The following is a 72,089-nucleotide window of genomic DNA, read 5'->3' on the forward strand; positions in this document are numbered from 1 at the left end:
CAAAGAACAACAGACACCACCGCCGCAAAAAAACACAGAACAACAGACACCACCGACTGGTACACACACAGAACAACAGACACCACCGCCGGGAACACAAACAGAACAACAGACACCACCGCCGAGAACACACACAGAACAACAGACACCACCGCCTAGCACACATACAGAACAACAGACACCACCGCCGAATACACACACACAACAGACACCACTGCCGGGTACACACACAGAACAAAAGACACCACCGCCTGACACACACACACAACAACAGACACCACCGAGAACACACACAGAACAACAGACACCACCGCCGAGCACACACACAACAACAGACACCACCGCTGGGCACACACACAACAACAAACACCTCCGCCGGGCACACACACAACAACAAACACCACCGCTAAGCACACACACAACAACAAACACCACCGCCGGGCACACACACACAACAACAGACACCACCGCCGGGCACACACACACAACAACAAACACCACCGCCGGGCACACACACACAACAACAGACACCAACGCTTGGCACACACACAACAACAAACACCACCGCCGGGCACACACACACAACAACAAACACCACCGCCGGGCACACGCACACAACAACAGACACCACCGCTGGGCACACACACACAACAACAGACACCACCGCCGGGCACACACACACAACAACAAACACCACCGCCGGGCACACACACACAACAACAGACACCACCGCCGGCACACACAAACAACAGACACAACCACCGGGCAAAAACAAACAACAACAGACACCACCGCCGGGCACACACACAACAACAGACACCACCGCCGGGCACACACACACAACAACAGACACCACCGCCGGGCACACACACACAACAACAGACACCACCGCCGAGCACACACACAACAACAGACACCACCGCCGGGCACACACACACAACAACAGACACCACAGCTGGGCACACACACAACCACAGCCCCCACCGCCACACACACACTACAACACACACCACCGCCGGGAACACACACACAACAGACAACACCGCCGGGCACACACACACACAACAACAGACACCACCGCCGGCACACACACAACAACAAATATAACCGCCGGGCACACACACACAACACAGACACCACCGCCGGGCACACACACACAACAACAGACACCACTGCCGGCACACACACACAACAACAGACACCACCAGGCACACACACACACAACAACAGACTCCACCGCCGGGCACATACACACATCAACAGACACCACCGCAAAGCACACACACAACAACAGACACCACCGCCGGGCACACACACACAACAACAGACACCACTGCTGGGCACACACACACAACAACAGAAAACACCGCCGGGCACACACACAACAACAAACACCACCGGGCACACACACACAACAACAGACACCACCGCCGGGCACACACACACAACAACAGACACCACCGCCGGGCACACACACACAACAACAGACACCACTGCCGGGCACACACACACAACAACAAACACCACCGCCGGGCACACACACACAACAACAGACACCACCGCCGGGCACACACACAACAACAGACACCACCGCCGGGCACACACACACAACAACAGACACCACCGCTGGGCAAACACACACAACAACAGACACCACCGCCGGGCACACCCACACAACAACAGACACCACCGCCGGGCACACACACAACAACAGACACCACCGCCAAGCACACACACACAACAACAGACACCACCGCGGAGCACACACAACAACAGACACCACCGCTGGGCACACACAAACAACAGAGACACCACCACTGAACACACACACACGACAACAGACACCACCCACCACTGGTAAACACACAGAACAACAGACACCACCGCCGGCCACACACACAGAACAACAGACACCACCGCCGGGCACACGCACACAACAGACACCACCGCCGGGTACACACACAGAACAACAGACACCACCGCCAAGCACACACACACAACAACAGACACCACCGCCGGGCACACACACAGAACAACAGACACCACCGCCGGGCACACACACACAACAACAGACACCAACGCCGGGCACACACAACAACAGACACCACCGCCGGGCACACACACAACAACAGACACCACCGCCGGGCACACACACAACAACAGACACCTCCGGCGGGTACACACACACAACAGACACCACTGCCGGGTACACACACACAGAACAACAGACACCACCGCCGAACACACACACAGAACAACAAACACCACCGCCGAGGACACACACAGAACAACAGACACCACCGCCGGGCACACACACACAACAACAGACACCACCGCCGGGCACACACACACAGAACAACAGACACCACCGCCTGGCACACACACACAACAACAGACACCACCGCCGGGCACACACACAGAACAACATACACCACCGCAGGGAACACACACAGAACAACAGACACCACCGCCGGGAACACACACAGAACAACAGACACCACCGCCGAATACACACACACAACAGACACCACCGCCGGGTACACACACACAACAACAGACACCACCGCCGGGCACACACACACAACAACAAACACCACCGCCGGGCACACACACAACAACAGACACCACCGCCGGGCACACACACAACAACAGACACCACCGCCGAGCACACACACACATGAGACACCACCGCCGGGAACACACACAACAACAAACACCACCGCCGGGCACACACACACAACAACAAACACCACCGCCGGGCACACGCACACAACAACAGACACCACCGCCGGGCACACACACACAACAACAGACACCACCGCTGGGCACACACACACAACAACAAACACCACCGCCAAGCACACACACACAACAACAAACACCACCGCCGGGCACACACACACAACAACAGACACCACCGCCGGGCACACACACACAACAACAGACACCACCGCCGGGCACACACACAAAATAACAAACACCACCGCCGCGCACACACTACACACACAACGGCACACACACAACAACAGACACCACCACCGGGCACACACACAACAAAAGAGACCCCCGCAGGCCACACTCACACAACAACAGACACCACCGCCGGGCACACACACACAACAACAGACACCACCACCGGCCCAACACTCACAACAACAGACACCACCGCCGGGCACACACACACAACAACAGACACCACTGCCGGGCACACACACACAACAGACACCACCTGCCGGGAACACACAGAACAACAGACACCTTCGCCGAACACACACACAACACAACAGACACCACCGCTGGGCACACACACACAGAACAACAGACACCACCGCCGGGCACACACACAAACAACAGACACCACCGCCGGGCAAACACACACAACAACAGACACCACACGCCGGGCAAACACGCAACAGAACAGACACCACCGCCGGGCACACACACACAACAACAGACACCACCGCCGGGCACACACACACAACAACAGACACCACTGCCGGGCACACACACACAACAACAGACCCCACCGCCGCGCACCCCCCCACAACAACACCCACCACCCCCGCCACACACACACAACAACAGACACCACTGCCGGGCACACACACACAACAACAGACACCACCGCCGGGCACACACACACAACAACAGACACCACCGCCCGGCACACACTCACAACAACAGACACCACCGCCGGGCACACACAACAACAGACACCACCGCCGCGCACACACTAAAACACACACCAACGCCGGGCACACACACAACAACAGACACCACCGCCGGGCACACACACACAACAACAGACACCACCGCCGGGCCCACACACAACAACAGAGACACCACCGCTGGCACACACACACAACAACAAACACCACCGCCGGGCACACACACACAACAACAGACACCACCGCTGGGCACACACACACAACAACAGACACCACCGCTGGGCACACACACACAACAACAAACACCACTGCCGGAATACACACACAACAACATACACCACTGCCGGGCACACACACACAACAACAGACACCACCGCAGGGCACACACACACAACAACAGACACCACCGGGATGCACACACACACAACAACAGACACCACCGCCGGGAACACACACAGAACAACAGACACCACCGCCGGGAACACACACACAACAACAGACACCACCGCCGGGCACACACACACAACAACAGACACCACCGCCGGGCACACACACACAACAACAGACACCACCGCCGGCCACACACAACAACAGACACCACCGCCGGGCACACAAACACAACAACAGACACCACCGCCGGGCACACACACACAACAACAGACACCACCGCCGGGCACACACAACAAAAGACACCACCGCCGAGCACACGCACACAACAACAGACACCACCGCCGGGCACACACAAACAACAACAGACACCACCGCCTTGAACACACACATACCAACAGACACCACCGGCTGGCACACACACACAACAACAGACACCACCGCCGGGCACACACACACAACAACAGACACCACCGCCGGGCACACACACACAACAACAGACACCACCGCCGGGCCCACACACACACAACAACACACGACCGCCGGGTACACACACACAACAACAGACACCACCGCCGGCACACACACACAACAGACACCACCACTGGGCACAGACACACAACAACAGACACCACCGCCGGGCACACACACTACAACACACACCACCGCCGGGCACACACACCAACAGACACCACCGACGGGCTCACAAACAACAACAGACACCACCGCCGGGCACACACACACAACAACAGAGACCACCGCCGGGCACACACACACAACAACAGACACCACCGCTGGGCACACACACACAACAACAGACACCACAAACTGGCACACACACACAACAACAGACACCACCGCCGGGCACACACACACAACAACAGACACCACCGCCGGGCACACACACACAACAACAGACACCACCGCCGGGCACACACACACAACAACAGACACCACCGCCGGGCACACACACACAACAACAGACACCACCGCCGGCACACACACACAAAAGACACCACCGCCGGGCACACACACACAACAACACACACCAGCGGGGGTCACACACACACAACAACAGACACCACCGCCGGGCACACACACACAACAACAGACACCACCGCCGGGCACACACACACAACAACAGACACCACCGCCGGGCACACACACACAACAACAGACACCACCGCCGGGCTCACACACAAAAACAGACACCACCGCCGGGCACACACAACAACAGACACCACCGCCGGGACACACACACAACAACAGACACCACCGCCGGGCACACACACAACAACAGACACCACCGCCTGGCACACACACACAACAACAGACACCACCGCCGGGCACACACACACAACAACAGACACCACCGCCGGGCACACACACAACAACAGACACCACCGCCGGCCACACACTACAACAGACACCACCGCTGGGCACACACAACAACAGACACCACCGCCGGGGACACACACACAAAAACAGACACCACCACCGTGGACACACACACAACAACAGACACCACCGCCGGGCACTCACACACAACAACAGACACCACTGCCGGAGACACACACACAACAACAGACACCACCGCCGGGCTCACACACAACAACAGACATCACCGCCGGGCACACACACAACAACAGACACCACCGCGGGCACACACACACAACAACAGACACCACCGCCGGGCACACACATACAACAACAGACACCACCGCCGGGCACACACACACAACAACAGACACCACCGCCGGGCACTCACACAACAACAGACACCACCGCCGGGCACACACACACAACAACAGACACCACCGCCGGGCACACACACAGAACAACAGACACCACCGCCGGGCACACACACACAACAACAGACACCACCGCCGGGCACACACACACAACAACAGACACCACCGCCGGGACACACACACAACAAAAGACACCAACGCCGGGCACACACACAACAACAGACACCACCGCCGGGCACACACACACAACAACAGACACCACCGCCGGGCACACACACAGAACAACAGACACCACCGCCGGGCACACACACAACAACAGACACCACCGCCGGGCACACACACACAACAACAGACACCACCGCCGGGCACACACACACAACAACAGACACCACCGCCGGGCACACACACACAACAACAGACACCACCGCCGGGCACACACACACAACAACAGACACCACCGCCGGGCACACACACACAACAACAGACACCACCGCCGCTCACACACACACAACAGACACCACCGACGGGCACACACACAACAACAGACACCACCGCCGGGCACACACACACACAACAGACACCACCGCCGGCACACACACCAACAGACTCCTGCGCCTGGGACACACACACAACAACAGACACCACCGCCGGGCACACACACACAACAACCGACACCACCGCCGGGAACACACACACAACAACAGACACATCTGCCGGGCACACACACACATAACAACAGACACCACCGCCGGGCACACACACACAACAACAGACACCACCGCCGGGGACACACACACCACAACACACAACACCCCCCCCGCCACACACACAACAACAGACACCACCGCGGGGCACACACACACAACAACAGACACCACCGCCAGGCACACACACACAACAACAGACACCACCACCGGGCACACACACACAACAACAGACACCACCGCCGGGCACACACACACAACAACAGACACCACCGCCGGGCACACACACAACAACAGACACCACCACCGGGCCCACACACACAACACCAGACCCCACCGCTGGCACACACACAACAACAGACACCACCTCCGGCCACTCGCACACAACAACAGACACCACCGCCGGGCACACACACACAACAAAAAACACCACCGCCGGGCCCACACCCAGAACAACAGACACCACCGCGGGGTACACCCCCACAACACCAGACACCCCCGCCGGGCACACACACACAACAACAGACACCACCGCCGAGGCCACACACAGAACAACAGACACCACCGCGGGTAACACACAGAACAACGGACACCACCGCCGAGCACACATACAGAACAACAGACACCACCGCCGGGTACACACACACAACAGACACCACCGCCGGGCACACACACAGAACAACATACACCACCGCCGGGACCACCCACACAACACCAGACACGACCGCCTAGCACACAAAAACAACAAAAGACACCACCGCCGGGCACTCTCAAACAACAACCTACACCACCGCCGTGAACACACACACAACAGACACCACCGCCGGGCACACACACACAACAACAGACACCACAGCCGGGCACACACACAACAACAGACACCACCGCCGGGCACACACACAACAACAGACACCACCGCCGGCACACACACACAACAACAGACACCACCGCCGGCACACACACACAACAACAGACACCACCGCCACACACACACACACAAAAACACACCACCGCGCGGCACACACACAACAACAGACACCACCGCCGGGCACACACAAACAACAACAGACACCACCCCCGGGCACACATAGAACAATAGACACCACCGCCGGGCACACACACCCAACAAACACCACCGACGGGCACACCGCCGGGCACACACACAACAACAGACACCACCGCCGGGCACACACACAACAACAGACACCACCGCCGGGCACACACACACAACAACAGACACCACCGCCGGGCACACACACACAACAACAGACACCACAGCCTGGCACACACACACAACAACAGACACCACCGCCGGGCACACACACACAACAACAGACACCACCGGGGCACACACACAACAACAGACACCACCGCCAACACACACAACAGCAGACACCACCGCCGGGCACACACACACAACAACAGACACCACAGCCGGGCACACACACAACAACAGACACCACCGCCGGGCACCCACACACAACAACAGACACCACCGCCGGGCACTCACACACAACAACAGACACCACCGCCGGGCACACACACACAACAACAGACACCACCGCCGGGCACACTCACACACAACAACAGACACCACCGCCGGGCTCACACACACAACAACAGACACCACCGCCGGGCACACACACACAACAACAGACACCACCGCCGGTCACTCACACAACAACAGACACCACCACCGGGCACACACACACACATTCAACAGACACCACCACCGGGCACACACACACACACACAACAACCGACACCACCGCCGGGCACACACACACAACAACAGACACCACCGCCGGGCACACACACACAACAACAGACACCAGCGCCGGGCACACACACAACAACAGACACCACCGCCGGGCACACACTCACAACTACAGACACCACCGGCATGCACACACACACAACAACAGACACCGCCGCCGGGCACACACACAACAGCAGACACCACTGCCGGGGACACACAGAGAACAACAGACACCACCGCCGGGCACACACACAACAACAGACACCACAGACGGTCACAGACACACACAAACAGAACCCACCGCCGGTCACACACCCACACAACAACAGACACCACCGCCGGGCACACACACACAACAACAGACACCACCGCCGGGCACACACACACAACAACAGACACCACCGCCGGGCACACACACACAACAACAGACACCACCGCCGGGCACACACACAACAACAGACACCACCGCCGGGCACACACACACAACAACAGACACCACCGCCGGGCACACACACACAACAACAGACACCACCGCCGGGCACACACACACAACAGACACCACTGCCGGGCACACGCACACAACAACAGACACCACCGCCGGGCACACACACACAACAACAGACACCACCGCTGGGCACACACACAAAAAAACAGACACCACCGCCGGGCACAGACACACAATAACAGACACCACCGCCGGGCACACACACACAAAAACACACACCACCGCCGGGCACACACACAAATAGACACACACCACAACCGGGCACACACACACAAACACACACCACCGGGCACACACACACAACAGACACCACCGCCGGGCACACACACAACAACAGACACCACCGCCGCACACACACACAACAGACACCACCGCCGGGCACACACACAACAACAGACACCACCGCCGGGCACACACACAACAACAGACACCACCGCCGGGCACACACACACAACAACAGACACCACCGCTGGGCACACACACAACAACAGACACCACCGCCGGGCACACACACAACAACAGACACCACCGCCGGGCACACACACAACAACAGACACCACCGCCGGGCACACACACAACAACAGACACCACCGCCGGGCACACACACAACAACAGACACCACCGCCGGGCACACACACAACAACAGACACCACCGCCGGGCACACACACAACAACAGACACCACCGCCGGCACACACACACAAAAGACACCACCGCCGGGACCACCTACACAAAAACAGACACCACCGCCGGGCACACACACACAACAACAGACACCACCGCCGGGCACACACACAACAACAGACACCACCGCCGGGCACACACACACAACAACAGACACCACCGCCGGGCACAAACACACAACAACAGACACCAACGCCGAGCACAAACACACAACGACAGACACAACCACCGGGCACACACACACAACAACAGACACCACCGCCGGGCACACACACAACAACAGACACCACCGCCGGGCACACACACACAACAACAGACACCACCGCAGGGCACACCCACACAATAACATACACCACCGCCGGGCACACACACAACAACAGACACCACGCCGGTCACACACACACAACAACAGACACCACCGCTGGGCACACACACACAACAACAGACACCACCGCCGGGCACACACACACAACAACAGACACCACCGCCGGGCACACACACAAAAACACACACCACCTCCGGAGACACACACAAACCAACATCCACCACCCCCGCACACTCACACTCAATAACAGACACCACCGCCGCGAACACACACACTATAACAGACACCACCGCCGGGAACACACACACAACAACAGACAGCATCACCGGCACACACACACAACAACAGACACCACCGCCGGGCACACACACACAACAACAGACACCACCGCCGGGCACACACACACAACAACAGACACCACCGCCGGGCCAACACACACAAAAACAGACACCACCGCCGGGCACACCCACAACACAACAGACGCCACCGCCGGGCACACACACAACAACAGACAGCACCGCAGTGCATACACACACAGCAACAGACACCACCGCCGGGCACACACACCCAACAACAGACACCACCGCCTGGCACACTCACCCAACAAAAGACACCTCCGCTGGCACACACACACAAGTGACACCACTGCCGGGCACACACACAACAACAGACACCACCACCGGGCACACACACACAACAACAGACACCACCGCCGGGCACACACACAACAACAGACACCACCGCCGGGCACACACACAACAACAGACACCACCGCCGGGCACACACACAACAACAGACACCACCGGGCACACACACACAACAACAGACACCACCGCCGGGCACACACACAACAACAGACATCACCACCGGGCACACACACACAACAACAGACACCACCGCCGGGCACACACACACAACAGACACCACCGCCGGCCACACACACCAAACAACAGACACCACCGCCGTGCACACACACACAACAACAGACACCACCGCCGGGCACACACACACACAAAAACACACCTCCGCCGGCACACACACACAACAACAGACACCACCGCCGGGCACACACACACAACAACAGACACCACCGCCGGGCACACACACAACAACAGACACCACCGCCGGGCACACACACACAACACCAGACACCACCGCCGGCACACACACACAACAACAGACACCACCGCTGGGCACACACACAACAACAGACACCACCGCCGCACACACACACAACAACAGACAACACCGCCGGCACAAACACACAACAACAGACACCACCGCCTGGCACACACACACAACAACAGACACCACCGCCGGGCACACACACACAAAAACAGACACCACCGCCGGGCACACACACAACAACAGACACCACAGCCGGGCACACACACACAACAACAGACACCCCCGCCGGGCACACACACAACAACAACAGACACCACCGCCGGGCACACACACACAACAACAGACACCACCGCCGGGCACACACACACCCAACAACAGACACCACCGCCGGGAACACACACAACAACAGACACCACCGCTGGCACACACACACAACAACAGACACCACCGCCGGGCACACACACACAACAACAGACACCACCGCCGGGCACACACACAACAACAGACACCACCGCTGGGCACACACACAACAACAGACACCACCGCCGGGCACACACACAACAACAGACACCACCGCCGGGCACACACACAACAACAGACACCACCGCCGGGCACACACACAACAACAGACACCACTGCCGGGCACACACAACAACAGACACCACCGCACACACACACACACACACACAACAACAGACACCACCGCCGGGCACACACACAACAACAGACACCACCGCCGGGCACACACACAACAACAGACACCACCGCCGGGCACACACACACAACAACAGACACCACCGCGGGCACACACACACAACAACAGACACCACCGCACACACACACAACAACAGACACCACCGCCGGGCACACACACAACAACAGACACCACCGCCGGGCACACACACACAACAACAGACACCACCGCTGCACACACAGAACAACAGACACCACCGCCGGGAACACATAAAACAACAGACACCACCCCCGGGCACACACACACACAACAACAGACACCACCGGCTGGCACACACACACAACAACAGACACCACCTCCGGGGACACACACACAACAACAGACACCACCGCCGGGCACACACACACAACAACAGACACCACCGCCGGGCACTCACACAACAACAGACACCACCAAGGGCACACACACAACAACAGACACCACCGCCGGGCACACACACACAACAACAGACACCACCGCCGGGCACACACACACAACAACAGACACCACCGCCGGGCACACACACACAACAACAGACACCAGCGCCGCGCACACAGACAACACCAGACACCACCGCCGGGGTCTCACACACAACAACAGACACCCCCGCGAGGGACAGACACACACAATAACAGACACCACCGCCATGAACACACACACAAAAACTGACACCACCGCCGGCACACACACACAACAACAGACACCACCGCCGGGCACACACACACAACAACAGACACCACCGGGCACACACACACAACAACAGACACCACCACCGCCGGGCACACACACAACAACAGACACCACCGCCGGGCACACAGACAGAACAACAAACACCACCGCCGGGAACACAACCACAACAACAGACACCACCGCCGGGCACACACACACAACAACAGACACCACCGCCGGGCACACACACACAACAACAGACACCACCGCCGGGCACACACACACAACAACAGACACCACCGCCGGGCACACACACAACAAAACACACACCACCGCGGGCCACACACACACAAACACACACACCACCCCCGCCCACCCACACAACACCAGACGCCACCGCCGGCACACACACAACAACAGACACCACCGCCGGCACACACACAACAACAGACACCACCGCCGGGCACACACACACAACAACAGACACCACCGCCGGGCACACACACAACAACAGACACCACCGCCGGGCACACACACAACAACAGACACCACCGCCGGGCACACACACAACAACAGACACCACCGATGGGCACACACACACAACAACAGACACCACCGCCGGGCACACACACACAACAACAGACACCACCGCCGTGCACACACACACAACAACAGACACCACCGCCGGGCACACACACACAACAACAAACACAACCGCCGGGCACACACACAACAACAGCCACCACCGCCGGGCACACACACACAACAACAGACACCACCGCCGGACACAGACACAACAACAGACACCACCGCCGGGCACACACACAACAACAGACACCACCGCCGGGCACACACACAACAACAGACACCACCGCCGGGCACACACACAACAACAGACACCACCGCCGGGCACACACACACAACAACAGACACCACAGGCCCGCACACACACACAACAACAGACACCACCGCCGGGCACACACACACAACAACAGACACCACCGCCGGGCACACACACACAACAACAGACACCACCGCCGGGCACACACACACAACAACAGACACCACCACCGCCGGGCACACACACAACAACAGACACTACCGCCGGGCACACACACAACAACAGACACCACCGCAGGGCACACACACACAACAACAGACACCACCGCCGGGCACACACACACAACAACAGACACCACCGCCGGGCACACACACAACAACAGACACCACCGCCGGGCACACACACACAACAACAGACACCACTGCCGGGCACACACACACAACAACAGACACCACCGCCGGGCACACACACACAACAACAGACACCACCGCCGGGAACACACACACAACAACAGACACCACCGCCGGGCACACACACACAACAACAGACACCACCGCCGGGCACACACACACAACAACACACAACACCGCCGGGCACACACACAACAACAGACACCACCGCCGGGCACACACACACAACAACAGACACCACCGCCGGGCACACACACAACAACAGACACCACCGCCGAACACACACACAACAACAGACACCACCGCCGGGCACACACACACAACAACAGACACCACCGCCGGGAACACACACACAACAACAGACACCACCGCGGCCACACACCCAAAAACACACACCACCGCCGGGCGCCCGCACACAACAACAGAGACCACCGCCGGGCACACACACAACAACAGACACCACCGCCGGGCACACACACAACAACAGACACCACCGCCGGCACACACACACAACAACAGACACCACCGCCGGGCACACACACAACAACAGACACCACCGCTGGGCACCCACACAACAACAGACACCACCGCCGGGCACACACACACACAACAACAGACACCACCGACGAGCACACACACACAACAACAGACACCACAGCCGGGGAGTCACACACAACAACAGACACTACCGCCGGGGACTCGCACACAACAACAGACACCACCGCCGGGCACACACACAACAACAGACACCACCGCCGGGCACACACACACAACAACAGACACCACCGCCGGGCACACACACACAACAACAGACACCACCGCTGGGTACACACACAACAACAGACACCACCGCCGGGTACACACACACAACAACAGACACCACCGCCGGGCACACACAACAACAGACACCACCGCCGGGCACACACACAACAACAGACACCACCGCCGGGCACACACACACAACAACAGACACCACCGCCGGGCACACACACAACAACAGACACCACCGCTGGGCACACACACAACAACAGACACCACCGCCGGGCACACACACACACCAACAGACACCACCGCCGGGCACACACACAACAACAGACACCACCGCCGGACACACACACCCAACAACAGACACCACCGCCGGGCACACACACACAACAACAGACACCACCGCCGGGCACACACACACAACAGACACCACCGCCGGGCACACACAACAACAGACACCACACACACACAACAGACACCACCGCCGGGCACACTCACACAACAACAGACACCACCGCCTTGCACACACACACAACAACAGACACCACCGCCGGGCACACACACAACAACAGACACCACCGCCGGGCACACACACACAACAACAGACACCACCGCCGGGCACACACACACAACAACAGACACCACCGCCGGGCACACACACACAACAACAGACACCACCGCCGGGCACACACACACAACAACAAACACCACCGCCGGGACCACACCCAGAACAACAGACACAACCGCCGAGCACACCCAAACAACAACAGACACCACCGCCGGGCACACACACAACAACAGACACCACCGGGCACACACACAACAGACACCACCGCCGGCACACACACACAACAACAGACACCACCGCGGGCACACACACAACAACAGACACCACCGCCGACACACACACAACAAGAGACACCACCGCCGGGCACACACACAACAACAGACACCACCGCCGGGCACACACACAACAACAGACACCACCGCCGGGCACACACACAACAACAGACACCACCACCGGGCACACACACACAACAACAGACACCACCGCCGGGCACACACACAACAACAAACACCACCGCCGGGCACACACACACAACAACAGACACCACCGCCGGGCACACACACACAACAACAGACACCACCGCCGGGCACACACACACAACAACAGACACCACCGCCGGGCACACACACACAACAACAAACACCACCGCCGAAGACACACAAAACAACAGACACCACCGCCGAGCACACACACAACAACAGACTCCATCGCCGGGCACACACACACAACAACAGACACCACCGCGGGGAACACACACACAACAACAGACACCACCGCCGGGCACACACACACAACAACAGACACCACCGCCGGGCACACACACACAACAACAGACACCACCGCCAGGCACACACACACAACAACAAACACCACCGCCGGGCACACACACAATAAAAGACACCACCTCCGGCACACACACACAACAACAGACACCACCGCCGGCACACACACACAAAAACAGACACCACCGCCGGGCACACACACACAACAACAGACACCACCGCCGGGCACACACACACAACAACAGATCCCCCCGCCGGGCACACACACAACAACAGACACCACCGCCGGGCACACACACACAACAACAGACACCACCGCCGGGCACACACACACAAAAACACACACCACCGCAGGCACACACATATGACAACAGACACCACCACCCGGCACACACACACAACAACAGACACCACTGCCGGGCACACACACACACAAGACACCACTCCCCCGCGCACACACACAACACAAGACACAACCGCCGCGCCCACACACACAACAACACAAACCACCGCGGCGGTGACACGCACAAAACCAGACACCACCGCGCCGCTCACACACACAAAAACAGACACCACCGCCGGGCACACACACACAACAACAGACACCACCGCCGGGCACACACACACAACAACAGACACCACCGCCGGGCACACACACACAACAACAGACACCACCGCCGGGCACACACACACAACAACAGACACCACCGGCACACACACAACAACAGAAACCACCGCCGGGCACACACACACAACAACAGACACCACCGCCGGGCACACACACACACAACAACAGACACCACCGCCGGCAACACACACACAACAACACACACCACCGCCGGCACACGCACAACAACAGACACCACCGCCGGGCACACACACACAACAACAGACACCACCGCCGGGCACACACACAACAACAGACACCACCGGGCACACACACAACAACAGACACCACCGCCGGCACACACACACAACAACAGACACCACCGCCGGGCACACACACACAACAACAGACACCACCGCCGGGCACACACACAACAGACACCACCGCCGGGCACACACACAGCAACAGACACCACCGCCGGGCACACACACACACAACAACAGACACCACCGCCGGGAGCTCACACACAACAACAGACACCACCGCCGGGTACACACACACAACAACAGACACCACCGCCGGGCACACACACACAACAACAGACACCACAGCCGGGCAAACACACAACAACAGACACCACCGCCGGGCACACACACACAACAACAGACACCAGCCCCGTGCACACACACAACAACAGACACCACCGCCGGGCACACACACACAAAAACAAACACCACCGCCGGGCACACACACAATAACAGACACCACCGCCGGGCACAAACACACAACAACAGACACCACCGGCACACACACACAACAACAGACACCACCGGGCACACACACAACAACAGACACCACCGCCGGGCACACACACACAACAACAGACACCACCGCCGGGCACACACACAACAACAGACACCACCGCCGGGCACACACACAACAACAGACACCACCGCCGGGCACACACACAACAACAGACACCACCGCCGGCACACACACAACAACAGACACCACCGCCGGCACACACAACAACAGACACCACCGCAGGGCACACACACACAACAACAGACACCACCGCCGGGCACACACACACAACAACAGACACCACCGCTGGCAACACACACACAACACACACCACCGCCGCGAACACACACACAACAACAGACACCACCGCCGTGCACACTCACACAACAACAGACACCACCACCGGGCACACACACACAACAACAGACACCACCGCCGGGCACACACACACAACAACAGACACCACCGCCGGGCACACACACACAACAACAGACAACACCACCAAGCACACACACACACAAGAGACACCACCGCCAGGCACACACACACAACAACTGACACCACCGCCGAGCACACACACACAACAACAGACACCACCGCCGGGCACACACACACAACAACAGACACCACCGCCGAGCACACACAACAACAGACACCACCGGGCACACACACAACAACAGACACCACCGCCGCACACAAACACAACAACAGACACCACCACCGGGCACACACACACAACAACAGACACCACCGCCGGCACACACACAACAACAGACACCACCGCCGGGCACAGACACACAACAACAGACACCACCTCCGGGCACACACACACAACAACAGACACCACCGCCGGGCACACACACACAACAGACACCACCGCTGGCACACACACAACAACAGACACCACCGCCGGGCACACACACACATCAACAGACACCACCGCCGGGCACACACACAACAACAGACACCACCGCCGGGCACACACACACAACAACAGACACCACCGCCGGGCACACACACACAACAAAAGACACCACCGGGACACACACACAACAACAGACACCACCGCCGGCAAAACACACACAACAACAATCACCACCGCCGGGCACACACACACAATAAGAGACACCACCGCCTTGCACACACACAACAACAGACACCACCGCCGGGCACAAACACACAACAACAGACACCACCGCCGGGCACACACACAACAACAGACACCACCGCTGGGCACACACACACAACAAAAGACCCCACCGCCGGCATAACACACACAACAACAGACACCACCGCCGGGCAAACACACACAACAACAGACACCACCGCCGGGCACACACACAACGACAGACACCACCGCAGGGCACACACACACAACAACAGACATCACCGCCGGCACACACACACAACAACAGACACCACCGCCGGGCACACACACACAATAAAAGACACCACCGCCGGCACACACACACAACAACAAACACCACCGCCGGGCACACGCACACAACAACAGACACCACCGCCAAGCACACACACAAAAAAACAGACACCACCGCCGGGCACACACACAAAAACACACACCACCGCCGGGCACACACACACACAACACACAACCACCCCCGGCACACACACACAACAACAGACACCACCGCCGGGCACACACACACAATAAAAGACACCACCCCCGGGCACACGCACACAACAACAAACACCACCGCCTAGCCCACACACACAACAAAAGACACCACCGCCGGGCACACACACAACAACAGACACCACCGCCGGGCACACACACAACAACAGACACCACCGCCGGGCACACACACAACAACAGACACCACCGCCGGGCACACACACAACAACAGACACCACCGCCGGGCACACACAACCACAGACACCACCGCCGGGCACACACACAACAACAGACACCACCGCCGGGCACACACAAAAAAACAGACACCACCGCCGGGCACACACACACAACAACAGACACCACCGCCGGGCACACACAACAACAGACAGCACCGCCGGGCACACACACAACAACAGACACCACCGCCGGGCACACACACACAACAACAGACACCACCGCCGGGCACACTCACACAACAACAGACACCGCCGCCAAGCACTCACACACAACAACAGACAGCACCGCCGAGCACACACACACAACAGACACCACCGCCGAGCACACACACACAACAACAGACACCACCGCCGGGCACACACACACAACAACAGACACCACCGCCGGGCACACACACACAACAACAGACACCACCGCCGGGCACACACACACAACAACAGACACCACCGCCGGGCACACACAACAACAGACACCACCGCCGGGCACACAGACACCACGCACACACACACAACAACAGACAACATCTCTGGGCACACACACAACAACAGACACCACCGCCGGGCACACACACACAACAACAGACACCACCGCCGGGCACACACACACAACAACAGACACCACCACCGGGCACACACACACAACAACAGACACCACCGCCGGGCACACACACACAACAACAGACACCACCGCCGGCACACACACAACAACAGACACCACCGCCGGGCACACACACAACAACAGACACCACCGCCGGGCACACACACAACAACAGACACCACCGCCGGGCACACACACACAACAACAGACACCACCGCCCTGCACACACACACAATAAAAGACACCACCACGGGGCTCACACACACACAACAACACACACCACCGCCGGGCACACACACACTACAACAGACACCACCGCTGGGCACACACACACAACAACAGACACCACCGCCGGGCACACACACACAACAACAGACACCACCGCCGGGCACACACACACAACAACAGACACTACCGCCGGGCCCACACACACAACAACAGACACCCCCGCCGCGCACACACACACAACAGACACCACCGCCGGGTACACACACACAACAACAGACACCACCGCCGGGCACACACACACAACAACAGACACCACCGCCGGGCACACACACACAACAACAAACACCACCGCCGGGCACACACACAGCCACAGACACCACCGCCGGGCACACACACACAACAGACTCCACTGCCGGGCACACACACACAACAACAGTCACCACCGCCGTGCACACACACAACAACAGACACCACCGCCGGGCACACACACAACAACAGACACCACCGGGCACACACACACAACAACAGACACCACCGCCGGGCACACACACAACAACCGACTCCACCGCCGGGCACACACACACAACAACAGACACCACCGCCGGGCACACACACACAACAACAGACACCACCGCCGGGCACACACACACAACAACAGACACCACCGCCGGGCACACACAAACAACAACAGACACCACCGCCGGGCACAGACACACAACAACAGACACCACCGCCGGGGACTCACACACAAAAACAGACACCACCGCCGGGGTAACACACACACAACAACAGACACCACCGCCGGGCACACACACACAACAACAGACACCACCGCCGGGCACACACACCAACAACAGACACCACGGCCGAGCACACACACACAAAAACAAACACCACCGCCGGCACACACACAACAAAAGACACCACCGCCGGGCACACACACACAACAACAGACACCACCGCCGGGCACACACACACAAAAACAGACACCACCGCCGGCCCCACACACACAACAACAGACACCACCGCCGGCACACACACAACAACAGACACCACCGCTGGGCACACAAAACAACAGACACCACCGCCGGGCACACCCACACAACAACAAACAACACCGCACGGCACACACACACAACAACAGACACCACCGCCGGGCACACCCACACAACAACAGACACCACCGCCGGGCACACACACACAACAACAGACACCACCGCCGGGCACACACACACAACAACAGACACCACCGCCGGGCACACACACACACAACAACAGACACCACCGCCGGGCACACACACACAACAACAGACACCACCGCCGGGCACACACTCAACACCAGACACACCACCGCCGGGTACACACACAACAACAGACACCACCGCCGGGCACACACACACAACAACAGACACCACCGCCGGGCACACACACACAACAACAGACACCACCGCCGGGCACACACACACAACAACAGACACCACCGCTAAGCACACACACACAACAACAGACACCACCGCCGGGCACACACACACAACAACAGACACCACCGCCGGGCACACACACACAACAACAGACACCACCGCCGGGCACACACACAAAACAACAGACACCACCTCCGGGCACACACACACAACAACAGACACCACCGCCGGGCACACACACACAACAACAGACACCACCGCCGGGCACACACACACAACAACAGACACCACCGCCGGCACACACACAACAACAGACACCACCGCCGGGCACACACACAACAACAGACACCACCGCCGGGCACACACACAACAACAGACACCACCGCCGGGCACACACACACAACAACAGACACCACCGCCGGGCACACACACACAACAACAGACACCACCGCCGGGCACACACACACAACAACAGACACCACCGCCGGGCACACACACAACAACAGACACCACCGCCGGGCACACACACACAACAACAGACACCACCGCCGGGCACACACACACAACAACAGACACCACCGCCGGGCACACACACACAACAACAGACACCACCGCCTCGCACACACACACAACAACAGACACCACCGCCGGGCACACACACAACAACAAACACCACCGCCGGGCACACACACAACAACAGACACCACCGCCGGGCACACACACAACAACAGACACCACCGCCGGGCACACACACAACAACAGACACCACCGCCGGGCACACACACAACAACAGACACCACCGCTGGGCACACACACAACAACAGACACCACCGCCGGGCACACACACAACAACAGACACCACCGCCGGGCACACACACAAAAACAGACACCACCGCCGTTCACACACACAACAACAGACACCACCGCCGGGCACACACACACAACAACAGACACCACCGCCGGGCACACACACATAACAACAGACACCACCGCCGGGCACACACACACAACAACAGACACCACCGCCGGGCACACACACACAACAACAGACACCACCGCCGGGCACACACACAACAACAGACACCACCGCCGGGCACACACACACAACAACAGACACCACCGCCGGGCACACACACACAACAACAGACACCACCGCCGGGCACACACACAACAACAGACACCACCGCCGGGCACACACACACAACAACAGACACCACCGCCGGCACACACACACAACACCAGACACCACCGCCGGGCACACACACACAACAACAGACACCACCGCCGCACACACACAACAACAGACACCACCGCCGGGCACACACACAACAACAGACACCACCGCCGGGCACACACACACAACAACAGACACCACCGCCGGGCACCCACACACAACAACAGACACCACCGCCGGGCACACACACACAACAACAGACACCACCGCCGGGCACACACACACAACAACAGACACCACCGCCGGGCACACACACACAACAACAAACACAACCGCCGGGCACACACACAACCACACACACCACCGCGGGCCACACACACCCACCAACAGACACCACCGCCGGGCACACACACAACAACAGACACCACCGCCGGGCACACACACAACAACAGACACCACCGCCGGGCACACACACACAACAACAGACACCACCGCCGGGCACACACACAACAACAGACACCACCGCCGGGCACACACACAACAACAGACACCACCGCCGGGCACACACACAACAACAGACACCACCGCCGGGCACACACACACAACAACAGACACCACCGCCGGGCACACACACAACAACAGACACCACCGCCGGGCACACACACACAACAACAGACACCACCGCCGGGCACACACACAACAACAGACACCACCGCCGGCACACACACAACAACAGACACCACCGCCGGCACACACACACAACAACAGACACCACCGCCGGGCACACACACACAACAACAACAGACACCACCGCCGCCAACACACACACCACAACAGACACCACCGCCGGGCACACACACAACAACAGACACCACCGTCGGGCACACACACACAACAACAGACACCACCGCCGGGCACACACACACAACAACAGACACCACCGGCGGGCCCACACACACAACAACAGACACCAAGCCGGGCACACACACACAACAACAGACACCACCGCCGGGCACACACACACAACAACAGACACCACCGCCGGGCACACACACACAACAACAGACACCACCGCCCTGAACACACACAGAACAACAGACACCACCGCCTGGCACACACACACAACAACAGACACCACCGCCGGGCACACACACACAACGACAGACACCAACGCCGGCCACACACAGACAACAACAGACACCACCGCCGGGCACACGCACAAAAACAGACACCACCGCCGGGCACACACACAACAACAGACACCACCGCCGGCACACTCACACAACAACAGACACCACCGCCGGGCACACACACACAACAACAGACACCACCGCCGGGCACACAGACAACAACAGACACCACCGCCGGGCACACACACACAACAACCGACACCACCGCCGGGCACACACACACAACAACAGACACCACCGCCGGGCACACACACACAACAACAGACACCACCGCCGGGCACACACACACAACAACAGACACCACCGCCGGGCACACACACACAACAACAGACACTACCGCCGGCACACACACACAACAACAGACACCAACGCCGGGCACACACACACAACAACAGACACCAACGCCGACACACACACAACAACACACACCACCCACGTGAACACACACATCACAACAGACACCACCGCCGGGCACACACACAACAACAGACACCACCGCCGCACACACACACACCAACAGACACCACCGCCGGGCACACACACACAACAACAGACACCACCGCCGGGCACACACACACAACAACAGACACCACCGCCGGGCACACACACAACAACAGACACCACCGCCGGGCACACACACACAACAACAGACACCACCGCCGGGCACACACACAACAACAGACACCACCGCCGGCACACACACAACAACAGACACCACCGCCGGCACACACACAACAACAGACACCACCGCCGGGCACACACACAACAACAGACACCACCACACACACACACAACAACAGACACCGCCGGGCACACACACACAACAACAGACACCACCGCCGGGCACACACACACAATAACAGACACCACCGCTGTGCACACACACAACAACAGACACCACCGCCGGGCACACACACACAACAACAGACACCACCGCCGGGCACACACACACAACAACAGACACCACCGCCGGGCACACACACAACAACAGACACCACCGCCGAACACACACAACAACAGACACCACCGCCGGCACACACACACAACAGACACCACACCCCCGGGCACTCACACATCAACACAGACACCACCGCCGGGCACACACACACAACAACAGACACCACACCGGCCCACACACACACAAAGCAACACACACCACCGCCGGGCACACACACAACAACAGACACCACCGCCGGGCACACACACACAACAACAGACACCACCGCCGGGCACACACACACAACAACAGACACCACCGCCGGGCACACACACACAACAACAGACACCACCGCCGGGCACACACACACACAACAACAGACACCACCGCCGGGCACACACACACAACAACAGACACCACCGCCTGGCACACACACAAAAAAAACACCACCGCCGGGCACACACACACAACAACAGACACCACCGCCGGGCACACACACACAACACCAGACACAACCGCTGGGCACACATACAACAACAGACACCACCGCCGGGCACACACAACAACAGACACCACCGCCGGGCACACACACATCAACAGACACCTACGCCGGGCACACACACAACAACAGACACCACCGATGGGCACACACACACAACAACAGACACCACCGCCGGGCACACACACACAACAACAGACACCATCTCCTGGCACACACACACAACAACAGACACCACCGCCGGGCACACAAACACACAACAACAGACACCACCGCCGGGCACACACACACAACAACAGACACCACCGCCGGGCACACACACACAACAACAGACACCACCACCGGGCACACACACACAACAACAGACACCACCGCCGGGCACACACAACCAACAACATACCCCACCGCCGGGAACACACACACAACAACATAACCCACCGCCGGGCACACACACACTACAACAGACACCACCGCCGGGCACACACACAACAACAGACACCACCGCTGGCACACACACAACAACAGACACCACCGCCGGGCACACACACAACAACAGACACCACCGCCGGCACACACACAACAAGAGACACCACCGCCGGGCACACACACCACAACAGACACCACACCGGGGTACACACACACAACAACAGACACCACCGCCGGGCACACACACACAACAACAGACACCACCGCCGGGCACACACACACAACAACAGACACCACCGCCGGGCACACACACAACAACAGACACCACCGCCGGGCACACACACACAACAACACACACCACCGCCGGGCACACACACAAAAACAGACACCAACCCCGGGCACACACACAACAACAGACACCACCGCCGGGCACACACACAACAACAGACACCACCGCCGGGCACACACACAACAACAGACACCACCGCCGAGGACACACACACAACAACAGACACCACCGCCGGGCACACACACACAACAACAGACACCACCGCCGGGCACACACACACACAACAACACCACCCACCGCCGGGCACCCACCAACACACACAATAACAGACACCACCGCCGGGCACACACACAACAACAGACACCACCGCCGGGCACACACACACAACAACAGACACCACCGCCGGGCACACACACACCACAACAGACACCACCGCGGGCACACACACAACAACAGACACCACCGCCGGGCACACACACAACAACAGACACCAACGCCGGGCACACACACACAACAACAGACACCACCGCCGCACACACACACACAACAACACACCCCACCGCCGGCCACACACACACAACAACAGACACCACCGCCGAGCACAAACACAACAACAGACACCACCGCTGTGCACACACACACAACAACACACACCACCGCCGGGCACACACACACAACAACAGACACCACCGCCGGGCACACACACTACAACAGACACCACCGCCGGGCACACACACAACAACAGACACCACCGCCGGCACACACACACAACAACAGACACCACCGCCGGGCACACACACACAACAACAGACACCACCGCCGGCACACACACAACAACAGACACCACCGGCACACACACACAACAACAGACACCACCGCCGGGCACACACACAACAACAGACACCACCGCCGGGCACACACACAACAACAGACACCACCGCCGGGTACACACACACAACAACAGACACCACCGCCGGGCACACACACACAACAACAGACACCACCGCCGGGCACACACACAACAACAGACACCACCGCCGGGCACACACACACAAGAACAGACACCACCGCCGGGCACACACACACAACAACAGACACCACCGCCGCGCACACACACAACAACAGACACCACCGCCGGGGACACACACACAACAACACACACCACCGCCGGGCGAACACACACAACCACATACTCCACCGCCCAGCCCACCCACAGAACAACAGACACCACCGCCGGGCACACACATCAACAGACACCACCGCCGGGCACACACACACAACAACAGACACCACCGCCGGGCACACACACACAACAACAGACACCACCGCCGGGCACACACACACAACAACAGACACCAACGCCGGGCACACACACAACAACAAACACCTCCGCCGGCACACACACACAACAACAGACACCACCGCCGGGCACACACACACACAACAACACACACCACCGCCGGGCACACACACAATAACAGACACCACCGCTGGCACACACACACACAACAACAGACACCACCGCCGAGCACACACATACAACAACAGACACCATCGCCGGGGACTCACACACAACAACAGACACCACCGCTGGCACACACACACACAACAACAGACACCACCGCCGGGCACACACACACAACAACAGACACCACCGCCGGGCACACACACACACAACAACAGACACCACCGCCGGGCACACACACACACAACAACAGACACCACCGCCGGGCACACACACACAACAACAGACACCACCGCCGGGCACACACACACAACAACAGACACCACCCCCGGGCCCACACACAACAACAGACCCCACCGCCGGCCACACACACACAACAACAGACACCACCGCCGGGCACACACACACAACAACAGACACCACCGCCGGGCACACACAACAACAGACACCACTGCCGGGTACACACACTACAACAGACACCACCGTCGGGAACACACAACAACAGACACCACCGCCGGGCACACACACAACAACAGACACCACCGCCGGGCACACACACACAACAACAGACACCACCGCCGGGCACACACACACAACAACAGACACCACCGCCGGGCACACATACAACAACAGACACCACCGCCGAGCACACAGACAGAACAACACACACCACCGCCGGGGCCCCACACACAACAACAGACACCACCGCCGGCACACACACACAACCACAGACACCCACGCCGGTCACACACACACACAAACACCCACCACCGCCGGGCAAACACACAACAACAGACACCATCACCGGGCACACACACACAACAACAGACACCACCGCTGGGCACACACACAACAACAGACACCACCGCCGAGCAAACACACACAACAACAGACACCACCGCCGGCAAACACACACAACAACAGACACCACCGCCGGGCACACACAACAACAGACACCACCGCCGGGTACAGACACACAACAACAGACACCATCGCCGAGCACACACACACAACGACAGACACCACCGCCGGGCACAAAAGCAGAACAACAGACACCACCGCCGGGCACACACAACAACAGACACCACCGCCGGGCACACACACACAACAACAGACACCACCGCCGGGCACACACACACAACAACAGACACCACCGCCGGGCACACACACAACAACAGACACCACCGCCTTGCACACACACACAACAACAGACACCACCGCCGGGCACACACACACAACAACAGACAACACCGCCGGGCACACACACACAACAACAGACACCACCGCCGGGCACACACACAACAACAAACACCATCACCGGGCACACACACAACAACAGACACCACCGCAGGGCACACCCAAACAACACCAGACACCACCGCCGGGCACACACACAACAACAGACACCACCACCACCGCCGGGCACACACACTCAACAACAGACACCAGCTCGTGGCTCACACACACAACAACAGACACCACCGCCGGGCACACACACACACAACAACAGACACCACCGCCGGGCACACACACACAACAACAGACACCACCGCAGGGCACACACACAACAACACACACCACCGCCGGGCACACACACACAACAACAGACACCACCGCCGGGCACACACACACAACAACAGACACCACCGCCGGGCACACACACACAACAACAGACCCCACCGCCGGGCACTCACACAACAACAAACACCACCGCCGGGAACACACACACACAACCACAGACACCACCGCCGGGCACACACACACAACAACAGACACCACCGCTGGCACACACACAACAACAGACACCACCGCTGGCACACACACACAACAACAGACACCACCGCCGGGCACACACACAACAACAGACACCACCGCCGTGCACATACACAACAACAGACACAACCGCCGGGCACACACACACAACAACAGACACCACCGCCGCACACACACACAACAACAGACACCACCGCCGGGCACACACACACAACAACAGACACCACCGCCGGGCACACACACAACAACAGACACCACCGGGCACACACACACAACAACAGACACCACCGCCGGGCACACACACACAACAACAGACACCACCGCCGGGCACACACACACAACAACACACACCACCGCCGGGACCCACCAACACAACAGACACCACCGCCGGGCACACAGCCACAACCACAGACACCACCGCCGGGCACACACACACAACAACAGACACCACCGCCGGGCACACACACAACAACAGACACCACCGCCGGGCACACACACAACAACAGACACCACCGCCGGGCACACACACACAACAACAGACACCACCGCCGGGCACACACACAACAACAGACACCACCGCCGGGCACACACACACAACAACAGACACCACCGCCGGGCACACACACAACAACAGACACCACCGCCGGGCACACACACACAACAACAGACACCACCGCCGGGCACACACACAACAACAGACACCACCGCCGGGCACACACACAACAACAGACACCACCGCCGGGCACACACACACAACAACAGACACCACCGCCGGGCACACACACAACACCAGACACCACCGCCATGCACACACACAACAACACACACCACCGCCAAGCACACACACACAACAACAGCCACCACCGCCGGGCACACACACACAACAACAGACACCACCGCCGGGCACACACACAACAACAGACACCATCGCCGGGCACACACACGTAATAACAGACACCACCGCCGAGCACACACACAAAAACAGACACCACCGCCACACACACACACAACAACAGACACCACCGCCGGGCACACACACAACAACAGACACCACCGCCGGGCACACACACACAACAACAGACACCACCGCCGGGCACACACACACAACAACAGACACCACCGCTGGCACACACACAACAACAGACACCACCGCCGGGCACACACACACAACAACCGATACCACCGCCGAGCACATACACACAACAACCGAGACCACCGCCGGGCACACACACACACAACAACAGACACCACCCCCGGGCACACACACACAACCACACACCCCACCGCCGGGCAAACACCCACAAAAACAGACACCACCCCCGACCACACACACAAAAATCCAGACACCACCGACTTGCACACACACACAACAACAGACACCACCGCCTGGCACACACACACAACAACAGACACCACCGCAGGGCACACACACAACAACAGTCACCACCGCAGGGCACACACACACACAACAACAGACACCACCCCCGGGCCACACACCACACCAAAAGACACCACCGCCGAGCACATACACACAACAACAGACACCACCGCCGGGCACACACACACAACAACAGACACCACCGCCGAGCACACACACACAACAACAGACACGACCGCTGGTCACACAAACACACAACAACAGACACCACGCCGGGTACACACACACAACAACAGACACCACCACCGAGCACACACACACAACAACAGACACAACCGCCGGGCAAACACACACAACAACAGACACCACCGCCGGGCACACACACACAACAACAGACACCACCGCCGGGCACACACACACAACAACAGACACCACCGGCGGGCACACATACACACAACAACCGATACCACCGCCGATCACACACACACAACAACAGACACCACCGCCGGGCACACACACACAACAACCGATACCACCGCCGAGCACATACACACAACAACCGATACCACCGCCGGGCACACACACACACAACAACAGACACCACCACCGGGCACACACACACAACGACAGACACCACCGCCGGGCAAACAAACACAACAACAGACACCACCGCCGGGCACACACACACAACAACAGACACCACCGCCGGGCACACACACAACGACAGACACCACCGCCGGGCACACACACACAACAACAGACACCACCGCCGGCACACACACAACAACAGACACCACCGCCGGGCACACACACACAACAACAGACACCACCGCCGGCACACATAGAACAACAGACACCACCGCCGGGAACACAGAGAACAACAGACACCACAGCCCGGGCCACACACACAACAACAGACACCACCGCCGGGCACACACACACAACAACAGACACCACCGCCGGGCACACACACACAACAACAGAAACCACCGCCGGGCACACACACACAACAACAGACACCACCGCCGGGCACACACAAACAACAACAGACACCACCGTCAAGCACACACACACAACAACAGACACCACCGCCGGCACACACACAACAACAGACACCACCGCCGGGCACACACACACAACAACAGACACCACCGCCGGGCACACACACACAACAACAGACACCACCGCCGGGCACACACACAACAACAGACACCACCGCCGAGCACACACACACAACAACAGACACCACCGCCGGGCACACACACACAACAACAAACAACACCGCCGGGCACACACACACAACAACAGACACCACCGCCGGGCACACACACACAACAACAGACACCACCGCCGGGCACACACACAGAACAACAGACACCACCGCCGGGCACACACACACAACAACAGACACCACCGCCGGGCACACACACACAACAACAGACACCACCGCCGGGCACACACACAACAACCAACACCACCGCCGGGCACACACACAACAACAGACACCACCGCCGGGCACACACACACATCAACAGACACCACCGCCGGGCACACACACACAACAAGAACCACCACCGCCGGGCACACACACACAACAACAGACACCACCGCCGGGCACACACACACAACAACAGACACCACCGCCGGCACACACACACAACAACAGACACCACCGCCGGGCACACACACACAACAACAGACACCACCGCCGGGCACACACACAACAACAGACACCACCGCCGGCACACACACAACAACAGACACCACCGCTGGCACACACACACAACAGACACCACCGCCAAGAACACACACAACAACAGACACCACCGCCGGGCACACACACACAACAACAGACACCACCGCCGGGCACACACACACAACAACAGACACCACACCGGGGCACACACACACAACAACAGACACCACCGCCGGGCCCACACCCACAACAACAGACCCCACCGCCGGGCCCACACCCACAACACCAGACACCACCGCCGGCACACACACACAACAACAGACACCACCGCCGGGCACACACACACAACAACAGACACCACCGCCGGGCACACACACACAACAACAGACACCACTGCTGGGCACACACACAACAACAGACACCACCGCCGGTCACACACACACAACAACAGATACCACTGCCGAGCACACAGACACAACAACAAACACGACCGCTGGTCACACACACACAACAACAGACACCACCGCCGGGCACACACACACTACACCAGACACCCCCGCCGGGCACACACACAACAACAGACACCACCGGGCACACACACACAAAACCACACACCACCGCCGCGCACTCACACAAATCAACAGACTCCACCGCCAAGAAATCACTCACAAAAACACACACCACCGCCAATCACTCACACACACACAACAACAGACACCACCGCCAGGCACACACACACAACCACACACACCACCGCCAGGCACACACACACAACAACAGACACCACCGCCGGGCACACACACACAACAACAGACACCACCGCCGGGCACACACACACAACAACAGACACCACCGCCGGGCACACTCACACACAACAACAGACACCACCGCCGGGCACACACACACAACAACAGACACCACCGCCGATCACACACACAACAACAGACACCACCCCCGGGCCCACACACAACAACAGACACCACCGCCGGGCACACACACAACAACATACACCACCGCGGGCACACACACACAATAAAAGACACCACCGCCGGCACACACACAACAACAGACACCACCGCCGGGCACACACACACAACAACAGACACCACCGCCGGGCACACACACAACAACAGACACCACCGCCGGGCACACACACAACAACAGACACCACCGCCGGGCACACACACAACAACAGACACCACTGCCGGGCACACACACAACAACAGACACCACCGCCGGGCACACACACACAACAACAGACACCACCGCCGGGCACTCACACACAACAACAGACACCACCGCCGGGCACACACACACAACAACAGACACCACCGCCGGGCACTCACACACAACAGACACCACCGCCGGGCACACACACAACAACAGACACCACCGCTGGGCACACACACACAACAACAGACACCACCGCCGGGCACACACACACAACAACAGACACCACCGCCGGGCACACACACACAACAACAGAGACCACCGCCGGCACACACACAACAACAGACACCACCGCTGCACACACACACAACAACAGACACCACCGCCGGGCACACACACAACAACAGACACCACCGCCGGCACACACACACAACAACAGACACCACCGCCGGGCACACACACACAACAGACACACCACCGCCGGTCACTCACACACAACAACAGACACCACCGCCGGGCACACACACACAACAACAGACACCACCGCCGGGCACCCACACACAACAACAGACACCACCGCCGGGCACTCACACACAACAACAGACACCACCACCGGGCACACATTCACAACAACAGACACCACCGCCGGGCACACACTCACAACAACAGACACCACCGCCGGGCACACACACACAACAACAGACACCACCGCCGGGCACACACACAACAACAGACACCACCGCCGGGCACACACACACAACAACAGACACCACCGCCGGGCACACTCACACACAACAACAGACACCACCGCTGGGCTCACACACACAACAACAGACACCACCGCCGGGCACACACACACAACAACAGACACCACCGCCGGGCACACACAACAACAGACACCACCACCGGGGCACACACACACAACAACAGACACCACCGCCGGGCACACACACAACAACAGACACCACCGCCGGGCACACACACACAACAACAGACACCACCGCCGGCACCCACAACAACAGACACCACCGCCGGGCACACACACAACAACAGACACCACCGCCGGGCACACACACAACAACAGACACCACCGCCGGCACACACACACAACAACAGACACCACCGCTGGCACACACACAACAACAGACACCACCGCCGGGCACACACACAACAACAGACACCACCGCCGGCACACACACACAACAACAGACACCACCGCCGGGCACACACACAACAACAGACACACACACACAACAGACACCACCGCCGGGCACACACACAACAACAGACACCACCGCCAACACACACACACAACAACAGACACCACCGCCGGCACACACACACAACAACAGACACCACCGCCGGGCACACACACAACAACAGACACCACCGCCAAGCACACACACAACAACAGACACCACCGCCGGCACACACACAACAGACACCACCGCCGGGCACACACACAACAACAGACACCACCGCCGGGCACACACACACAACAACAGACACCACCGCCGGGCACTCACACAACAACAGACACCACCACCCGGCACACACACACAACAACAGACACCACCGCCGGGCACACACACACAACAACACACACCACCGCCGGGCACACACACACACAACAACAGACACCACCGCCGGGCACACACACACAACAACAGACACTACCGCCGGGCACACTCACAACAACAGACACCACCGCTGGGCTCACACACACAACAACAGACACCACCGCCGGGCACACACACACAACAACAGACACCACCGCCGGTCACTCACACAACAACAGACACCACAACCGGGCACACACACACACATTCAACAGACACCACCACCGGGCACACACACACACAACAACAGACACCACCGCCGGGCACACACACACAACAACAGACACCACCGCCTGGCACTCACACACAACAACAGACACCGCTGGCACACGCACACAAAACAACAGACACCACCGCCGGGCACACACACAAAAACATACACAACCGCAACGCCCACGCACACACACCAACAGACACCATCCACGGACCCACACACACAACGACATAGACCACCGCCGGGCACTCACACAACAACAGACACCACCGCCAGGCACACACACACAACAACAGACACCACCGCCGGGCACACACACACACAACAACAGACACCACCGCCAAGCACACACACAAAAACAGACACCACCCCCGGGCACACACACAAAAACAGACACCACTGCCGGGCACACACACAAAACAACAGACACCACTGCCACACACACACACACAACAACAAACACCACCGCCGGGCACACACACACCACAACAAACACCACCGCCGGGTACACACACAGAACAACAGACACCACCGCCGGGCAAACACACAGAACAACAGACACCACCGCCGAGGACATACACAGAACAACAGACACCACCGCCGAACACACATACAGAACAACAGACACCACAGCCGGGCACACACACACAACAACAGACACTACTGCAGGGCACACTCACACACAACAACAGACACCACAGCCGGACACACACGCACAACAACAGACACCACCGCCGGGCACACACACACAACAACAGACACCACCGCTGGGCACACACACACAGCAAAAGACACCACCGCCGGGAACACACACAGAATAACAGACACCACCGCTATGTACACACACAAAACAACAGACACCACCGCCGGGCACACACACACAACAACAGACACCACCGCCAAGCACACACACACACAACAACAGACACCACCGCCAGGCACACACACACAACAACAGACACCACCGCCGGGCACGCACACACAACAACAGACACCACCGCCAAGCACTCTCACGCTGCTGGTGCTTTTTCTCTTTCTTCCGCCAAATATGATTCGTTGTCATTCACTGCTTTTGCTTATTCTGCCGTTGCTTCCTCTTCCGTTTTCATCATTTCTTAATTCCCGTATTTTCTTATACTTTCCTTTCTTCGGTGTATTTTTTCTTAATTTTCTGTTTCCTTGTGTTGTGTAGGCTAGCTATATCGCCTTATGTCAGTGCTGTATGCTGCTCAGGATGAGTCTCCTTCACCCCAGATAAGTCAGCAACCCTACCCAACATACAACAAAAATGTCCTAACGCTTGCCTTCATTAGTTTCCTTTTCTTTAAATGTTTCTATCACTTCTTAATTCTTTTGTATAATTTTATTTGTATCGTCGTTTTCTTCTCTACATTTTTCTTTATACCGTTTTTTCTTTTTTTTATCGTCGTTTCTTCTGTTTATTTTATTGTATCCTCGTTTTTTCGGTATATTTTTTATACCGTTTTTTTTTTTTTTGTTGTTTCTTCTGTGTATTTGTTATTTGTATCGTCGTTTCTTCGGTATATTTTTCTTTATAGCGGTTTTTTTTTCATATCATCGTTTCTTCTGTATATTTTTCTTTATACCGTTTTTTTCTATTTTTTGTATCGTCGTTTCTTCGGTGTATTTGTCTTTATACCGTTTCTTCGGTATATTTTCATTATAACGTTTTTTATATGTAGTTTTTGTATCGTCTTTTCTTCTGTGCATATTTCTGTGTATCGTCGTTTCTTCTGTGCATATTTCTGTGTATCGTCGTTTCTTCTGTGCATATTTCTGTGTATTATCGTTTCTTCTGTGCATGTTTCTGTGTATCGTCGTTTCTTCTGTGCATAATTCTTTGTGTCGTCGTTTCTTCTGTGCATATTTCTGTGCATCGTCGTTTCTTCTGTGTATATTTCTGTGTATCGTCGTTTCTTCTGTGTATATTTCTGTGTATCGTCGTTTCTTCTGTGCATATTTCTGTGTATCGTCGTTTCTTCTGTGTATATTTCTGTGTATCGTCGTTTCTTCTGTGTATATTTCTGTGTATCGTCGTTTCTTCTCTGCATATTTCTGTGTATCGTCGTTTCTTCTGTGTATATTTCTGTGTATCGTCGTTTCTTCTGTGCATATTTCTTTGTATCGTCACTCCTTCGTATATTTTCCTGTATACCGTTTCTTCGTTGTATTTTTCTTTGTATATTTTTTTTTGGTGTATTTTTCTGTAGTATCGTTTCTTAGGTATTTTTTTCTCTGGATCGTTCATTTGGTGTATTTTCTTTGTATTGTTGTTTCATCGGTATATTTTTCTTTACACCGTTTCTTCAGTGTATTATTCTTTGTATCTTTTCTTCGGTGTATGTTTCTTTCTTTGATTTATTTGGTGTCTTTTCTGTAGTATTGTTTCTTCGGTGTATTTTTCTTTGTATCCTTTCTGCGGTGTATTTCTTGTATCGTCGTTTCTTCAGTGTATTTTTATTTTTATCGTCGTTTCTTCGGTATATTTTTCTTTATGCCGTTTCTTCGATATATTTTCCTTTGTATCTATTTTTTTTTTGGTGTATTTTTTCTGTAGTATCGTTTCTTAGGTAAATTTTTATATGGAACGTTCCTTTGGTGTATTTTTCTTTGCTATCTTACTTCGATGTTATTATTATTATTATTATTTTTTTTTAGTTCCTTGTGATGTGAAGGCTACCTATATCGCCTTATCTCGGTGCTGTATGCTGCTCAGGATGAGTCTCCTTCACCCCAGAGAAGTCAGCAACCCTACCCAACATACAACACTGAAGGCCTTAACGCTTGCCTTGATTCTTTTCATTTTCTTCAAATGTTTATATCACTTCTTAATTAACGATTTTTTTTAACAATATCCTTTTTCGATGTATTCTTCTTTGTTCGTTGATTCGGTGTATTTTCCTTTGTATCGTTTCTTTGGTGTATTTTTTCTTACTACCGTTTATGAATTTTCTTTATATCGCCGTTTCTTCGGCATCTTTTTCTTCATACCGTTTTTTCTACGTATTTTTTGTACTGTCGTTACTTTTGTGTATTTTTCTTTGTTACGTCGTTTTTTCTGTATATGTTTCTTTATACCGTTTCTTTGGTGCATTTTTCTTTGTATCGTTTTTGGTGTATTTTTATGTAGTATCATTTCTCCGGTAAAGTTTTCTCTGGACCGTTCATTTGGTGTACGATATTTTTCTTTTTATCGTCGTCTCATCGGTATATTTTTCTTTATACCGTTTTTTCAGTGTGTTATTCTTTGTATCGCTTCTTAGGTGTGCTATTCTGTAGTATTCGGTGCATTTTTCCTTGCTATCCTTCCTTCGGTGTTATTTTTCTTTACTTTCCGTTTCCTTGTGTTGTGAAGGCTAGCTATATCGCCTTACCTCGGTGCTGTATGCTGCTCAGGATGAGTCTCCTTCACCCCAGAGATGTCAGCATTTTTCTTTGTATCGTTTCTTCGATGTTTTTTTCTTTGTATCGTTTCTTCGATGTATTTTTCTTTGTATCGTTTCTTCGATGTATTTTTCTTTGTATCTTTTCTTTGGTGATTTTTTGTGTATCGTTTCTTTGGTGTTTTTATCAGTAATATAATTTCTTCGGTGTATTTTTATCGTCGTTTCTTCGTTTTTTTTTCTTTATACCGTTTTATCTCTGTATTTTTTTTTGTATCGTCGTTCCATCGGTATATTTTTTTATACTTTTTCTTCGGTGAAGTTTTATGTATTATCGTTTCTTAGGTAAATTTTTCTCTGGATCGTTCATTTGATGTATTTTTCTTTTCATCGTCGTTTCATCGGTATATTTTTCTTTATACCGTTTCTTCAGTGTGTTGTTCTTTGTCGCGTTTCCTCGGTGTATATTTCTTTGTATCGTTTCTTAGATATATTTTTCTGTAGTATTCTTTCTTCGGTGTATTTTCTTTGCTATCCTTTCCTCGGTGTTATTTTTCTTTACTTTCCGTTTCCTTGTGTTGTGAAGGCTAGCTATATAGCCTTATCTCGGTGCTGTATGCTGCTCAGGATGAGTCTCCTTCACCCCAGAGAAGTCAGCAACCCTACCCAACATACAACACCAAAGGCCTTAACGCTTGCCTTGATTTTCTCCTTTTCTTTATGTGTTTCTATCACTTTAATTAACGATTTTTTTTAACAATATCGTTTCTTCGGTGTATTTTTCTTTGTTCGTTTATTCGATGTATTTTTCTTTGTATCGTTACTTTGGTGTATTTTTCTTAGTACCGTTTGTGAGTTTTCTTTCAATTGTTGCTTCTTCGGTTTTATTCATGTTTTTTTTGTATCGTCGTTTCTTCAGTGTATTTTTGTTTGTATTGTTTCATCGCTGTTGTTTTCTTTGTATCGTTTTTTTGCTATATGTTTATTTCTATCGTCGTTTCTCCCGTATATTTTTCTTTTTTGCCGTTTTTTTCTGTTTTTCGTTTAATTGTCGTTTCTTCGGTGTATTGTTCTTTGTATCGCTTCTTCGGTGTATTTTTCTTTGCTGTCCATTCTTCGGTGTTATTTTTCATGAATTTCCGTTTCCTTGTATTGTGTAGGCTTGCTATATCGCCTTATCTTGGTGCTGTATGCTGCTCAGGATGAGTTTCCTTCACCCCAGAGAAGTCAGCAACCCTACCCAACATACAACACCAAAGGCCTTAACGCTTGCCATGATTTTCTTTCCTTTTCTTTATGTGTTTATAACACTTCTTAATTAACGATACTTTTTAACAATATCGTTTTTTCGGTCTATTTTTCTTGTATCGTCGTTTCATCGGTATATTTTACGTTATACCGTTTCATCAGTGTATTTATTTTTTGTATCTTTTCTTCGATGAGTTTTTGTGTATCGTTTCCTTTATGTATTTTTCTTTGTATCGTTTCTTCGGTGTATTGTACTTTGTATCGTTTCTTCGGTGTATTGTACTTTGTATCGTTCCTTCGGTGTATTGTACTTTGTATCGTTTCTTCGGTGTATTTTTCTTTGTATCGTTTCTTCGGTGTATTGTACTTTGTATCGTTTCTTCGGTGTATTGTACTTTGTATCGTTTCTTCGGTGTATTGTACTTTGTATCGTTTCTTCGGTGTATTGTACTTTGTATCGTTTCTTCGGTGTATTTTTCTTTGTATCGTTTCTTCGGTGTATTGTACTTTGTATCGTTTCTTCGGTGTATTGTACTTTGTATCGTTTCTTCGGTGTATTGTACTTGTATCGTTTCTTCGGTGTATTGTACTTTGTATCGTTTCTTCGGTGTATTGTACTTTGTATCGTTTCTTCGGTGTATTTTTCTTTGTATCGTTTCTTCGGTGTATTGTACTTTGTATCGTTTCTTCGGTGTATTTTTCTTTGTATCGTTTCTTCGGTGTATTGTACTTTGTATCGTTTCTTCGGTGTATTGTACTTGTATCGTTTCTTCGGTGTATTGTACTTGTATCGTTTCTTCGGTGTATTGTACTTTGTATCGTTTCTTCGGTGTATTGTACTTTGTATCGTTTCTTCGGTGTATTTTTCTTTGTATCGTTTCTTCGGTGTATTGTACTTTGTATCGTTTCTTCGGTGTATTGTACTTTGTATCGTTTCTTCGGTGTATTTTACTTTGTATCGTTTCTTCGGTGTATTGTACTTTGTATCGTTTCTTCGGTGTATTGTACTTTGTATCATTTCTTCGGTGTATTGTACTTTGTATCGTTTCTTCGGTGTATTTTACTTTGTATCGTTTCTTCGGTGTATTTTACTTTGTATCGTTTCTTCGGTGTATTTTTTTTGTATCTTTTCTTCGGTGTATTTTACTTTGTATCGTTTCTTCGGTGTATTGTACTTTCTATCGTTTCTTTGGTGCATTTTTCTGGAGTATCGTTTATTAGGTAATTTTTTCTATGTATCGTTCTTTAGTGTATATTTCTTTGTATCCTCGTCTCATCAGTATATTGTTCTTTGTATCGTTTCTTCGGTGTATTTTTCTTTGTATCGTTTCTTCGGTGTATTTTTCTTTGTATCGTTTCTTCGGTGTATTTTTTTTTTAAATGTCGTTTCTTCGGTGTATTCTTCTTTGGTCTCCATTCTTCGGTGCTATTTTTATTTACTTTCCGTTTCTTTGTGTTGTGAAGGCTAGCTATATCGCGTTATCTCGGTGCTGTATGCTGCTCAGGATGAGTCTCCTTCACCCCAGAGAAGTCAGCAGCCCTCCAACATACAACACCAAAGGCATTAACGCTTACCTTGATGTTTTATTTCGTTTTTCGTTGTGTTTCTATCACTTCTTAATTCCCGATTTTTTTAACAACATCGTTTCCTCGGAGTATTCTTTTTTCGTTTTATTTTTTTGTGTGTGTTTGAATCGTCGTTTCTTCAGTGTTTTTTTTCCTTTGAACCATATCTTCAGTGTTACCGTCATGGCTGCTGCTCCCTCCGTCGTCGTGGCTGCTGCTCCCTCCGTCGTCGTGGCTGCTGCTCCCTCCGTCGTCGTGGCTGCTGCTCCCTCCGTCGTCGTGGCTGCTGCTCCTTCCGTCGTCGTGGCTGCTGCTCCATCACTCGTCGTGGCTGCTGCTCCATCCGTCGTCGTGGCTGCTGCTCCTCCGTCGTCGTGGCTGCTGCTCCTCCGTCGTCGTGGCTGCTGCTCCTCCGTCGTCGTGGCTGCTGCTCCTCCGTCGTCGTGGCTGCTGCTCCTCCGTCGTCGTGGCTGCTGCTCCTCCGTCGTCGTGGCTGCTGCTCTCCGTCGTCGTGGCTGCTGCTCCGTCGTCGTGGCTGCTGCTCCTCCGTCGTCGTGGCTGCTGCTCCTCCGTCGTCGTGGCTGCTGCTCCTCCGTCGTCGTGGCTGCTGCCCTCCGTCGTCGTGGCTGCTGCCCTCCGTCGTCGTGGCTGCTGTTCTCCGTCGTCGTGGCTGCTGCTCCTTCCGTCGTCGTGGCTGCTCCTCCGTCGTCGTGTTGCTGCCCTCCGTCGTCGTGCTGCTGCTCCTCCGTCGTCGTGGCTGCTGCTCCTCCGTCGTCGTGGCTGCTGCTCCTCCGTCGTCGTGGCTGCTTCCTCCGTCGTCGGGGGTGCTGCTCCCTCCGTCGTCGTGGCTGCTGCTCCTTCCGTCGTCGTGGCTGCTGCTCCCTCCGTCGTCGTGGCTGCTGCTCCTTCCGTCGTCGTGGCTGCTGCTCCCTCCGTCGTCGTGGCTGCTGCTCCTTCCGTCGTCGTGGCTGCTGCTCCTCCGTCGTCGTGGCTGCTTCTCCGTCGTCGTGGCTGCTGCTCCTCCGTCGTCGTGGCTGCTGCTCCTCCGTCGTCGTGGCTGCTGCTCCTCCGTCGTCGTGGCTGCTGCTTCCTCCGTCGTCGTGGCTGCTGCTCCTCCGTCGTCGTGGCTGCTGCTCCTCCGTCGTCGTGGCTGCTGCTTCCGTCGTCGTGGCTGCTGCCCTCCGTCGTCGTGGCTGCTGTTCTCCGTCGTCGTGGCTGCTGCTCCTCCGTCGTCGTGGCTGCTGCTCCTCCGTCGTCGTGGCTGCTGCCCTCCGTCGTCGTGGCTGCTGCTCCTCCGTCGTCGGCTGCTGCTCCTCCGTCGTCGTGGCTGCTGCTCCTCCGTCGTCGTGGCTGCTGCTCCTCCGTCGTCGTGGCTGCTGCTCCTCCGTCGTCGTGGCTGCTGCTCCTCCGTCGTCGTGGCTGCTGCTCCTCCGTCGTCGGCTGCTGCTCCCTCCGTCGTCGTGGCTGCTGCTCCTCCGTCGTCGTGGCTGCTGCTCCGTCGTCGTGGCTGCTGCTCCTCCGTCGTCGTGGCTGCTGCTCCTCCGTCGTCGTGGCTGCTGCTCCTCCGTCGTCGTGGCTGCTGCTCCTCCGTCGTCGTGGCTGCTCCTCCGTCGTCGGCTGCTGCTCCTCCGTCGTCGTGGCTGCTGCTCCTCCGTCGTCGTGGCTGCTGCTCCTCCGTCGTCGTGGCTGCTGCTCCTCCGTCGTCGTGGCTGCTGCTCCTCCGTCGTCGTGGCTGCTGCTCCTCGTCGTGGCTGCTGCTCCTCCGTCGTCGTGGCTGCTGCCCTCCGTCGTCGTGGCTGCTGCTCCCTCCGTCGTCGTGGCTGCTGCTCCTCCGTCGTCGGCTGCTGCTCCTCTCCGTCGTCGTGGCTGCTGTTCTCCGTCGTCGTGGCTGCTGCTCCTCCGTCGTCGTGGCTGCTGCTCCTCCGTCGTCGTGGCTGCTGCTCCCTCCGTCGTGGCTGCTGCTCCTCCGTCGTCGTGGCTGCTGTTCTCCGTCGTCGTGGCTGCTCCTCCCTCGTCGTGGCTGCTGCTCCTCCGTCGTCGTGGCTGCTCCTCCCTCGTCGTGGCTGCTCCCTCCGTCGTCGTGGCTGCTGCTCCCTCCGTCGTCGTGGCTGCTGCTCCTCCGTCGTCGTGGCTGCTGCTCCCTCCGTCGTCGTGGCTGCTGCTCCCTCCATCGTCGTGGCTGCTGCTCCCTCCCTCGTCGTGGCTGCTGCTCCCTCCCTCGTCGTGGCTGCTGCTCCCTCCCTCGTCGTGGATGCTGCTCCCTCCCTCGTCGTGGCTGCTGCTCCCTCCCTCGTCGTGGCTGCTGCTCCCTCCGTCGTCGTGGCTGCTGCTCCCTCCGAAACCCATATCACACGACATTATATGAAAATGAAACATATCACACGACATTACATGAAAAGAAAACATATCACATGACATTATATGAAAAGAAAACATATCACACGACATTACATGAAAAGAAAACATATCACATGACATTATATGGAAAGAAAACATATCACACGACATTACATGAAAAGAAAACATATCACATGACATTATATGAAGAGAAAACATACCGCCTCCTCCTGTCACTCGCACTCCAACCCCGCCACCGCCTCCTCCTGTCTTTCGAAAGTCACCACCGCTACCGCCTCCTCCTGTTTTCGCACGTTAACCCCGCCACCGCATCATTCTGTTCCTCGCACGCAACCCCCGCCACCGCTTCCTCCTGTCCCTCCCACGCAACCAACACCACCACATCCTCCTGTCCCTCGCACGCCACCCCCGCCACCGCCTCTTCCAGTCTCTCCCACGCCAGCCCCGCCAACGCCTCCTACTGTCCCTCGCACGCCACCCCCGAGACCGCCTCTTCCAGTCATTCGCTCGCCACCCCCGCCACCGCTTCCTCCTGTCATACGAACGTCACACCCGCCACCGCCTCCTACTGTCCCTCAAGCTTTACCCCCGGCAAAGCCTCTTACTGTTCCTCGCACGCCACCCCCGCCACTGCTTCCTCCTGTCAATCGCATGCCACCCCCGCCACCGTCTCCTACTGCCGCTCGAAAGCAACCCCGCCACCGCCCCTTCCTGTCCCTCCAACGCCACCCCCGCAACCGCTTCCTACTGTCCCTTGCACGCCACCGCCGCCACCTCCTCTTCATGTGCCTCCCACGGCAGCCCCGCCACCGCCTCCTCCTGTCCCTCGCACTCAACCCCCTCACCGCCTCCTCACGTCCCTCGCACTCCACCCCAGCCACCGCCTCCTCCTGTGTTTCGAACGTCACCCCCGCCACCGCCTCCTCCTGTTTTCTCACGCTAACCCCGCCACCGCCTCATTCTGTTCCTCGCACGCCATCTCCGCCACCGCCTCCTCCTGTTTTCGCACGCGAACCCCGCCACCGCCTCATTCTGTTCCTCGCACGCCATCTCCGCCACTGCCTCCTCCTGTTTTCTCACGCTAACCCCGCCACCGCCTCATTCTGTTCCTCGCACGCCATCTCCGCCACCGCCTCCTCCTGTTCCTCGCACGCCACCCCCGCCACCGCCTCCTCCAGTCATTCGCTCCCACCCCCGCCACCGCCTATTCCTTTCTCTCGCACGTCATCCCCGCCACCGCCTCCTCCAGTCACTCTCTTGCCACCCCTGCCACCGCCTCCTCCTGTCCCTTGCACGCCGCCCCGGCCACCGCCTCCTCCTCTCCCTCCCACGCCATCCTCGGCACCACCTCTTCCTCTCCCCTGCACTTCATCCCCGCCACCGACTCCTCCAGTCTTTCAAACGCCCCCCCCGCCACCGCCTCCTCCTGTCTCCCGCACGCCATCCCCGCCAACGCCTCCTCCTGTCCCTCACATGCCAACCCAGCCACCGCCTTCTCCTATCCTTCCCACGCCATATACGCCAACGCCTCCTCCTGTCCGTCGCACGCCACCCACTCCACCTCCTCCTCCTGTAACTCGCACTCCACCCCCGCCACCGCCTCCTCCTGTCTTTCGAACGCCACCCCCGCCACCGCCTCCTCATGTACCTCGCACGCCACCCACTCCACCTCCTCCTCCTGTAACTCGCACTCCACCCCCGCCACCGCCTCCTCCTGTCTTTCGAACGCCACCACCCCCACCGCCTCCTCATGTACCTCGCACGCTAGCCCCGCCACCGCCTCATCCTGTTCCTCGCACGCCACCCACTCCACCTCCTCCTCCTGTAACTCGCACTCCACCCTCGCCACCGCCTCCTCCTGTCTCTCGCACGCCACCCCCGCAACCGCGTCGTCCTGTCCCTCCCACCGCCACCCGCCACCGACTCCTCCAGTCTTTCAAACGCCCCCCCCCGCCACCGCCACCTCCTGTCTCCCGCACGCCATCCCCGCCAACGCCTCCTCCTGTCCCTCACATGCCAACCCAGCCACCGCCTTCTCCTATCCTTCGCACGCCATCTACGCCAACGCCTCCTCCTGTCCGTCGAACGTCACCCCCGCCAGCCCCACCAACGCCTCCTACTGTCCCTCGCACGCCACCCCCGCCACCGAATATTCCTGTCTCTCCCACGCCAACCCCGCCACCGCCTCTTCCTGTCTCTCACACGCCAGCCCCGCCACCGCCTCTTCTTGTCTCTCTCACGCCAGCCCCGCCACCGCCTCTTCTTGTCTCTCCCACGGCAGCCCCGCCACCGCCTCTTCCTGTCTTTCCCACGCCAGCCCCGCCTCCGCCTCCTCTTTCCCCTCGTACGACACCCCCGCCACCGCCTCTTCCTTTCCCTCGCACGCCACCCCCGCCGGTGCCTCCTCCTGTCCCTCGCATGCCACCCCCGGCACCGCCTCTTCGCTTCCCTCGCACGCCACCCCCCGCCGGTGCCTCCTCCTTTCCCTCACACACCACCACCGCCTCCGCCTCTTCGCTTCCCTTGCACGCCATCTCCGCCACCGCCTCCTCCTGTTCCTCGCACGCCACCCCCGCCACCGCCTCCTCCAGTCATTCGCTCCCATCCCCGCCACCGCCTATTCCTTTCTCTCGCACGTCATCCCCGCCACCGCCTCCTCCAGTCACTCTCTTGCCACCCCTGCCACCGCCTCCTCCTGTCCCTTGCACGCCGCCCCGGCCACCGCCTCCTCCTCTCCCTCCCACGCCATCCTCGGCACCACCTCTTCCTCTCCCCTGCACTTCATCCCCGCCACCGACTCCTCCAGTCTTTCAAACGCCCCCCCCGCCACCGCCTCCTCCTGTCTTTCGAACGCCACCACCCCCACCGCCTCCTCATGTACCTCGCACGCTAGCCCCGCCACCGCCTCATCCTGTTCCTCGCACGCCACCCACTCCACCTCCTCCTCCTGTAACTCGCACTCCACCCTCGCCACCGCCTCCTCCTGTCTCTCGCACGCCACCCCCGCCACCGCCACCTCCTGTCTCCCGCACGCCATCCCCGCCAACGCCTCCTCCTGTCCCTCGCATGCCACCCCCGGCACCGCCTCTTCGCTTCCCTCGCACGCCACCCCCCGCCGGTGCCTCCTCCTTTCCCTCACACCCCACCACCGCCTCCGCCTCTTCGCTTCCCTTGCACGCCACCCCCGCCTCCGCCTCCTCCTTCCCCTCGCAAGCCACCCCCATCGCCGTCTCCTCCTTTCCCTCGCACGACACCCCCGCCACCGCCTCCTTCTTCCCCTCGCACGCCACCCCCATCGCTGCCTACTCCTTTCACTCGCACGCCACCACCGCCACCTCCTCCTCCTTTCCGTCGCAAGCCACCCACGCCACCTCCTCCTCCTGTCCCTCATACTCCACCCCCGCAATCGCCTCCTCCTGTCTTTCGAACGCCACCCCCGCCACCGCCTCCTCTTGTCCCTCGCACGCCACCCCCGCCACCGCCTCCTCCTGTCCCTCGCACGACACCCCCGCCACCGCCTGCTCTTGTCCCTCGCACGCTAGCCATGCCACCGCCTCATCCTGTTCTTCGCACGCCACCCCCGCCACCTCCTCCTCCTGTCCCTCGCACGACACCCCCGCCAACGCCTCCTCCTGTCCCTCGCACGACACCCCCGCCAACGCCTCCTCTTGTCCCTCGCACGACAACCCCGCCACCGCCTCCTCTCGGCCCTCGCACGCCAACCCATCCACCGCCTCATCCTGTTCTTCGAACGCCACCCCCGCAACCGCCTCGTCCTGTCCCTCGGACGCCGACCCCGCCACCGCCTCCTATTGTCCTTCGCCTGCTGTCCCCGACACCGCCTCCTACTGTCCCTCGAACATCACCCCCGCCACAGGCTCCTACTGTTCGACGCACGCACCCCCCCCGCCACCGCTTCCTCCTGTCCCTCCCACGCCATCCCCGCCACCGCCTCCTACTGTCCCTCGAACGCCACCCCAGCCACCGCCTCCTCCTGTCCCTCGCACGTCAACACGGCCACCGCCTCCTCTCGGCCCTCGCACGCCAACCCATCCACCGCCTAATCCTTTTCTTCCTACGCCATTCCCGCCACCGCTTCCTCCTGTCTATCCCACGCCACCCCCCCACCGCCTCCTCCTATCCTTTTGCACGCCACCCCCGCCACCGCCTACTCCTCTCCCTCGCAAGCCACCCCAGCCACCGCCTCCTCCTGAGCCTCGCACGCCAACCCGGCCAACGCCTCCTCCTGTCCCTCGCACGCCACCCCCGCCACCGCCTCCTCCTATCTATCGAACGCCGCCACCGCCTCCTACTGTCCCTTGCACGATACCCCCGCCACCGTTGCCTCTTGTCCCTCCCACGCCACTCCCGTCACCGCCTCTTCTTGTCTCTCAGAGGCCACCCCCGCCACCGCCTCCTCCTGTCCCTCGTACGCCACCCCCGCCACCGCCTCCTCCTATCTATCGAGCGCCACCCCCGCCACCGCCTCCTTCTGTCCCTCGCACGCCAACCCGGCCACCGCCTCTTCCTGTCCATCTCACGGCAACTCCGGCACAGCCTCCTCCAGTTAATCGCAAGCCACCCCCGCCACCGCCTACTCCTGTCCCTCGCACGCCACTCCTGCCAACGCCTCCTTCTGTCATTCGCAAGCCACCCCCACCACCGCCTCCTCCTGTCCCTCGCACGCCACCCCCGCCACCGCCTCTTCCTCTCCTCGCAAGCCATCCCTGCCACTGCCTCCTCCTGTCATTCGCACGCCACCCCTGCCACCGCCTCCTCCTTCCCCTCACACGCCTCCCTGCCACCGCCTCCTCCTTCCCTCGCACGCCAACCCCTGTCGCCGCCTCCTCCTTTCTCCCTCGACACCCCTGCCACCGCCTCCTTCTTCCCCTCGCACGCCACTACCGCCACCGCCTCCTCCTTTCCTCGCACGCCATCCCCGCCACCACCTCCTCCTTTCCTCGCACGCCATTCCTGCCACCGCATCTTCCTTTCCCTAGCAAGGCATCCCCGCCACCGCCTCCTTCTGTCATTCGCAAGCCACCCCCACCACCGCCTCCTCCTTTCCCTCGCACGCCATCCCCGCTACCACCTCCTCATTTCCCTCGCACGCCATTCCCGCCACCGCCTCCTCCTTTCCCTCGCAAGCCATCCCCGCCACCGCCTCCTCCTTTCCCTCGCACGCCATCCCCGCCACCGCCTCCTCCTTTCCCTCGCACGCCAGCCCCGCCACCGCCTCCTCCTTTCCCTCGCACGCCATCCCCGCCACCGCCTCTTCCTTTCCCTCGCACTCCACCCCCGCCACCGCCTCCTCCTTTCCCTCGCACGCCATCCCCGCCACCGCCTCCTCATTTCACTCGCACGCCATCCCCGCCACCGCCTCTTCCTTTCCCTCGCACGCCATCCCCGCCACCGCCTCCTCCTTTCCCTCGCACGCCACCCCCGCCACCGCCTCTTCCTTTCCCTCGCACGCCATCCCCGCCACCGCCTCTTCCTTTCCCTCGCACGCCACCCCCGCTGCTGCCTCCTCCTTTCCCTCGCACGCCATCCCCGCCATCGCTTCTTCCTTTCCCTCGCACGCCACCACCTCCACCTCCTCCTCTTGCCCCCCCCACGCCACCCCCACCAACGCTTCATCCTCTCCCACGCACGCCATCCCCGACACCGCCTCATCCTCTACCAGGCACGCCACCCCCCGCCACCGCCTCCTTCTGTCCCTTGCACGCCACCCCCGCCACCACCTCCTCCTGTCCCTCGCACGCCATCCCCGCAACCGCCTCCTCCTGACCTCGCACGCCACCCTCCACCGCCTGTTCCTGTCGTTCGAGCATCACCCCCGCAACCGCCACCTCCTATTTTCGAACGCTAACCTCGCCACCGCCTCATTCTGTTCCTCGCACGCCATCCCCGCCACCGTCTCCTCCTGTCCTTTGCACGCCACCACTGCCAACGCTTCCTCCTGTCCTCGCACGCCAACCCTGCCGCCGCCTCCTCCTGTCCTTCGCACGCTACCCCCGCCACCGCCTCTTCCAGTCATTTGCTCGCCACCCGCGCCGCCGCCTCCTTCTGTCTCTAGCACGCCACCCCCGCCACCGCCTTCTCTTATCCCTCCCACGACATCCTCGGCACCGCCTCCTATTGTCCTTCGCACGCCACCACCTCCAACGCTTCCTCCTGTCCCTCTCACGCGAACCCCGCCACCGCCTGCTCCTGTCCCTCGCACGGCACCCCCGCAACCGCCTCATTCTGTCATTCGCACGCCACCCCCGACACTGCATCCTACTGTCCCTCGAACGTCACCCCGCCACAGGCTCCTACTCGTCACCATCCCACCCTGAGCACTAAGCCAGGGTCAGCATCCCACCCTGAACACTAAGCCAGGGTCAGCATCTCACCCTGAACACTAAGCCAGGGTCAGCATCCCACCCTGAACACTAAGCCAGGGTCAGCATCTCACCCTGAACACTAATCCAGGGTCAGCATCTCACCCTGAACACTAATCCAGGGTCAGCATCTCACCCTGAACACTAATCCAGGGTCAGCATCTCACCCTGAACACTAATCCAGGGTCAGCATCCCACCCTGAACACTGCCAGGGTCAGCATCTCACCCTGAACACTGGGTCAGGGTCAGCATCCCACCCTGAACACTAATCCAGGGTCAGCATCCCACCCTGAACACTGATCCAGGGTCAGCATCCCACCCTGAACACTAAGCCAGGGTCAGCATCCCATCCTGAACACTAATCCAGGGTCAGCATCCCATCCTGAACACTAATCCAGGGTCAGCATCCCACCCTGAACACTAAGCCAGGGTCAGCATCCCACCCTGAACACTAATCCAGGGTCAGCATCCCACCCTGAACACTAAGCCAGGGTCAGCATCCCACCCTGAACACTAATCCAGGGTCAGCATCCCACCCTGAACACTAAGCCAGGGTCAGCATCCCACCCTGAACACTAATCCAGGGTCAGCATCCCACCCTGAACACTAATCCAGGGTCAGCATCCCACCCTGAACACTAAGCCAGGGTCAGCATCCCACCCTGAACACTAATCCAGGGTCAGCATCCCACCCTGAACTCTAAGCCAGGGTCAGCATCCCACCCTGAACACCAATCCAGCGTCAGCATCCGACCCTGAACACTAATCCAGGGTCAGCATCTCACCCTGAACACTAATCCAGGGTCAGCATCTCACCCTGAACACTAATCCAGGGTCAGCATCCCACCCTGAACACTAATCCAGGGTCAGCATCCCACCCTGAACACTAATCCAGGGTCAGCATCCCACCCTGAACACTAATCCAGGGTCAGCATCCCACCCTGAACACTAATCCAGGGTCAGCATCCCACCCTGAACACTAATCCAGGGTCAGCATCCCACCCTGAACACTAATCCAGGGTCAGCATCCCACCCTGAACACTAATCCAGGGTCAGCATCCCACCCTGAACACTAATCCAGGGTCAGCATCCCACCCTGAACACTAATGCAGGGTCAGCATCCCACCCTGAACACTAATCCAGGGTCAGCATCCCACCCTGAACACTAATCCAGGGTCAGCATCCCACCCTGAACACTAATGCAGGGTCAGCATCCCACCCTGAACACTAATCCAGGGTCAGCATCCCACCCTGAACACTAATCCAGGGTCAGCATCCCACCCTGAACACTAATGCAGGGTCAGCATCCCACCCTGAACACTAATCCAGGGTCAGCATCCCACCCTGAACACTAATCCAGGGTCAGCATCCCACCCTGAACACTAATCCAGGGTCAGCATCCCACCCTGAACACTAATCCAGGGTCAGCATCCCACCCTGAACACTAATCCAGGGTCAGCATCCCACCCTGAACACTAATCCAGGGTCAGCATCCCACCCTGAACACTAATCCAGGGTCAGCATCCCACCCTGAACACTAATGCAGGGTCAGCATCCCACCCTGAACACTAATCCAGGGTCAGCATCCCACCCTGAACACTAATCCAGGGTCAGCATCCCACCCTGAACACTAAGCCAGGGTCAGCATCCCACCCTGAACACTAATCCAGGGTCAGCATCCCACCCTGAACACTAATCCAGGGTCAGCATCTCACCCTGAACACTAATGCAGGGTCAGCATCCCACCCTGAACACTAATCCAGGGTCAGCATCCCACCCTGAACACTAATGCAGGGTCAGCATCCCACCCTGAACACTAATGCAGGGTCAGCATCCCACCCTGAACACTAATCCAGGGTCAGCATCCCACCCTGAACACTAATCCAGGGTCAGCATCCCACCCTGAACACTAATCCAGGGTCAGCATCCCACCCTGAACACTAATCCAGGGTCAGCATCCCACCCTGAACACTAATCCAGGGTCAGCATCCCACCCTGAACACTAATCCAGGGTCAGCATCCCACCCTGAACACTAATGCAGGGTCAGCATCCCACCCTGAACACTAATCCAGGGTCAGCATCCCACCCTGAACACTAATCCAGGGTCAGCATCCCACCCTGAACACTAATGCAGGGTCAGCATCCCACCCTGAACACTAATCCAGGGTCAGCATCCCACCCTGAACACTAATCCAGGGTCAGCATCCCACCCTGAACACTAATGCAGGGTCAGCATCCCACCCTGAACACTAATCCAGGGTCAGCATCCCACCCTGAACACTAATCCAGGGTCAGCATCCCACCCTGAACACTAATGCAGGGTCAGCATCCCACCCTGAACACTAATCCAGGGTCAGCATCCCACCCTGAACACTAATCCAGGGTCAGCATCCCACCCTGAACACTAATCAAGGTCAGCATCCCACCCTGAACACTAATCCAGGGTCAGCATCCCACCCTGAACACTAATGCAGGGTCAGCATCCCACCCTGAACACTAATCCAGGGTCAGCATCCCACCCTGAACACTAATCCAGGGTCAGCATCCCACCCTGAACACTAATCCAGGGTCAGCATCCCACCCTGAACACTAATCCAGGGTCAGCATCCCACCCTGAACACTAATCCAGGGTCAGCATCCCACCCTGAACACTAATCCAGGGTCAGCATCCCACCCTGAACACTAATCCAGGGTCAGCATCCCACCCTGAACACTAATCCAGGGTCAGCATCCCACCCTGAACACTAATCCAGGGTCAGCATCCCACCCTGAACACTAATCCAGGGTCAGCATCCCACCCTGAACACTAATCCAGGGTCAGCATCCCACCCTGAACACTAATCCAGGGTCAGCATCCCACCCTGAACACTAATCCAGGGTCAGCATCCCACCCTGAACACTAATCCAGGGTCAGCATCCCACCCTGAACACTAATCCAGGGTCAGCATCCCACCCTGAACACTAATCCAGGGTCAGCATCCCACCCTGAACACTAATCCAGGGTCAGCATCCCACCCTGAACACTAATCCAGGGTCAGCATCCCACCCTGAACACTTAGCCAGGGTCAGCATCTCACCCTGAACGCTAAGCCAGGGTCAGCATTTCACCCTGAACACTTAGCCAGCGTCAGCATCCCACCCAGGCAACTATTTTTCTTCCTTTCTTTCTTCCGTTCATCTCATTCCGTCCATCTGTATATTTTTTTCTGAATCTACATATGCTTTGTTGCCTTCTTTGTTTACTTCCTCCCTTTCTCCTATTCTTTATAGTTTTCTTCCTTTCTTTCCTCATTTTTTCCATCCTTCCCTCCATTCTTCCCTCTCTCCTATAATTTTTTTCTTTATAATAATATTCTTTTCTTTCTTCCTTCTCTTACACTTCAGTTCATCCTTTATTCCTGTCTTTCTGTGTTCCTTCGTCTGTCCATCTAAGCCAGGCTGAAGCCAAAGATAGTCAAGCCGCTGCCGGTTTTCTTTTTTCTCTTAGTTTTAGTTCTCCTCAGTTTCGTTTTTTTTTGGGTGTTGATTTTATTTTTGGTTAATTTTTTTTCTTTTTTTTACTTTTCTTTCTTCGTTTTGAGTTCATACGTTTCGTTACATTTTGGCATTATATGTTTTTAGTTTTCTATTTTTTGACTGATCAGGAGTTGACCTTTTTAGATTTGTTAGGTCTTTTTTTTTTACTACTGCTTGAGTTGATTTCTTTGTTGCTTTTTTTCTTTTTCTTTTTTATGGCTTCTTTATTTTGATGTCTTGTTGGTGACAACTATTTCGTTATAGTTTGGAAAGTTAACTATTTTTTTTTTTTGTCGGGGGGGATTTTGTCCTTTTTAGGTTACGTCGTGAGGAGATTTTTTGTTGCAAATGGTCAGGGCAGTGTTCAGAGTGTCCAGGGAGTGTCAGGGGCCTTGTTGCGTGGGTCGTCATCAGCGTGTCCGTCCATTGTTCAGAGAGTGTCCAGGGAGTGTCAGGGGCCTTGTTGCGTGGGTCGTCATCAGCGTGTCCGTCCATTGTTCAGAGAGTGTCCAGGGAGTGTCAGGGGCCTTGTTGCGTGGGTCGTCATCAGAGTGTCCGTCCATTGATCAGAGAGTGTCCAGGGAGTGTCAGGGGGCCTTGTTGCGTGGGTCGTCATCAGAGTGTCAGTCCATGTTGTGTTTCCATGACTTTTTTTATTTTCGTATTCTTTTTCTGTAATATCGTTTCTTCGGTATTTAATTTTCCGTTTCCTGGCGTTGTGCAGGTTAGCTGTATCGCCTTATCTTGGTGCTGTATGCTGCTCAGGATGAGTCTCCCTCACCCCAGAGGAGTCAGCAACCCTACCCAACACACAACACCTAAGGCCTTAATGCTAGATATTTTTCCCTTTTCTTGATGTTGTGTTTCTATCACTTTATTTTTCTCGTGATGGGTTTTTTTTTTTGTTATATCCATTCTTCGGTGTTATTATTATTTTTTTTTCGTTCCCTGGTGTTGTGCAGGCTAGCTGTATCGCCTTGTCTTGGTGCTGTATGCTGCTCAGGATGAGTCTCCCTCACCCCAGAGGAGTCAGCAACCCTACCCAACACACAACACCAAAGGACTTAATGCTTGCCTCAATGAGTTGTTTCACTTTCATGATGTTGTGTTTCTATCACTTCTTTATTCTCGTGCTCCTTTTCAGTAATATCCATTCTTCGGTGTGCTATATCATTATTTTTCGTTTCCTGGTGTTGTGTTGGCTAGCTATATTGCCTTATCTTGGTGCTGTATGCTGCTCAGGATGAGTCTCCATCACCCCAGAGGAGTCAGCAACCCTACCCAACACACAACACCAAAGGCCTTAATGCTTGCCCCAATGATTGGTTTTCACTTTCATGATGTTTTTCTACAAGTTCTTTATTATCGTGTTCCTTTTTCAGTAATATCCATTCTTCGATGATATTTTTATTTATTTTACGTTTCCTGATGTTGTGCAGGCTAGCTGTATCGCCCTATCTTGGTGCTGTATGCTGCTCAGGATGAGTCTCCCTCACCCCAGAGGAGTCAGCAACCCTACCCAACACACAGCACCAAAGGACTTACTCTGCTAGATTTTTTTCCTTTTCTTGATTTTGCGTTTCTATCACTTCTTTATTTTTGTGGTCTTTATATTGTAATCTTAATTCTTCGGTGTTATTTTATTTATTTTCCGTTTCCTTGTGCTGGCTAGCTTTATTGCCTTATCTTGGTGCTGTATGCTGCTCAGGATGAGTCTCCATCACCCCAGAGGAGTCAGCAACCCTACCCAACACACAACACCTAAGGCCTTAATGCTAGATGCGTGGGTCGTCATCAGAGTGTCCATCCATTGTTCAGAGAGTGTCCAGGGAGTGTCAGGGTGCCTTGTTGCCTGGTCGTCATCAGAGTGTCTGTGCCTTCGTGCGTGCTTGCGTGCGTGTGTGCGTGCTTACGTACTTGCGTGAGTTCGTGCGTTTTTTCGTGCGTGGCTGCGTGCTTGCTTGTGTGAGTGTGTGTGTGCCTGCCTGCATGCTTGCGTGGGTGCGTGTGTCTGAGCGCGAGTGTGCGTGCTTGCGTGCGTGTGCTCGGGAGGGTCCCTGAGTGTGTGCGTGCTTGCGTGTGTGAGTGCTTGTGTGCTGCGTGCGTTGGGCGGTCAGTGCCTGCGAGCGTGTGTTCGTCCGTTCCTTCGTGGGTATGTATACTGTGTTCGTGCGTGCGAGCGTGTTCGTCCGTTCCTTCGTGCGTGTTTATGCTCGTGTTCGTGCGTGCGAGCGTGTGGTCATCTGTTCCGTCGTGCGTGTGTGTACTGTGTTCGTGCGTGCGAGCGTGCGCTGGGGATGGGTGTGCGAGCGTGTGTTCGTCCGTTCCTTCGTGCGTGTGTACTGTATTCGTGCGTGCGAGCGTGTGTACAGCCGTTCCTTCGTGCGTGTGTGTGTGTATTCGTGTTCAAGCGAGCGTGCGTTGGGGATGGTGTGCGAGCGTGTGTTCGTCCGTTCGTTCTTGCGTGTGTTCTTGCGTTCGTGCGTGCGAGCGTGGTGGGGGTGAGGTGTGCTTGTGCGTCCGATCGTTCGTGCGTGTGTGCTTGCATGTGCGTGCGTGCGTGCGTTGGGGTGAGTGAGTGAGCGAACGTGCGTTGGGGAGTGAGTTCGTGCTGGCGTGCGTTGCGGGTGAGTGCGTGCGTGCTGCGTGAGCTAGGCGAATAACACGCGAGAACTTTTCCTGTCGCAGCAGGAGCAGACTGACATCAGCTTCGGCAGCGGCCCTGGAGTTGCTTCAACTCCTCTGGGAGGCCTTCCTCTCCTCATGTTGTTCCTTATTGGAGGGAAGCCTCCCTATCCTGTCACGGCAGAGCGTTAGTCCATTAGTCCCCTGCCTCATTATCCTCTGTGTGTGTGTGTGTGTGTGTGTGTGTGTGTGTGTGTGTGTGTGTCTAAGGTTCTGAGGCTCGCCTGGACTCGGGGATCAGCCACGCGATTTTGATTTCTTGATATGGAGTCACCCTTCTCCTTTTTCTTACCCTGTATAGGGTCGAGATTTACCACATCACCTCGGTTTGCGATATGCCGTTTTAGGGAGCACAGAGTTGACATTGCATAGGGCTGAATCTAGAGCTAGTTGCACCTTTTGTAGTGAAGATCGCTACGGGAGCTGATTGGCTGGATGGAGGGAGGGAGATGTTAGCTACGGGAGCTGATTGGCTTGATGGAGGGAGGGTGTGCTTAGCTACGGGATCTGATTGGCTGGATGGAAGGTCTTATTTATAAAGTAATCTTCGCCTCGGCTCGCCTGTTTGAAAAGCCTCTCGTTGAAGTTGCCGGCGTATTCACGGACTGTTTTATGATCGTAGTGATGGCTGTACACGCCTTCAGCGTCATGAATGGTAAAGTCACCCGTGACAACTTGGCCAAGCTTCTCCGCGGCCTTGGGAATAGTCGTAAAGGCAGCTCGATACGTTTAAAATAACGGCCCTGTGGGGTAAGAAGTGAGCATTTTTCTCTTCAATAATTGTTTACTCCCACCATCTTAAGTATTGTGCGGAATATATGAATTAGAATAATAACACTGGTATTTGCCCCGAGGTTACGGCCGTGACGTCACCGGCGGAAGAGGTAATAGAAAGGAAAGGAGAAAAATGGAGCTGGAAGTGAAAGGAGAAAGAGGTGGAGGGAAGAAACTGAAAGGAAGGTGGTAAAGGAAGGTGTAAATGCGAGGAGGAAGAGAAAGAGAGGAAGGAAAATAGGAGCTGTTAGTGGAAGAAAAAAGAGAAAATAATTGGAAAGTTACGGAAAATGTGTGATTGAGGGAGAAAACAGTGTAGGGAAGAGAGAGAGAAAGTGGACGATAGAGAAAGTGAAATGGTGGATAATAAGAGAGGCGGGACAAGGGGACTGAGGAGAAGAAGAAGGAACGCCAATAATGGAGAGAGGGATAAAAGCTGAAAATGGAGGAAAAGGAAAAGGGAGGAAGAAACCAGGAAAAGGAGAAACTAAGGGGAAAAAGAAAGTAAAGGAGGAAAAGGAAGTAAGAAAGAAAGGGAGTAGGGAACTGTGAGGCGAGTATAGAAGGAAGGAAGGAAGGAAGTAAAGAAGTAAGGGAGAGATATAATAAGGAAGTAGGGAGGTGAAGGAGGAAGGAAGTAAGGAATAAAAAAAGTAGGACTGAAAAAGGAAAACAGCAAAAAGTGATGGAGAGAAGGAGGAGGGGAGGAGGAAAGGGGGGGAAATGGAGGAAAAGGAAGAGAGAAAACATCAAACGGGAAGGAAGGAAAGACAAGTGAGGAAGGAAGGAAGGGAGGAAAATAAAAAGGTATCTCCAGGCTATCTCTGAGCTAATCTCTCTCTCTCTCACTAATTGAAAAAAAGGACAAAAGAATAGGACAAAAAGCTTACTAACTAATCCATCTTTGGGAGCGGGCCAGCCTACCCACGTGCGCACCTACACCTAATTATAAGGGCGGAAAGAAAGGGCAACTACTGGCTGGTTATAAATATCTCAAAAAATATGTTGGCCCAATACTTTTTCCGATATTGGTTCTGGTGGAGGTGGTGGTGGTGGTAGTGTTTGTTCTGCCTCTATAATCACCACCACCATCACCACCACCATCTCTATCGTCAACACTACCTCAACCATCACCACCACTACCAGTACCATTAATCACCACTACCGACTCCACCACTGCCGACATATCACTACCACGAGCTTCACTACCATCACCATAACTTAATCACCACTACGGTCACCATCACCATTATCAACACCATATTGCTATTACTACTAAAACCATTACTACTACTACTACTACTACTACTACTACTACTACTACTACTACTACTACTACTACTACTTTACTACTCCTAATAATAATTCTAATACTAATAATAACTCGGAAAAAGTCATTAATTACGCCAATGTTTTCTTGCTGTATTTTTCAGGGGCCGCCTCGCCGAGTTTGGCCGCGCCGAACGAGCCCTAAAAATCCATCCAGCGCCGGTGAGTTTTTGTTTCTACTGTGTTTCGCATTATTTTTTTTTTCCATTGATGTGCCGAATTGTACCGAATTAGTTTAGGAGCGAGATAACTTTGTGCGTGTGTGTGTATGTGTGATCTGAAATGTTCACACACACACACACACACACACACACACACACACACACACACACACACACGACAATCACATTCACACTCACTCTCCCCATCCGTCTCTTAACCATTCATTAACCTCATAACATAGCCACACCTTGTAGTCAGTCACCACTCCACTCATCTCCATTCCAGTCATCACCCATCACCACTAACACCGCTACGTAACATCACCACCACTAACACCACAACCAGTCCTCGTCATCACCACCTCCTTCACGCTGTAGCCTCACCTCACCTTTCACCCCCTCCTCTTTACCTGTCCGCGCGCACCTGTTGACAATACGCCGCCTGATTTACATTCAAGGAGCCGAGTCCGTCCACAAAATAGGAGCACGATTTTTTTTTTTTACCTTTTTTCCTTTTTTCCTGCATGGAGTGTTTTTCTTTTTTTCTTTTTTGGTCTTCTTGTTTTCTTGTAGTTGTTGTTCTTCTCCTTCTTTATTATTTTACTCGTTTTCTGGCTTTTATTTCACTATTGATTTTTCTTATTCAATTTTTTTAATTTTGACCTTTTTCCTTATTTCTTCTTGTTTTTTTCTTCTTTACTTGTGTTTTTCTCGGTGGTGACGTCATAGGGAAAGGGTGATGATGATGATGATGATGATGATGATGATGATGATGATGACGAGGAAGGAAGGAATGGAGGGGTATGAGAGGAAGGGGAAGGAAAGGATTGAGGAAAGGAAGGAAGGTAGGAGAGGTAGGTAGATAGGTAAGGAGGATGGGAAGGTATGGATAGGGAATGGAGGAAGAGAAGGGACGGGGAGAGAAGGGAAGGAGGAGGAGGATGATAGGTAGGCAAGGGGAGGGAAAGGGAGGTAGGAAGAGATGATGATGATGAAGATGAGGAAGAGGAAGAGAAAGTGAAAGAAAAAAAGAGAAGAAACAGAATGAGAAGAAAGAGAGAGGAGAAAAAGAAGGAGAAAAAGAGGAGGAGAAAAGAAAAAAAGAGAAAGAGGAAGAGAAGGAGAAAGAGAGGAGGAGGAGGAGGAGAAGGAGGAGGAGAAATTAAATAAACAAATAGAAGGATATTTATGAGAGAGAGAGAGAGAGAGAGAGAGAGAGAGAGAGAGAGAGAGAGAGAGAGAGAGAGAGAGAGAGAGAGAGAGAGAGAGAGAGAGAGAGAGAGAGAGAGAGAGAGAGAGAGAGAGAGAGAGAGAGAGAGAGAGAGAGAGAGAGAAAGTATGCTAATCAGGTGCTCTTAGTCAACAACAACTTTTGCAAATTAATGTTTCAAAACTTTTTAGGCCAAACATTTAACGTTTTATGTTTTTTTTAGCCCAGTGCAAAACCTGTGTGTGTGTGTGTGTGTGTGTGTGTGTGTGTGTGTGTGTGTGTGTGTGTGTGTGTGTGTGTGTGTGTGTGTGTGTGTGTGTGTGTGTGTGTGTGTGTGTGTGTGTGTGTGTGTGTGTGTGTGTGTCTGTGTCTGTCTGTCTGTCTTACTGTCTGTCTGTCAGTCTGTCTGTCTGTCTTACTGTCTGTCTGTCAGTCTGTCTGTCTGTCAGTCTGTCTGTCTGTCAGTCTGTCTGTCTTACTGTCTGTCTGTCAGTCTGTCTGTCTATCTGTCTGTCTGTCTGTGTGTCTGTATACAAGCATCCATGAACACGTATTGCATTCAATCACCAACATTCATTCATGCATACATAAATATTCGTGTGTAATAACCTTCATGTGTTTATTGATTTATCTATCCATATCTATCTATTAGTCTGCCTCTATCTGTTTATCAAGCTATCATTTTTTTATTGAATCTATGGATAGATTAGCCTGTTAATTTTCGTCTATTTATCTATCTAGTTAGCTTTTATTAACCTTTATCCTTTATATATTCGTTTATTTGACTCTCTATTTATATACTTTTCCAATCACGTTTTTATCTACCTTCATTTATTTTTCATGCAGCTCATTTTTCATTCACTTAAGTTTTCATTCACTTCATTTTTCATTCATTTTTTCATTTTCCATTAATTTTTTTCATTTTTATTCAATTTTTTTTCACTCATTTTTTTTCATTTTCATTAATTGTTTTTATTTTTCATGCACTTCATTTCACATTTTTTTCATTTTCATTCATTTTTTTCATTTTTCATTCATTTCTCACTCACTTTATTTTCATTTCTTTTTTTATATTTTTCATTCATTTTTTTCATTTTTCATTCAGTTCGTTTTTAACATTTTTAATTTTTCATCTAGACCATTATTCATTCACTACATTTTTCAATTTTTTTTATCATTCAGTTCACTTCGTTTTTCAGTTTTCATTTTTTTTTTTGCCCATTAATTTTTCATTTCTCATTCAGTTCACACCTGTAATCTACGTGTTCTCTTATCTGTTTACATTAATCTAGTTATCTATCTATCTGTGTAACCCTTATCAGCTTTTCTATTCATCTATCCAACTATCTATCTACCTATACATTTCTTCAGTCACGTATCTATCTGCTCATTCTACTCTTTTATCATCATTCTAATTCATTATCATTTTACTATTCATTTTTACTATCCAAATCCCTCTATGTATCTTTTTCCTCTCCTTCTTCACTCTTTCTACCTCATATTCCACTATCCAAATTTCGTTATTTATTTTCTCTTCATCCTCCTAGTTTATCTTTGTGCTGCCCAAATCTCTTTTTCTATCATTCTCTTCATTTTCTTCCTTTTTCTCCTACTCATTCTAACATCCAAATCTCTTATCTATCTTTTTCTTTACCTTTTTCCTTCTTTCTACTTTTCATCAACTATCTTACCTATCTCTTTCTCTACTAACTTTCTCTCTACTGTTTTACCTTTCCAATACCTGGTTCTTCATCTACCTACATACCTACCTTTCCACCCAATCTTCACCTTTCTTAAACAAGGGAGGAGGAGGACGCGAGTCACTTGTCATTTTACTATCCAAATCTCTAATCTACCATTCATTTACCTTCTTCCTTATCTATTTACGTACCTACCTTTCCTTCCACTCAGTTCTCTCCATCTTTCTTGAACGAGGGAGGAGGAAGAAGAGGAGGAGGAGGAGAAGGCAAGGAGTAGGAAGGGACAGGCAGTAGAAATTTCCTGGCCCAAAATAATCTTACCTCATTTTCATATCCAAATCTCTTATCTATCTCTTATCTACGTATCTATTCACCTTCCTCCTCATCCACGCATCTTACCATCTGACTCTCCACCTTTCTCAAACAAGGAGGAAGAGGAAGAGGAGGCAAGAGGAGGAGGAGGAGGAGGTGGAGGCAAGGAGTAGGAAGGGAAGGGTTAGGCAGGAGTAATTTCGCAACCTCAACATAATCAGAATTCATTCGACATTACAAATCTCTTAACTGCCTCTCTCTTTACCCTCTTCCTCGCTTACTCATCTACGCACCTACCTTTACACCCAATCTTCTCCTTTCTTAAGGAGGAAGGTAGAGGAAGAAGAGGAGGAGGAGGAGAAGGCAAGGAGTAGGAAGGGACGGGTTAGTAGGAGGAATTTCTCACCCTCAACCTAATCAGACCTCATTCTACATTCCAAATCTCTTATCTGCCTCTCTCTTTACCCTCTTCCTCGCTTCCTCATCTACGCACCTACCTTTCCACCCAATCATCTCCACCTTTCTTAAGCGAGGAAGGAAGAGAAAGAGGAGGAGGAGGAGGAGGAGGCAAAGGAGTAAAAAGGGAGGGGTAAGAGGAATTTCCCAGCGCCACATAATCGCATCTTGTCACTGCCACCTGTTATTGCAGTTACTTTCGTCCGGAGCCAATAAACTCATTTAAACTTGAGGTGACGTGGCGCGACCCCTCCTGGCCTGGCTTTTTCACCGTGCCAGGAGTGAGGGAGAAGGGAGGGGGAGGGATGGGGAGGAGGAGGGAGAGAGGGTGAGGGAGGGGAGAGAGTGGGGGAGGGAGGGGGAAGAGGGAGAGAGAATGAAAGAGGAAAAAGAGAACAAAAGAGAATGAAAGAGAACAAGAGAGAAGGAAAAAAAGAACACGAAAAAGGAAGATTGAAAAAAAAAAAAAAAAAGAAAACTGAAAAGAACTGAGAAAAGAACGAGAAAAAGAACGAGAGAGAGAGAGAGAGAGAGAGAGAGAGAGAGAGAGAGAGAGAGAGAGAGAGAGAGAGCACTCTCTCTCTCTCTCTCTCTCTCTCTCGTTCCTAGTTTCTGATATCGTGGTAGTGGTAATAGTAGTAGTAGTAGTAGTAGTAGTAGTAGTAGTAGTAGTAGTAGTAGTAGTAGTTGTAGTAATAGTAGTAGTAGTAGTAATAGTAAAAATGTAGTCGTCGTCGTCGTAGTATTAGTAGTAGCAGTAGTAGTAGTAGCGCCGGCAGGCTTATTTCAAGGGTCTCTTGAACAGCCCCAGCCTGTTCGTGGCGCAAGCAAATTTTATTTATATTGGCTGCCGTGATGTGTGACTCTTGCCAGGCCCATGTTGCTTCTGGTGCTCCTTCTGACCGAAGTCGCTGAAGTTAGTGTTGGCTGAAGACCAAGGCAGCATATGGGTAATCCTCAGACACTGGGAGGGCTTTCAAACTCAGCGTGGTTCGGTTAGACTCGAGGTCCACAGGTCTACCACGCTGTAGTAGAAGTAAACAAAACAATAGATCATTTAAGTGGTTTAAGGCCCTCTGAATTATTAGATGGTAGTGTTTGTAACATGTGAAGGACTATACAAGCATTAGCTTCCTGATTAGACAGGAATAAGGAGCATGGTAGACTCACCCACTATGACTCACCGAATCAACTCAGGAAGGAACGAGGCCAGTGATGCCTCCTCCGCTAAAGATCGTGGGAGGAGGAGGAGGAGGAGGAGGAGGAGGAAGAAGGTTCTGTTGTCTCGTATGGAATGAGCGAAGGCTTAGTCACGTAGGAGGCGTTGAAGGGAGGGCGCACTATTGTTGGGTCTTGAGGGCTTAACGAAGGAGGAGGAGGAAGAGGAGGAGGAGTAGGAGGAGGAGGAGGAGGAGATAAGCTACTGTTTGAGTGCTCGGTAAGGGGAACGTGTCCCTCCTCCTCTTCAATGAGTGAGGAGAGAGAGAGAGAGAGAGAGAGAGAGAGAGAGAGAGAGAGAGAGAGAGAGAGAGAGAGAGAGAGAGAGAGAGAGAGAGAGAGAGAGAGAGAGAGAGAGAGAGAGAGAGAGAGAGAGAGAGAGAGAGAGAGAGAGAGAGAGAGAGAGAGAGAGAGAGAGAGAGAGAGAGAGAGAGAGAGAGAGAGAGAGAGAGAGAGAGCGTAGGTGGGCGTTGCCAGATTCTGTTCCGTTTAAAGGTCAAAGAATTAAAGAGAGCAAAAATGTGTAGTCTGGTTTAAATTAGTGTGTTAGGACACGTGCTCTAAATGGCGGGGTTTAAATGTTTTTTTTTCTTCCCACGCCTTCCTTCACTCATCGCCACTTCTTACTCTCTTTCTTCCTTTCCTCCACTTCTTTTTTCCTCCACGCCTCCCTTCCCTCGTCTCCACTTCTTACTCCCTCTCTAAAATCTACTCTCTTCTATTATTTCCTCTTTATTTCTTCTTTTCTTCCACTTCTTTTTCCCTCCACGCCTCCCTTCCCTAATCTCCACTTCTTACTCCCTCTCTCTACTCTTCTCTTTTCTTGTATTTCCTCTTTATTTCTTCCTTTCTTCCACTTCTTTTTTCCTTCCACGCCTCCCTTTCCTCATCTCCACTTCTTACTACCTCTCTATACTCTTCTCTCTTCTTGTATTTCTCATTTATTTCTTCCTTTCTTCCACTTCTTTTTTTCTTCCACGCCTCCATTCCCTCATCTCCACTTCTTACTCCCTCTCTTTACTCCACTTCTTTTTTTCTACCACGCCTCCCTTCCCTCATCTCCCCTTCTTACTTCCTCTCTTCATTCTTCTCTCTTCTTGTATTTCTCTCTTATTTCTTCCTTTCTTCCACTTCTCTTTTTCTTCCACGCCTCCCTTCCCTCGTCTCCACTTCTTACTCCCTCTCTTTACTCTTCTCTCTTCTTTTCCTTTCCTCTACTTCTCTTTTCCTTCCACGCCTCCCTTCCCTTATCTCCTCTTCTCTTCCTTTATTTCCCGCTATTTCTTCCTTTCTTCCACTTCTTCGTCCCTCTCTTTCCTTCTTCCACCTTTCTTTCTCCTATCCCACTTTCGTTCCCTTCCACTTCTAGCTCCATTCATGTTATTTTTCTCGCCCCTTCCTGCTCATGCATCTTCAAATACGTTTTATCACCCTTTCTTCCTCTTCCCCGATTCCTCCTTTCCTTCTCTCTTTCTATCTCCTTTCCTTCTCTTTCTCTCCCTGTTCCTCCTATTCTTCCTTTTATCTCCCCCTACTCTCTCTTCTTCCTTTCTTATCTTTATACTTTGAGAACATGTGAAGAGATTTGTCTGTGGTGTATTATAGAAAAGTAAATAACTCTTGAGTAGAAAGGTCATAACTCAGACTGTCCTAATTTGATGCCTAACACAATGGGTATGATATCTCTCTCTCTCTCTCTCTCTTCTCTCTCTCTCTCTCTTGTTCCCTTTTTCCTCTCCTTCTCCCCTTCCTTCTTTCTCTCTTCCCTTTTCTTTCTCTTTTTTTCCTTTTCTCCTCCTTCCCTCTTGCTCTTTTTTTCTCTTTTTCCTTTCATTCTTGCCTTCTCTTTTTCCTTTCCTTCTCCCCTTCCTTCTTTCTCTCTTTTCTTTCTCTTTCTCCTCTTTCCTTTTCTCCTCCTTCCATCGTGTCCTTTTTTTCTCTTGTCTCTCTCCTTTCATTCTTGCCTTCTCTTTCTTTCCTTCTTGCTCTCCCTCCTCCCTTTTCCCCTCCCATTATTCTCCCCTTTCCTCCTTCCTTCTTTTTTTCCTTCTTTCTTTCCTCCCTACTCTTCCCTTTACCCAATTACCCCACAGAAAAGACCAAATTATCACATCTGGGGAAACTTACCTTAGGATGAGAGAGAGAGAGAGAGAGAGAGAGAGAGAGAGAGAGAGAGAGAGAGAGAGAGAGAGAGAGAGAGAGAGAGAGAGAGAGAGAGAGAGAGAGAGAGAGAGAGAGAGAGAGAGAGAGAGAGAGAGAGAGAGAGAGAGAGAGTTGGTATATCTGATTTATCATTTATTTTTTACTTTTTCCTTCCAATTTCTGTCTGTTTCTTCTTGTCCTCATTTATTGTGTTTTTTTCTAGTTTTTCTTCAGTTCTCTTTTCCCTTCCTCCTCTTCCTTTCTTTCCCTCTTCTCCTCTCTCTTCTATCTCTCTTCACTCATCGTTCCTTCCTTCCTTCCTGCCTTCCTTCCTTCCTTCCTCCCTTCCTCCCTTTCTTTCTTCCTTCCTTCCTTCCTTTCTTCCTTCCTTCCTTCCTTCCATCCTTCCTTCCTTGTTCTTCTGTTCTTCTCCTCTCTTTCGTTTCCTTTCCTTTCCCTTTTCCTCTTTTATTTCGTGTCCTCTCCTTTCCTATCCTTTCTTCCCTTTCCTTTTCTTGCCTCTTTCTGGTTTTCTTTTCTTTCCTGTTTGTTCTTTTCTCCTTATTCAGTTCGGTGCTCTTCTAAGCCTCCTCAGCCCCTGGTAATATAGGAAGGTGTTTAATAGATGACCCACAGGTAATGGGAAGTCAGGTATATGTCCAATTAAAGCGTGTAGAGAGTGTGAGCTGAGGCTATAAGTGCGCCTGGCCCCGGTGCACATCTCCGTCTCCTCAGCCCTTGGTAATAGAGGAAGGTGTTTAAATGATGATCCACAGGTAATGGGAACTCAGGTACATGTCCAATTAAGGTGTTAAGAGGGTGTGGACCTACTCTACAGATGCGCGTGGCCTCAGTGCTCATCTCCGTCACGTCAGCCCTTGGTAATATAGGAAGGTGTTAACAGATGATTCACAGGTAATGGGAACTCAAGTAGATGTCCAATTAAGGTGATAAGAGGGTGTGTTGAGGCTATAAGTGCGCGTTGCCTCGGTGCTCATATCCGCCTCCTCAGCCCTTGGTAACATAGGAAAGTGTTTAATAGATGATCCACAGGTAATGGGAACTCAGGTAGATGTCTAATTAAGGTGTCTAGAGGGTGTGGACTTCCTCTATAGATGCGCGTGACCTCATTGCTCATCTCCGTCACGTCAGCCCTTGGTAATATAGGAAGGTGTTAACAGATGATCCACAGGTAATGAGAACTCTGGTTGATGTGTTATTTGTGTGTAAAATGGGTGTGGGCTGAGGCTATAAGTGCGCGTTGCCTCGGTGCTCATTTCCGTCTCCTTAGTCCTTGGAAATATAGGAAGGTGTTTAATAGATGATCCTCAGGTAATGGGAACTCAGGTAGATGTAATTAGGTGTAAAGAGGGTGTGGTCCGAGTCTATACGTGCACGTGGCCTCAGTGCTCAACTCCCGTAACATAGACAGGTGTTCCAATAGGTAATAGAAACTCAGGTGGATGTATTTTCTCTTTTATAGGACAAAGTTCATATACTTTATATAAATGAAAATGATTGCTCATACCATCACCACAACACCCACCACCCTCACTAACTCCTCCTCCTCCTCCTCCTCCTCCTCCCTCCTCCTCCTCCTCCTCACCATTACTATCAGGCCTAGAGGTGTGTGGTGAAAGGGTAAGTAAGGAAGGAGGGGAGAAAGAGAACTGAAGTGAGGGAAGGTAGAAAAGGAAAGGTTAGGTTTTTAAGTTGGTAAGAAGTAAGGAAGGTGAAGGATGATGGGAGGGGGGAGGAGGGAGGGAGGTAGGTTGATTGGAAGGAGAAGGAAGGAAAGGAAGGAAAGGAGGAGAGGAAGAGAAGAGGGAGGTATTTATGTGAGAAGAGAGGAAGGAGGAAAAAGGAAGGAAAGGAGAGGAGAGTTAGGTAGTTAGGTTGGTAGGAAGGAGGAGGGAAGGAAGGAAGGGAAGAGAGGTTGGAAAGGGAAGGATGAGGAAGGTGTTTTTGTCTTTATTTTCATTTTAGATTGGAGGGAAGGGAAGGAGAAGGAGGAGGAGGAGGAGGAGGAAGGAGGCAGGGGAGGAGGGAAATGGTTGGGGGATGTGTGTGTGTGTGTGTGTGTGTGTGTGTGTGTGTGTGTGTGTGTGTGTGTGTGTGTGTGTGTGTGTGTGTGTGTGTGTGTGTGTGTGTGTGTGTGTGTGTGTGTGTGTGTGTGTGTGTGTGTGTGTGTGTGTGTGTGTGTGTGTGTGTGTGTGTGTGTGTGTGTGTGTGGGTGTGTGTGTGTGTGTGTGTGTGTGTGTGTGTGTGTGTGTGTGTGTGTGTGTGTGTGTGTGTGTGTGTGTGTGTGTGTGTGTGTGTGTGTGTGTAGAGAGAGAGAGAGAGAGAGAGAGAGAGAGAGAGAGAGAGAGAGAGAGAGAGAGAGAGAGAGAGAGAGAGAGAGAGAGAGAGAGAGAGAGAGAGAGAGAGATAGAGAGAGAGAGAGAGAGAGAGAGAGAGAGAGAGAGAGAGAGAGAGAGAGAGAGAGAGAGAGAGAGAGAGAGAGAGAGAGAGAGAGAGAGAGAGAGAGAGAGAGAGAGAGAGAGAGAGAGAGAGAGAGAGAGAGAGAGAGAGAGAGAGAGAGAGAATGCTTCATTTTAATCCGTTCAAAGTGTGAAAAAATTAATTTATACGTGAAAAAATGAAAACTCTGATGGTAGTAGTAGTAGTAGTAGTAGTAGTAGTAGTAGTAGTAGTAGTAGTAGTAGTAGTAGTAGTAGTAGTAGTAGTAGTAGTAGTAGTAGTAGTAGTAGTAGTAATAGAATACATACAAGGAACCTGCCAGACTGTTCATCAGCAGTCATAATGACCAACGACTTGGAGACCCGGTTGCCATACAATCCTCAGAGGGCACCACCCAGGGGGACCCAGTGGCCATGGCAATGTTTGCCCTGGGAATGATGAAGCTGCAGGACATCATCCGCCATGAAAACACCAACGTCAAACAGGTGGCGTATGCGGATGACCTCACCGGGGTAGGAAAGTCTGCAGACCTCAGGAAATGGTGGGACCTCGTCAATGAACATGGCCCTAAAATAGGGTACCGTCCCAACGCCACGAAGTCTGTGGTGATTGTAAAACCAGAGGCATACGATCGGGCCAAAACAGCGTTCCAGGGCAGTAACGTGAAACTGTCAGTGACTGGCGAAAGACACCTCGGGGCAGCCATTGAACAGCTGAATACAGAACCGAATATGTGAAAACAGCTGTAAAGCGCTGGGAGTCCGAGCTGCAGAGACTGAGCGAGATCGCCAAACAGAACCGCAGGCAGCCTACGCAGCATTTACGTACGGTGTCATATAAATGGAACTACCTCAGTAGGACCGTTCCTAATGTTGAGCCGTTACTAAAACCACTGTAAGATGCTATCATAAACACCTTAATACCGGGGATAGCAAAGGGAGATGTCCCAGTGACCAGGAGAGAAGATTGCTGTAGTTGCTGCCAAGAATGGGTGGGCTCGGCATCACCAACCTGCAAAATCTGGCTGAGTCTGAATTCGGGAACTCAATCCGAATCACAGCCTCCTTGACCGGATATATTACCAATCAAAATGAAAGGGGAGAAGACAACCTCAAGATATTAGGTCACTAAGGAATGAAATTCCATAAACAGAGAAGGAAAACAGAGAGACACTCTGAGTGACCTAATGAGAGAACTCCCAGAAGACACAAGGAGGAGGACAGATATTGCACAGGAAGTGGGCGCGTCAAACTGGCTAACCACACTACCTATCAGGGCACAAGGCTTCAACTTAAACAAAATAGAATTTACTGATGCCCTTGCCTCAGGTATGGCTGGCCAGTGGATGGGCTCCCAAACATGTGTAACTGTGGCTCACCTTCAACCAAAATCATGCCATGACATGCAAGAGAGGAGGTTTCGTCTGCATGAGACATGATGAAGTAAGAGACGTAACAGCTCAGATGCTGAAAGAAGTCTGCCACGACGTGACTGTGGAACCCATGTTGCTGCTCCTCTGCAAGGCGAACACCTCGCCAGACGCACCGCTAATGTTTCGAACGAAGCACGAGAGGATGTTAGCGCCAGAGGGTTTTGGACTCGTGGACAAAGGGCATATTTTGACATAAGGAACAGAAGAAACGAACAAGAGAAGAACAGAGCATATGAAGAAAAAATACAGAATGTGGACCAGGGCTCCTTCACCCCGGTAGTATTCACGACGGCAGGAGGGATGGGACCAAGGGCGCAGAGCTTCTACGCAAGACTCGCTGAAACACTGGCGGATCAGAAACAACAGCCAGGAGGCAGTGTGGTCGCCTGGATGAGATGCAGGCTTTCCTTCTCCCTCCTGAGGTCAGCCTTGGTCTGCCTGAGAGGAACCAGGTCACCTGCACCCAAAACCACCGGCATTGCTGACCTGGACTTTGAGGCGACGGTGGTTGATAGTCGTATCAACCACAAGCTTTGTTAGCTTAAAATAAATTTTAAGTAAAGTTTGTTTTATTAGATAAAGATGGTTGTCGGCCACAGTCATTATGGCGGTAAATGAATTGCTTGTGAAAGGATATGAGATAATATACTGCTCACAACGCAACTCTAATAGATGGAGGCCTGTAGTAGTAGTAGTAGTAGTAGTAGTAGTAGTAGTAGTAGTAGTAGTAGTAGTAGTAGTAGTAGTAGTAGTAGTAGTAGTAGTAGTAGTAGTAGTAGTAGTAGTAGTAGTAGTAGTAGTAGTAGTAGTAGTAGTAGTAGTAGTAGTAGTAGTAGTAGTAGTAGTAGTAGTAGTAGTAGTAGTAGTAGTAGTAGTAGTAGTAGTAGTAGTAGTAGTAGTAGTAGTAGTAGTAGTAGCAGTAGTAGTAGTAGTAGTAATAGTAGTTGTAGTAGTAGTAGTAGCTGCAGTAGTAGTAGTAGTAGTAGTAGTAGTAGTAGTAGTAGTAGTAGTAATAGGGGCACCAGACACTCTGGCCCAAAAGCCACCACCATCTCCAATATGGACTATGAAGCCACAGTGCTGGAGAGTGACATTAGGGTGGGTCGGGAGTGACTTGAGTAGGGAAGGAAAGGGGGATCTAGACGTAATAGATGATAGGTGATTTAGTGTCAGGTAGTATTAGTGATATGGTTGGATGCCACAGTCATTAGCGAACAGAGATGGGGCTAATGACCTCCAAGCTATGGAGCCCTCCATGACTATGTGTCGGGAAAATAAACATGGGTGGAGGTATCATTTATGTTGTAATAGTAGTAGTAGTAGAAAAAGTAGTAGTAGTAGTAGTAGTAGTAGTAGTAGTAGTAGTAGTAGTAGTAGTAGTAGTAGTAGTAGTAGTAGTAGTAGAGGAAGTAACAATAGAAATACAGATGAAGATAGTAATAATAATGCTGATAATAATAATTACAATAATAATAACGTAATAATCTTTGGCTTTTTTAACACACTCATTCTTCATAATTTCTCATCATTCCACACTCCTCACGTCTTTCTTATTCTTCACTTTCCTCTCTTTTTATCTTTTTCTTCTCTCTTCTCTCTTCTTATTCTTTATCTTTCGTCACCATCTTCTCTTTTTTTCTTCTTCTCTCTCTTCTTATTCCTCACCTGGTCATCCTCATATCCTCTATACAAAGACTTCCATCGTTTATACTCCATTGCAATATCTCTTTTTTCATCATGACACGCAACACCTACACGAGGAATGACTCAGACAACACACACACACACACACACACACACACACACACACACACACACACACACACACAGACACACACACACACACATACACACAGCACACTGCAACTTTTTTTCTCTTCCTTCCTTTCTTCCTTCATCCTCCTTCCATCGTTAACTCTTTCCTTCCATCCTCAACTATTTCTTACCTTCCTTTCTTTCTGCAACACTCAACACTCAAATATACACACGCACAACACACTGCAACCCTTTCTTACTTTCTTTTCCTACCTGCAACACTCAAGACTCATACAACACACATACATTCCCTCCACAACACTTCCCGTCCTCACATACATTCCCTCCACAACACTTCCCCTTCCTTTCCTTCCTTCATTCCTGCAACACTCAAGACAGGAATCGCCTTGTATTGAAGTAGATTAAGGTCTCCGAGATGACAAATAGTAAACAGCTTTAACAACAACAACAACAACAACAACAACCATCTCGAGTAAGGGGTTCAGTCATCTATATACAGTTCAAAGTGTTTCCAAGGCTCTATACACTTGTCACTCGGAGCTTATGTCTTAAAGGTCAGGGAAACAGCGACGTTGTTTGGCCCCTTACACACGGGGACACTTAGAGCGCTGCAGCAGCGCTACTCACGCGCGATTCAGTTTTAGCAGCGCTGCTGTGAAGCGCGGCTTATCTTTCTAGAAAGTGTAGTGGGGTGAGTGTCGAATTAGCGGCGCTTCTCAGCATCGCTACTAAAATTGAGTAGGGCGTTAGCAGCGCTACAATCGCGCCACGCACGCGCTGCTAAAAAAGTGACGCTGCTGCAGCTACGTGTGAAAACTCCCATTGAATGCCATGTATCGTGACGAGCAGCGCTACTTTTTTGTGGTCGCCACCGGCAGCGAAGCCAACCACGCAAATCTGTTTGTAGCGCTACTTTTTGTGGT

At 54.1% G+C, this 72,089-nt stretch overlaps 1 long non-coding RNA gene across 1 annotated transcript; it reads right to left on the minus strand.

Annotated features, from left to right (window-relative positions):
- Positions 1–53,564: 53,564 nt before the first annotated feature.
- LOC126992042 (uncharacterized) lies at positions 53,565–54,671 on the minus strand. The gene is made up of 2 exons (XR_007746103.1): positions 54,568–54,671; positions 53,565–54,329 (listed from the first exon to the last, which is right to left on the minus strand). It is a non-coding gene; the product is annotated as an uncharacterized LOC126992042 (long non-coding RNA).
- Between the last annotated feature and the right edge of the window lie 17,418 nt (positions 54,672–72,089).

This window comes from Eriocheir sinensis, unplaced genomic scaffold (genome assembly GCF_024679095.1).
Source record: "Eriocheir sinensis breed Jianghai 21 unplaced genomic scaffold, ASM2467909v1 Scaffold389, whole genome shotgun sequence".
Classification (NCBI taxonomy): domain Eukaryota; kingdom Metazoa; phylum Arthropoda; class Malacostraca; order Decapoda; family Varunidae; genus Eriocheir; species Eriocheir sinensis.